Source organism: Drosophila miranda, chromosome 3 (genome assembly GCF_003369915.1).
Source record: "Drosophila miranda strain MSH22 chromosome 3, D.miranda_PacBio2.1, whole genome shotgun sequence".
Classification (NCBI taxonomy): domain Eukaryota; kingdom Metazoa; phylum Arthropoda; class Insecta; order Diptera; family Drosophilidae; genus Drosophila; species Drosophila miranda.
In genome coordinates this window covers 16,119,890-16,185,121 of record NC_046676.1, presented here as the reverse complement: position 1 = coordinate 16,185,121, position 65,232 = coordinate 16,119,890, and the positions used below count along the sequence as shown (strand labels likewise).

The window sequence follows — 65,232 nt, the reverse complement described above, 5'->3', positions numbered from 1 at the left end:
ATAAAGGACACCGAAAGCGGACCGCGCACCAACAACATGCAACAGCACACGCGACCCCAAAAAAAAAAAGAAGAAAATCTGTGAAATGTAATTGTTACCATGAAGCACGGCCCAGGCGCAGGATCTGGTTTTGACTGTGGCTCATGCAGAGCAGCTCCCCTGCACAGAAGGTTATACCCCCATTCGGTTAAGAGCATTTTAAGTAAGTTTGTGTTGGGGGTAAGGGAACGGCGAGGGGAGCGGGAGCGGCAATGGGAATGGGAACCCCTCTCTGTGCCACATTCGCAGTTTGATAATCGCCGTGCCAGGGCCAGGGCCGGGCCTGGGCCTGGGCCTGGGCCTGGGCATGGTCTGCCATCACTGATATACAAATTGGCTTTTGCAATGACTTTATATATTTTACGAGTTGCGGTCCTTTTTGGGGTAACGTCCTTTCGCTTTCCCCTCTCCTTACGAATGCTCATGTGAGTGGATACTCCGGCTGGGGCTGTTGCCGCCGCACTCTGATGCGATTATAAAGGAAAATTGATGCAGATAAAATTAATTGAATTCAAAAAGCCCAATCCACTGCCCATTCCGCGCTCAAGTTTTTCCATTTTCTTGCACAGTGTCTGGGCCTTGGTTGCTGCTTTTTACGAATAGTTTTCCCCTGACTTCAAAACTGGGTCAGGCGGAAGGTAAATGGCAGCCGTACACCAAGCGGAACATTGTATTGCGAATTGCAGACCCTGACATATGGTGCTTAATCGGGAACGAGAATCAAGTGGATTATAATTTTGTCACTTGTGTAGTCTGCCCAAGGAGGAAAGTAATTATTGCGACTCAATTAAAAATACAAGTTAAGTTCTTCTGGGAACTAGTTTCACTTTTATTTCAATCGAAATTTAGGAAATTTAGTACATTTAGTACATGAAGTTCCACATAATTCTGACCAACTCTGGAGTTATCTTATCACTGGGTTGCACAGTAAAACGAAGTAACTCTAGAATAGACGTATCAATTCCTAGATTACCGCTAAAAATAAAAGTTCCCAGATGTTATTCTCTGGTATTCAAAAGGGAACCTTATAGGGGTTTTTCTTGGATGACTAACGACGAACAGACGAGGTTATCTTCATTTACAAGGTCTTACTCATCGCCATAGCCATAATATTATGCCAATGTTTGCACTAGTTTATCGATTAGCAACTTATACAAAGTAGATTAGATAGGACCTTATCTATATGAGTGGGGGAACAGCTTTGATAAGCGCTGAAGCGGCTGTCGATTGGGATTTAGTTGGCCACAAGAGCTGGTTAGTATCGCATCTAAATTTTCGAAAGCAGAACACCAGAGCATACAAATATGCCACCACCGCACGGAGGACACGGAGGACCCGGAGGCCACGGTGGACCTGGACATGGCGGACCCCATCACGGCGGCCATCACGGACCGCCACATCACCATGGTCCTCCCCATCACCACGGACCGCGTCGGCCCTGCTGCCTCTGCTGTACGATATCCTAGATGTGGGCAAGGAGTAGTTTTAATGATTCTCGTGAAATAAATCTCCCAGAGCGGCCTTTGCATCTACATAACGACCATTTAAATGCGCCTACTTTAATAATCAGACTAATTAGTGTAATCGAGTGCCTTGAGTGCCTTGAGTGCTGGGCAATTAATGGCTGTCTAATCCTAATGTGTCACCTCAAAAGGCTTTAAAACCTCAAAAGCCGCATGCCACACGGCCACGGCGGTTACTCTTCCATACATACGCGAGTGTTGGCATCTGTGAGTAGTACGTGTGTGTGAGTGTGCGTGTTTTGTTGCGTGTCGGATATGAGAGTGTGGGTGTGGGTGTGGGGCACGCATCGCATTTGGGGTCCGACGACTGACTGGCCACCCCGTCTAATTTATAGCAGTCGAACAGTGCTGCTGCCGAAGACCAGAAGACATACAAGTGCCATAAATTCTGGCAAAGGAACACATTATTTATACTGTCAACCGGTCTATATTTTGGTATAGTATTTCGGAACATTCCGGCAAGGGAAATGCGCACTCTCAGAGCCCTAACCGTAAATAAGTGCATTGCCAAGCAGCCGTTTGCCTCGATATAAGTCTTCATTAGCGGTTAAAAAGCTGACTGACTGGCTGGCTGGCTGACCCACAAAGGCCTTAAGTCTCTGGATCCCACTCTGATTGGGGGTAAGGGACTCCTCGATGCTAGGGCAATGCGCCTGGTAATCGGCTACTTTTCTCCTTATAAGTATACGTATACATATACGTATGTATATACTTTTATATTGAGCTGTCGCAGCCACAGAAAAAGCCACAGCGTTAAAGCCGGAAATGCCCAAACAGTAACAGCAACAACTATGGAAAGAAAAGCAACAACGCGGACGAGGAAAATGCTTAAAGTTCAAATTAAGCACAACAGCTGGCGAAAAATTGAATTGAAAGCAGAAGCAACAACAGCACCCCAGCCCCACCATTCAGCCCAACAACCCCACACGCCCCCCAAGGCATATTCACGACAACGGGGAAAAAACTGCGAAGAGAAAACAGTCAAGGGAAAATCTGTAAGAAGGGAAAAACCCGAAGCACACTTTCAGGCGATGAGGCAAGGAAATAAACCAAGTGGCCGCTTGCCTCGTGCTCAACAGCTGGCAGAGCAGCGACTCTCTGGAGAGAGAACGAGTGTGGCAGGCGCTCTCTGCGAAGAGAGAGTCCTGGACTCCGAGAGCGGGCACACTGGCGCCAATGTGTTGCACGGCGTTCAGCTTGGGTACTAAAGCCACGCATGTGCCACAATATTGAGTGGAATGCAAAATCACAAAGCACTTGCGACCATCAGAGGTTTTGGTTTAGTCCTACGAGGCATGTCCAGTGGATGCCAATAAATGGGAGCAGCCGTTGCTCCAAGCCCCCCGAAGTACGACACCAATGAAAGACGTCTTATCGAACTCTTTGGAACTGTTATTGTTCTATAATTAAATTCTGCTTTGATAAGTGAATGGAATACTGAAATGGGGGCCTTGAAGTAGACAGCATTTTAGACGTCAGACCTTTTCCTAATCCTGTGATAACTCTTTTTTTCTGTGCAAAGTTTTTTCTAATTGTTTTTTGTAGCATTCTTGAAGTGTAATTGTTCTTCCTGCATCATTTCCTTTCCCGTGCTTCACATTCACTTTTACAATGAACTAAAAGTGGCTGCCACTAATGGTCTGGCATTATCCGAGAGTACGTAATTACATATGCAACTACTTGCGTTGTCTGGGATACCGTGAGAGGAGGTTTCCGCTTTCCTTGTTGCGATGGCAGTTCCAGTGCATAAATTATATTAGGCCAAAGTGCAAGCAGAGTTATGTGTATGTGCAACATAAACCTTGCCACTAAGCGACTCACCAGACGGACTTTAGTTTGTTGAAGAGATTAACGCCTTCATTTTGTTTTTTATGCCACACTCATACACCCATAGACATCCGCATACACATACACATACACATACACACTCACATACACATGCTTATGACACTAAGCCGTCTGGGAGGAGCATGAAAAACAAACTGCAACGGAAGCTGGAGCGCCTCATTCCCATCCTCGGAGCCAGCTCCATCTTTCTCCGCCTCTGCCACTTTTTGGTTGCGAGCGCACTGGCGTCCATGGCGGCCACTCCACTGTCGAGTACAGTGACAATAATACTCATAAGCGCCACAACAGCTAGAGGAGGAGGAGGAGCGCAGCAGATGCTGGATGGAGCAGGAGAACGGTACGGATCAAATGGGACCGCTCGGAGAAGGTGCGAAAGATAGTGGAATGTGTGTGTGAATGCGGGGGGATGTGGCACGGAACGGCAGTGTCTGTTAATGATAATGATGACAGTCTGTCGCTGGCTTTGCTGCACTTGCACTCTTTATGCCGACGCTGGAGGACTCTCGGCGCGCTAGTTAAAGTTTTAATTTGGCATATTATAGTGGCTGAAGTGGCACAGCAGGTGCTCGTTAAATATGCCCACAGAAACACATGGCATTAGAGCCCGTCCGGAGCATCCGCACGGCATCCGCAAACACAGCGAGCAAAGAAAATAAAAAAGAAAAAATACGGGAACCTCAGAAGAGTCTGGAGACTTATGGCATTGAACTTATGGGGCGGGCGGGCTGGCCTTACACTCCAAGTGGGTGTGTATCGACACGCTCGAGTGGCTCTAAATGAATAGTTGAAGTGGCGCTGCAACCAGATGGATGTTGCAACATTATAAATCACATTTTCATGGGAGCATTATGGGGATAATTATCGGAATAACGGTACTTTAAGGCTTATAAATCGGTTTAAAGATTTCACCAAAAATCTCAAACGAAAATGAATCATATTAGCACAATGATTGGGGTTTTTTATAATAGTTCTATAATAATTGCAGTGCAAATTAAATGATGAAGGTACACACAGAAATCTAGATGATTGCCCAGCAAACTCTCGTATCTGTAGTTCAATTAAAAATTTCTTGAACCTGAATAAATTTCTGTTTGTATAGATGCAGGCATATGTTAGAATCTGGGACACTTAATTATAAAACAGTAAATATTTAACTCATCGTAATCTGCACCTAAATCTGGCTGTTCACGACTCGGAGGCTAAATATACCGTATGTATATACCCTGAAACTCCCTATACTCGTACTCTATGGGAATTAGCGAAGTTAAGTACACTTTAACTGTGGCATTAAACCGGCTGACAGAAAGAAAAAGTTACAGTTTAGCAGTGTGTTGTTAATTGGGTATATTTGATGGTTATTTTCCATGATTTGCTTCTCTCATCCATGCCGATCGGGAAGTGAATCCCCTGCCTAGAATGTTCACTTCCCTGCCACACAGTCACGTAGTTGTGGGGGGAAGATTTATGGCCAACGATAAGCGGGGGCAAGAAGACAGCGGCAGTAATTGACTCGTATAACGATAGGCACGATAAAAACTTCTACTTCGTATAACTCGTTATGTGTGAAGGCCCCGCGGCGACGCGTCGCTCCGCACTTTGGCAGATGAGGTGATCATAGATACGAGTTCCTACGGCCGCAGCCCCAAACCCCAGCACAGAGTCCACTTTGGCTATCAATGTTCTTGCGGCTCCTAGCTGGATACATTAGGCAAATTATTTGCAACTTTCCGCCACCATTGAATGTAAAACAGCGAAAGGGAGGGCGAGACAAGGAGGATGGAAGTTTTTTGGCAAAGCATTTCAATTCAATCAAACACGCCCCCACACACTTCTTCTGGGGCAATACACATACTCCCCATTGGGTCCACACATGCTGGCATGTAAATAAAAATAAACAGGGAAATGGAAATTCTTTGAAACACTTTTAAGCATCATTACATTAGCAAATTTCACCGATTTCGGGGGGGTTGGGTGAATTCGATTGAGCCGAAGGATTCTGGGAAATCTCTCTTTCTTTGTGGACGTCTGGCACTGGAAAAGATTGGCATGTGTGCGTTGTGTGGTTGTGGGTGTGGGTGTGGCAGAAGCTATAACAATACTCACATTATATCAATGAAAAGCTCTTCTCTTGTGCTCTGTCTCCGTCCTCTTTCGATTTTCTAATTTCCATTTGAGGAAATTGCAGAAAATGTAATTATTGGCGAGACCGCTGACAGGACCAACACGTGAACTGTTGGCCAACATTTGGTGTAATTGTCGTTATAATAAATAACTTCAACTGTCCGACCCCTGACACTTGACATCAACTGCAACGGAAGCGGCAACAGCAACAGCAACAGCAACAGGAGAAGCAAAAAAATAAGCTTACTGCCAAAGACCGAGCCCGGATCCGACTCTGGGTGCATGCAAAGTGCCAGAAAAACCGTTGCCACTGCCGCATATTTCAAATGCGGACACATGTAAAAATGCTGAAGCGCTGATAAGGACATTAACATTTGCCCCAAACAGAGGGCTGCGGACTAAGGGGTGGGAAGAGCTTCCTTCCGTATGCGAAACATCAAAAAAAGCGGAAAAACCTTCACCCCGTCGCTTTTGACACGCAAATTTATAACGGCAGCAGCAGGCAACAAAAACTTGTGGCCAAAACACACAAAAACTCCCACCCCTCCGCATTGGTGGATCCGCAGAAAGGGAGGGAAGGAGTAGCACAAATTTTGAACGCATACAAATGCAATTTAAATTTACTTATTTAGAACCCCCGGGAATTCCAAATTATTTGCCTTTTCACGCGAATTTAGCGACCATTTTTCTAGCAGAAATACGCCAAACAAAACAACAAAAAAGAGCCCAGACAGGTGGGCCTCAGCCATTGGGGGGGTTCGCATAGTTGGGCAGCGGGCCCTCCCCATAGACATCCCCACTGACATGTGCTTCCCCACACCGATTTTTGGGCGCAACTTTTTCCAACTCTGTTTTTTTTTTTTGTGGGTGGGGGGTAGCGATTAGAAAATGCTTTTCCCCGAGCAAAAGTAACCCAAAGACTCTGACAAATGCTCTTTGGCTGGGATATTTCTGCTCTTGTTGCTGCCTCTGTGGTGATTAATGACGTCGAAAGCTGAGCCGGCGTTTTCCGTGGGATGGCGCTGGCTCGAGGTTCGTGGCTGGTGGCTGGTGGCTGAGTGGGAGCCTGCTGTGTGGGGCGCTGGGGATGCTCTGGCAGCTTAATTTAAAATGAAAATTGTACTTAATTTCCAGCTAGAGAGGGTGGAGCGAGTAGGGGGGAGTTGTACACACAACTTTGTAGACTGATTATGTTTTTCAAGTTTGGTTTTCAACTCTCCAGCAAATATCCTGTGGAAGGCATTAAAGGTCATCCGTAAGTCAACTTCATTACAGCTCCTTGACAGAGAAAGAGCTCAAAAAATATAACATCTTGTTATAGAAAATATCCGTAATTTTCTTTTCCTCTTTTATGATAAAGTTTTTAGGTTTCAGAAAATTGTGGTTTCGTAAACTGGATCTCTTAGACAAATACGAACCGTCAATCTTGCCTGGCGTACTAGAGTGAATGTCGTGTCAGAGTTTGTCATTCTTGGCGAGTGTCCCCGCCGCAGGCAAATTGAATTAAGATTACCACACGAGGATTTCAAAGAATTTCCTGAAAAGTCAAACAAGCTTTAGTTTATTATTATTATTGCGTGAGGGAAAAGTTTCGACCGCAGCTGGAAAGGGCAAGACGAAGGGGAAGATGTGTGAGACGGAGGAGATGAAACATTTTCAATCGCAATCTTAAGGTTTATTTCTTTTGCGCCAAAGCTACTTTATTTTGACAGCAGACAAACAAATGTCAGAATTGAAATTAAAAGGAAAGCAGCGACAGGCGGCAGCCGTCAGTGGAAAACTTGTGAAAAACACGCCCAACCCGAAGAATAAAGCCAAGTCGGAGAGGCAGAGGTAGAGGTAGAGGTAGAGGTGGAGGGGAGGTGACCGCAGTACGCAGTCCCAATCAGGAACTCCAGCTCCGTCCTGGGGGCCGACACCGACCCCTCCTCCAGTCCATCACCGCCCGCCCATACGCATTGCCTGGCTGACTTTCTTGCATTCCCGTGTTGGATCTGCTCCTTTCTGTGGTGTGGCTTGCTTTTCCGTTCTGTTTTCCGTTCTGTTTTTTTTTCTTTTAACATTTCACACAGCGTGAAATTTTCTAAATGTCATTTTGCTGTCATCTCGTGGATAATAAGATTACAACTACGATGAAATAATAGGATTCAAATGAAAAAACTTTGCCGTCGTCTGTCTCCTTTTGCGCGTCTCAACTTTCAATACGAGAGCTACACCTCCACTGCGATATATATCTGGATCTGACTTGCTGACTCGCTGACTCTCCGACTCAGTGTTCGAGAATGGAACGGGGCGCTGTCGGTGGGTCTGGGATTGGAATTGGGATTTAGCAGCAGCTGGAATGGGGCACAGCGGAAAGTTTCTGTTGCGACTGTTGATAGAGTGCTGCGATAATGAGTGAACAGCGACAGAGAGCAACTCCCTCCCCCTCTCCCTCTCCATCGCCAACTCCTACTCCGACTCCTAGCCGACCTATGATCTTGAGACCACTTCCATGTCTGTGCCATGTCTATGTTCTATTAATATAATTGATTCGATTCCCCATCGCGGACCGACTTGCGCACTGTGGTTTAATGAACCATGCTTTCATAGAGAACAGGCCTGGACCTGGACCTGGGCCTGGTCGGAGTCGGCGTAGCCCCGGGCCAAAGACCGATGAAAGTACTTACCAAGATGTGGCAAACAAAGCCAAGCCTCGCGAATCGCAAAAAAAGAACGAGTCGAGGCAAAACCAAACAAGACCAAAACAAAACCTAAACCAAAACAGAAACCATCATCAGCTGGCTTAGATGGATCACTGCCGGGGGCCATAAGCTCAGAGAAACCGGCTCCAATTACCGGTGGATTCGGGTATAAAAGACGCCAGCGCGGCCCAGACTGGCATCAGAACCCATCCAACGTTCTAGCAAGTCATTCGAAATATGAACTCCTACTTTGTGATCGCTTTGAGTGCTGTGTTCGTGGCTTTGGCCCTGGCCTCGGTAAGTCTGAAGCCCAGAGACTCCTCGCATTCTCAGTTGAGAAATTAAATTTTAATATCCAATTGCAGCCCCTCGACCTGAATGATGAACAGAAGGCTCTGGCCAAGCAGCATGGCGAGCAGTGCTCCCAGGAACTGAATCTGACCGAGGAGGAGAAAGCCAAGGTGAAGGCCAAGGACTTCAAGAATCCCACAGAGAACATCAAGTGTTTCGCCAACTGCTTCTTCGAAAAGGTCGGCACCCTGAAGGACGGCAAAATCCAGGAAGACGTTGTCCTCGAGAAGCTGGGCTCCTTCATCGGTGAGGAGAAGACCAAGGCGGCCCTGGACAAGTGCCGCACCATCGAAGGTGACGACAAATGTGATAAGGCTGTCAAGCTCCACGCGTGCTTCGAGGAGTTCAAGCCCCAAGCTAAGGCTTAAACTAGATCAAAAAAATATGAATTCTGGCAAAAAGTGAATGGTTTGTGTAAGGCAGTGAATAAGATAACTATTTGAATACACGATTTGTCAGAGAAACCTTCCTGTTTGATATCTTAAGTGGGGGGAAATGCCCTGACCAGAGCAAAAATCCGCTCTCAAACAGCTCATCCAGTTTCCAGATTTTGATTTGCATGATTTTACATACATTTAAAGCGGCCAACCATAAAATGTGTTAATAACGAAACATACTTTATTATGTGATGTTTAATCATGAGACGGCACACTCTTTAGGCCTTGGCTCCCGTCATCACACACCTCTCAAAGTTGTATACGAAATCGCAGGTGGTGGCCGCCTTGGAGGCGCCACAGCTGGTCAGCAGAGCCTTGAGCTTGTCGCTAGCCAGGCTGCTGAAGCGGAGCTGCGCGAACTTCATGATCATGTCGTTGATGGGCTTGGAGTCGGCGGTGAGCATGCCCAACTTTTTGTAGAGGCAGCTGTGGTAGCACTTGATGGCCTCCGAGGGATTGGCCACCTCTTTGTCCGTGGTAAGCAGCGCAGCCTCGGCAGCTCCTATTTTCAGCTCCTTGATGCAGGACTCCTGATTCTGCTTGAAGGCGGCCAGATCGGCGGCGCTCTGGGACTGTAAAGATACGCCTTTAGATAGAAGAAATGATTCCAGGACAATCAGGCTTGAGTACTCACTGCCACCGGCTCGTAAAGAGCAAGTCCAAGGATCAGTGCTATCACCAAACAATTCGCGTTCATCTCGATGGAATTTCGTCTTCTGTCTAACCAAATTTTGTCCGACCAAAGCGGCTTAAATAGGCAGATGACAGTGCCATTTTCTACCTCTAAATTAAACCAATTAAGTTATTAACACACTATTATTCAATTTTAAAAAGAATCCAATGTTTTCATTTCTTGGTAATCATCGCCGCTTGAATTAATCTTTCGGGTCAGTGGCTATAATTTTCGCTTTATTTAATTTCAATGTTTGCCATTTTAAAATCTCGATTATTTTTTGTTAATTGTTTGTGTGTCTGTTGGGGGTTTTTTTTAAATATATTTAAATGCTGCTTGGCTATAAAAATAACAAATAAATAAATATAGCTCAATATGGATATAGCTATGAATCAATATATGATTGGGATTTTAATTTTTCTTCTGGCGACAGAATCATTAAACAGCAATCATAGTCCTACGGCCATTGCTCCCTCTTCCCCCCATCCATGGGAGCATTGTTGTATACATGTATGTATTATGGGGCAACTTTGCCGAGCCAGAAAATATTTACTACTAAAAGAACTGTACTTTTTTATTGCAGATCAGAAATATACCAGAACACATGAACGGAACACGCCCACAATTTGAAATTCTACACGAATTTTACATGGACTCTACACAAAAATGATTTCTAGTCCAATCCCCAAAAATATACTTCAAAGCTCCATAAGGCATTCCCTACATATTCAACCCTAAAAGTATTATATCTACGATGGAGACGACCTCTCCTCATGTGCAAATGTAGATAGTATGTATATAATTGAGTATTATAGACTTTTAAGTAGATAGATTTATATGATATATACCGAACGGTTAAAGGGATTGAAAACTATATTTCTTACAACACATACTTTTAATGTTAAATACTTTAATGTTTAACTAGAAGCAAACTTGTATTGTCTGGTTCTGATAGAGAACGAAAAACGTATTGAATCACCAGAAAAGTATACACTAAATGGCGGCTATCGTTTGGATATATGTATAACATATAACATATGCAGTATATATTTTATTAAACAATCTCCAAATGAGCTCGGATCTTAAAGTGTCAGTTTCGAAGCAAGTCTGTTTCATTTTATTTAATTTCTCAAGCATTTTTATAATATTTATACACCTGCTTTTCAGGCTGAAATGTTAAGGGATTATTTCTTTGGACAAGTAAGAACAAACTGATTAAATATTAGAGCGTATAGTATACCCTGTAGATACGTTTGAAGATTTATTCCTCCTTAGATTCGGCTTCATTGGAGTGCTGAATGCCATCGATGACTTCGCCGGCGGGGTCCTTCTCGCCGTCTAGGCCGAGATCACCCTCCCCCATTTCGCTCCGCTCGATAATATCCCTGATTCGCTGCTCCGCCTCCAGGGTCTTGAGGTGATTGTAGCAGAGGTGAAGCTTGTAGGCCGCCTCGCAGCGGGTGCGGCCCTGGAGGTCGCTGCATTCCTTGACCGCTGGCTTCTCCTTCTGCAGCATGGTCTGTACCTGTTGACGGAAGGCATGCTCCAGCAGGATATTGTATCGGTAGACGTCCAGACTCTCGTACAGGCAGCTCACGAAGCAATGTAGCGGCTCGTTGCCCTTGAGGTCAAGGTATGGCATCTGCGAACTGATGCCGTACTCCGAGTCTGGCAGACTGTTCTCGCCTGGGGGTATGGGGGGCACCACCTCATTCTCGTTGTTGTAATCGTTGTTCAGGAGGCTCATGTGGAAGAGCTTCAGCTGCGACATGGAGATCTCTGTCCTGCGGATGCACGACTGCAGCATGTCCTCGGTAAGCGTTCCTTTCGTTGGATTCTTCTCGTCCTCGTCCACGGAACGGGTCAGGGACATGTTTAGCGAGACAGTCAGCGATCGGCTCTATGAAATGGATGGAATAGAACCCTGGTACTCTTGAAATTTCTCTCTGAGCCGCGATTTGTTTTACCCATGCCAGTGGCAGCAGATCGTTGAGCCCCAGGCACAGCAAAAACAGAAATTGGTTCCGAAAAAACATTGAATTGGTCTCCCGTTGTCACTCCCACTGGAAACTTCACTCTGGCCATCTAGTAGGCTGCTTTTATAGAGCTCTCTTCCAGGGATCATCTGCCGGTAATTGCACATTTTAATTGCAGTTCAATCGACGGCGATCGGAGCGATCTGCAAACCATTTTAACGCCTCACTGGCTGATCTGACAGATCTTTAATGGATCGCGCCCTCAACTGATGGCCGTTTCCAGTAATTATACGTTTGCAGATCCAGAACCGAATCGGGCCACGCCTCAGTGCGCAGTCAAAGCACCCATTTGTATATGAGAACTCCCATTAGCGTTGGCCCAAAACATATGTACATATTTGTCATATTTTTTTAGCCCCGTTTAATGGCCTCTATAATCGATTTGTAAAATGACAGCAGAGCAAACCGATCTGTGCAAAAAAGTTCATGCTCAATTTGGCAGATGAATCAACAAGAAGCCAATCGCGTGCCCTGCCCCCATAAAACTGTTTGGAAAAGGTCGACAAAAGCTATTCAAATCTATATGTAGACATATATGCCGATGGATCGAAAGTTTATTCTACACTGTTTGCCATATATGTACATATGTACAATAATGATGGGTCTAGAGAGTTTTTCCGATGACTAGAAGTCTTTGTTGATTGCCAATCCTTCTTCCTCCCTTACCTGCTTTTAAATGTCTTCAAAGACCACATCTAATTGATGAACTTAATAACAGACTTGTGCTGATAATCAGGAAAAACATTACCCGCACTAACCCTGAAACATATTGGACTCTAAGATCAAAGAGAGAAAGACTCAAGAAAGACAGAGCCAATACTCAGTCGTACACCCCACAGCGTAGTTTTTATTATAAAATTAAATTACATTAATGCGAGAACCGCAGGCTAACAGCCCCACATCCACTCCTACTCCCACTCCCGCCCAATCCAGCCACCCACACCAACCCCATTGAAGCGAATCATTTCTTTGCTCTTCCATTGAAAGCACTGTGGCAGGAACAGGACAAGACAGAGGAAGAGACGGAGACAGGCCAAGCAAGAGAAAAGTCTGTCGCTCAAGACAAAGGCCAAGTCAAGCCATCAATGTGTTTGTCCCTTTGGCAGCGTCCACGGATCACGAAGCACAGGACCCACACCGCATCTGTGTGTGTATACCGGACCAGCAACCACGAAGGATATCACGCGTGTTGGTTTCTTTGACAAGCCGCCGGGACAGAGACAGGGACTGGAACAGAAACAGCGACGGGACCAGGATCTGTCTACTTAAATGCATTAGCCGGAGAGTTGAAGGAGAGTGAGCGAGATGGTGGGGACTGCTGCCTTTTTAATAGACATTAGTAAACGCATCACTGATTATGCCGAAGCTCTTGTGCGGACAACTGCAACTGAAACGGATGCTAAATGGAAGTGACATGACAGGCCCATCCCCCTGACATCCCTGCCATCCCTGCTATTCCTGCCATTCCTGCTGTCGAGATCCAGCCAGACGGAGCAGGGAGTGACAAAATGAATTATAGACGCCAAGTCCAGCCAGTCCGGCGTCTGTTCAGTACATCCCACGAGCTAATGGCTCTGCTCCAAATTCCCCAAAGCAATTGTCCCTAACGTGCGAACCGGCAACCCCAACAACAACAAACGGCGGCAACAGCCCACCTGACCTAAGCCCAACTCAACCCAACGGATCCGAGCTTAACTGGTGACTGCAATTGCGACACGTGCTCAATGAATGTTTAATGATTTGTTAATTGGATTTGGGCCTTTAAAAAGCCGTCCCGGCACAGCCCAGCCCAGCCCTTGCTGCTCTGTCCGAATCATTTGTTCGGATATTACGCCTCCTCGTATGCCTCCTTTAAGGTCTTTTGTGGTATAAAGTTTGCCGGGCGCCGCTCATCAATATTTATGCAATACGCTCGTACATGAGCGTGCAAATGCCTTGGGGATCGGCCACCCCGCCCAAGGACTTAAGCCCCCTGACGACGGTCTGACAGTGGGCTCTAATGATGGCCCACTGTTATGCAAATGGCTCATACTCGTACAGTGGAGCATCCAATGACAAGTCAAATATGCATAAGTAATTATGTATATGTATATATGTAGGAATTTAGGATTTTTATTTTCCTTTGAGATGCGCAAAAGCAAAGGCAGGGGCTGGGCTGATGTCTGAGGTGATTCCAAAGTTTAAATAAATTTCGATAGCTCTGAAATTGGGTTCGGATGATGTCTAAGAATCTGTAAAGCATTCCATGAATTATACTTTTGCTGTTTTACATTTACTTTGGTTGGAAGAACAAGTGCTTAACAATTCACAGATACATTCTTGCCCATAATACATTTGAAGGTCCTACTGAGAGTGGGCTTAGATCTGGCTGTGGTGCTTGTGGTAGCACTGGTACAGCTGGAAGGCTGTGTCACAGTTGTCGGACCCCTTCAGGGAGTCGCACTTGGCCTGGACAGCCTTGACAGTGTCCTCGCCGGCCAGGGGACCCAGCTTGGCCAGAACCACATCGGGCTTGATCTGGCCATCGGCCAGAAAACCAGCCTTCTCCAGGAAGCAGTTTGCGAAACACTTGACCTTGGGATCGATGTCCTCGAAGTTGCCGGCCCGCAGGGCCAGGGCCTGTTCCTTGGTGATGCCCTCCTGCTGGACGCACAGCGCCCCGTTGGCGTGGGCCGTGGCCTTTTGCTCATCCGAGAGCTGCAGGTCCTGCAAGGAGAAGGATATACGTAGTTACATCTGCAGTCCAAAGGAAAGGATCGCCGGTACTCACAGCGACGGCGAGAGCCACCAGGGCGGAGAGGACAATCAGGAGCTTCATTGTGCTGATCGAGATGATGGTGTCGGAAAACCTTTGGTATCGGAACTGTTGGCTCCACTCGGCCGGCTACTAGCTTTTATATGATTTTGCATACAGCTTGTCTGACTTGTGCTTTTATTATCGCTTTTTGTGTTCGCTCTACTCCGCTGACCACATTGTACCCTATATACGCGCACTGGCTAATGTATCTCTTATAGTTTATTTTTAATCGAGGCTTAATGATTCTCTCTCTCGATTTTTTCGCATTGTTTCAGATCCGCGCCTGGTTCCTCCGATCGCTGATTACCGGGACTGAGTCACCTGTTTTCCAGTCTGGCTTAAAGTCCACTCGATACACTAGGTCCCCTGCAATTATTCAGCGCGTCGCGTCCAGTTACGATTGCCATTGTACTGCTAATTGGCTTTAATGATCGACACTCGTGCTCATTATTGGGTCGGGGTAATTTGATTTGCATAATGTAAGTGCTAATAGTGATTTCAGACTTGGCTACCGATTAAATAAATCTACTTTTTTCGGAGAGGACCAGCGCTCATCCAAGCGTCAACCAATTTGCAGTACTAATGAATACAAAACCTTCAACTTGATCCAAATGTCGGCCCGCGTTTATGTCTTAGAATCTTAGAATACTGGCGAAAAGAAGAAGAAAATAAACTAATTTAGAACTTAGAAAACTGTCTTATTTTGTGGACAGGGCTTTCTATACCGACATTATTTTTTCCGACTCCCTTAAGAGTGTCAAAGTCTAGTCATTTCCTTGAATCCAAAATATCAATAGCACATTACAATATTTATCTTGTCATTAATAATTTTCGAGACCAGCATCTACATACAAAATATTAATGTACAAATAAGAAGAAATATTTACTCAATTGTGAATAAATCAGCCAAGCCCCTGTGGCCTGCACTTGAATTGGGTTTCTCAGAATATCTGCAGCTCAAGTGTTTGTTCTATCTGGCTCTATCATACCGGTTTCCGGCTGCGGCTTTGATGAGGCCAAATCTTGTAGCCCAGTGCCAGTGCCAAAGTCTAACAGAGTTTCGAATCTCAAGTCCAAATATTGAACTGGTTTGCTGATTGGCCCGAAGTATATACAAACGAAGCTGCCTGATTAGTAATTAAAGTGACATTCGGATGAGTGGCTGATATCATATGTACATACATAATATGTAGTATAATAATAAATTATCACTAATAGTTTGAGTAGAGCACTGCCCTAAACGGATTCGGTAAAGTTTGCCCGGACTTTTCTGGATGCTCACGTGCAACGAAGAACTTTTGATCGCTTATATTACAAATATTTACTGCTGACAGCATTGATAATTCATGACCTACTCAAACTCTATGAGTGTACCTGTGTCATGGATGGGCTCCTCCGCTCCTCAACTTTGGGGACAAAACTTGCCCGCACAAACTCGTAAATAGATACGCACGCCAGGCAAAACAAAATGTCAGAGCGATTATTGGGGCCCATCGTCGCCTGCCGTGGCCCTAGCAGAAATAAAATATTTAAATAGTAATAAATTCATAATGTCAACGTGTTTGTTGTTGCGGCTGAGGGAGCCTTACGTAGATTTATAGACAATACTAGCAGCAAACACGAATAGAGTCTACGACGATCCGGGGACTCCTCAAGTAGTTTGATTTCTGCTCGAACTGAGAGCTCCCCCATTGGGGGACTGGAAGGGAATAAAACTGTTTTATCGGAGACATGATAGGGCTGGCGGGATGGGGCGAGGAGGCGTCGCATGCCGCTCATATATAATATAAATATTAAATACTATATGGCATGCCATAAAAATATAAACAGCACATAAAACGACAATGAAAAACAATGGCACACGTTATTATGTGCCCGAACAAAGAACTGGGAGGCTAATGAAATGTCATCGGACCCCAGGGCCCCCGCGTCTACCCAACCTAACCCAACCGAGCTGAACTTAACTGAAATGCAAATGTCACGCGAAAAACTATTTGACGACAACATTACGTTGACATTATAATAATGCCGCCGACCGTTGAAGGAGCTGCCATCACCAGAGTCCCCGACCGACCCCAATCCCAATCCCAACCTAAAGCGAAAAGCTCTGCCCTCCTCGGTGCTATCCCCGCAGCCATATGCAAATTTTACGTGCTCTCAGGGCCAGTCATAAAAGTCAACTTATTAACTATGAGCAATTAAAAAGAAAAACAATTAAATAAAACAAAAAGCGTGAATTTGATTACGGTCAACCTCGTGGGAGTTGCTAAGCCCAGAAGGTACCTAAAGAAAGGACACATTTAGAGATAGCTGATCGGCCTGATCAAAGCATATATGCTACTGAAGCTTCTTTCAAAAGGAACCGCCAGCTATTACATTTCAGATATGCTTTTCAATCTACGAACACTATTGGCTGTTAAAAATCAATTGTTTAAAGATAATACATGCATTCTGCACCCTTTAGCGGCAGTTTTGTAATTAATTATATACAAAATCAACGGTATTCGAGCTCTCCCCTCTCCTCTGCGGACCATCAGCCGAATCCGCAAGCGTAGCAAAAAGCTACAGAAATTCAATTAGGCTTATCCCATGGAATAACAACAGCAGCACCGGACGACACCCACTGACACCCACTGACACCCACCGACCGACACCCACAAAAAACAACAGTATAACAGCTGCAACACCTGCGCAATTAATTAGTGTTTGCGGCATTAATTTCACAAAAAAAAATTATAAAATAAGAGATGAGAAAGGAAACCAAAGCCAACCTTAAATAGGACAGAAGGGGCTGGGAATGGGGTATAGCGATGAATAAGGGTCGGCCTTGTCAGGGGCTGTGATCCACAATTAGACCGAAAATTCTGTAACAACATTTCGCAATGGTCCGGAGTGGCCAAGAACCGCTACCAGCAACAGCAAAGAACACTAAAGGAATGGAGGAGAGAAAAACCTGTGTAAATGGGGGAAAACTGGTTTGTTTTTGGGCAAACGATCAACTCTGTATGGCATTCTGAAATCTGTTTGCTCCGATCTCGTCTGTAAACGAGGAGTACCAACTCCCTCAGAGCATTCGCAAGAGACGCAGTGGCAGATATCACAATTTCCACTTCTATAATTTGTTTATGATTATGGCCGACGCATGCAAAATAAAACGCATTTAAGTAATTAAGCCATAAAAAGAATGGCGTGCTCTGCTCGGTCCTGTTCTCCATAAAAACCAGTCCATACTGCAATAAAATGCCAAAAACAAAACAATTAGGCAATTAAATGTCTTTGGTATTACCAAAAATTTTCGTTTTGGTAACAAAACGCGTCATAAAATAAGCCAAAATGTACTCACCCTCTGGAAGTTAATGGTTTTCTAGGATGGGGCTGGGTATGGGGATGGTGATGGTGGGGCAGGGGTGACACTAAAAATGGATCCCAAAGGGGAGAAATTATGTGAAAATGTCCGCCTTTGGCTCGGCATCTGCTACTTCTTCCGTATAAACGCACAAAGGAAAATGTGGCAGCGAAAAAGAAAAGGCCGAACGAAAGGTCGAAGGCGTATGCGAGTGTTTTAGTAATATTTATTGAATTCCAGTTATCGAAGCCAGAACCGATGAAGTGGAGGGTAAGGAGGGATAGCACAGGCCCGGACAAACCAGAGCAGAATAAGAATCCGAACCCCCGAGTCAGAGGCCAAGCAAGCAAAGCTCACAAAGCTTTTGCACGCACATTTTCCCCCCTCTACAACAGCAAGGGAAAATTCCAAACGCTGCAAAATGAATTCTTTTGTGACAAGTTCAATTCGGTTGAGGGGGCGGCATCACATTCTCCCATCCAAGTTCCAGCGGAGTCCAAATGGGAGTTCATATGGGAGCCCGGCAGCAGATTGCTGGCGCTGTTGCTCTTGCTGTCATCTAACGCATCAAAGACAGTCAGGTGAAGGAATGCAGTCCCCGTTCTGTAAGAAATTGAAAAATACAACAGTGTGGAGGAGCGAGACGAGACGCTGAGGAAGCTGGTGGCAGCCCAGGGAAGCGTCGCCGGCTGATGGGTAAATGGAAAATCTCAAGCTGCGAAAATCAGCAGAAAATGCGCTGCTTTAGTTCACATTATTGTCATGGCACTGTGGATATTTTCCTGGGCGCTCGGAATTTTTAATAAGCGTTAAAGTTTATAACATTCTCAGCTCCTACCGAAGCAGCTTCTGAATCGACTACCCCCACCGCTAAGTCATCCGCTTGGCACATATCGACAGGGCGGGATCTTCTGGACTGAAATACGGCTGAGGACCCAGCAAATCCCGGCTACGACCGAGAGGTAAGCCAAGGGCATAAAGAGTCTCACATAAAACCGACTAATTAGGTAAAGCATCTAATTAGACGCACACCAACGAGGCCAACGAGGCCAACGAGGCCAACGAGGATATGCGTCCTTTGTGTCGACTCGTAAAAGCCAAAGCCCCCAAATGACAACGTCGCTAAAAATTCTTATCGCCGGCACCAAAATTAAGCCGCACACGCGGGTCCGTCCCCCGGACAGCACAATAGCGGGAAGACAAGAAGACATCCCCGAAAATACAATATATTGTGGCAAAGGTTAAAGATGCGCCATGTTAAATGTGGAAATTGTTTAATCCACTCGAATCCGGCGACTCAGCCATTACAATTACAGTGCCTGCCAGGTCGGGGGCAGGGACAGGGACAGGGACAGGGTCCGTGGTCAGCTGCATGAAATTGGAACCGGCTCTGTCCGTGGGATGCTAGAAAAATACGTACTTACACTCGGAAAAACACAACCCCGCACCCGTGCCCCACACCAAAGAAGGAAAAAGAAAAAACCTATTTGCATTTTATTTGCTTTGTAATTTGATGGTCGATTGCGTTTTTTAGTGTGTAATGAGGTGGGCTCTGCCAATGGGTTCCTTATACATCTACATATTTTCCAGCGCCTGCCTCTCTAGAAGGTCAAAGACAAAGTTGAGACGACTTATCCCACGCATGGTTGAGCTGTTTTCCATTAGGCACCCACGGATAATGGTTGAATGAAAAACTAATATCAGATTTCAGATTATAAACGTATTATTTATTTTTTAATATAATGTAACGATACAGATATAATATTAATAGATAGGCTCCTGAGGGTAACACTTACAGATGTCTATGCCCTTTCCATTTCCTGAGTCTCCACTTCCCAGAACTTTTTCAGCAAAAACTGTCTGGATTAGGGAATATTCATCGCAATTATTGTTTCAAAATTAGTCTCTTATTTCGTTGCCCTGGAACGAGCAGGATCCTGTGAGTCCCATTTCGAAATTACCATTCTGGGGCACGCACGAGTGCATCAACAACACCCCGAGAATATTTAGGCGCTGTGCGACTGCGACGTGCAAATTGATCAAAATAAATTGCATAAGATATTCCATTTACGTTCTGGCGCCGAGGATAGAAAGTTGCCCCAAAATAATATTGTAAGCAGCAGCTAATGCAATCAGAAAGTGTTGCAACGCCAGAGGGGCGTTGGCTTCCTAGAACAATGCGCATCTTGCCATTTATTTACCATCTCCTCGCCGGGCAGAATTTTTGTTATGAGTTATGGCCGGAATTTCTGATAAGATATCCGGATTGGGGCATGCTACTGGCAAAAGGCTGTTTCACCACAAATTACAGGGGATTTTTGGAGGGAACAGGGTAATATTTTGGGATTCCTTGTCAAATTGTAATCACCTTGGGGCAGGCAGTGCAGTACGGCTGCTGCCTACTGCTTTCTATTAAAATAATTAGTGGTAATGACGCACTGTACCTGGAGTACACAGATCCCACACCCCACACCCACACACAACAGGCTTTCGCCCAAGCCTGCCCCGAGAGAAACTCTGTTTAATTTGGAATTGCAACAAAAGGATTGATTATCTGTCCACGTGCGTCAAGTTCTCTCCACGTGCACTTCAATATGCAAATACATCAGCCAGTCATTAAATTAATTAAAAAGAGCTTTTCCCGGAAAATGACTGTGCCAAAACTTTCCACAGCTCCGCTCCGCTCCAGCTCCCACTCCAGCTTCCACTCCAGCTCCCACTCCACATCGGAATCCGAAGCAGTAGATCTGTTGCACTGCAACTATCAAAAGCTATATCCCGAGCTACATCTCGGCCTAAATGCTGCAATTAGAGATAAGTGAGCTCTGTTAATTTTAGATCTACAGCAGCAGTCAGAAGAGCAGTGATTTTGGAATGATTTCAATGGCTTTCAGAAGGTACTACTCGTACAACTTATACAACATTCGATATGGCAAAATACTGTATTTAATTCCAGCCCCAAGAACACAAACGTTCTTAATAATTGCAGGACCGATAAGCTCCGTAAAATGTAATTATAATTCTCCATCAATATATTCATTTGATGCATGATTGTGAGTATAAGGAACTTTGCAATGCCCCATACATATATTACAACTATCAAGGCTTTTGTAAGCAGGGCAGGGGGAACAACCCTTAGTTCGTCTCTAGTTTTCCACATATTACGCGGCTATCACTTGCCCCCCAGAAAGCTGTGTCGAGAGTTCATCAACCCTGCCCCAAAATCCAAAGCCGCATGGGGAGAGGCTAGACCGACCCCAAGGAATTGTACACCAGCTACTTCTGATGATGCTGTTCGAAGCCCCCAGGCCCCCTTAGGCCAGACATAGCCTGGGGGCGACAATAAACTAGGCCATAAGATTTACTAATAACAATGATATAAGACATTTTACCAAATGAGTATATAATAAAGCTAATGGAAAATTATGGAAGCCTGGGGGTGGCTCCATTCGGATAAGGAATGGGATGGAAACAGTGACATCATATAGATACATAGATACAGGCATATCAACTTGAGATACATTACATTAACCAAACAATTAATGGGCCTCCGTTTTGATCAGTTTTAAGTGTGGATGGAATGTATTTTCCATTCCTTAATTTGAAATTGATTAAATTCCACTCTGGAGTACTGCCGCATTGAATTTATGGCCAAGCAATTTGCCCCCTATCACTCGGAATGGCTAAAATGGCATTCCTGTCCAGTAGCCAAATATTTATCACCTGCACATATTGCAGAACTAAACCTTTTTCGGACCATAATAGCCTATTAAGGTGTTGGCCGAAATCGTGTTTGGCCTGCGATTTAAATGCAATTAAATGGAAGTGTCTGATGGGCATACTTTATGGCCCAACCACCCCGCCCCACCCCAGAAAGGGGTGGATGTGATCTACTGGACGGAAAAGAGTTCAATTAAAATAAACGAAATTGCCCAAAAAATGGGCTCGTAAAAATGATAAACACATTAAACGGCCACCAATAAATGTCTTTCCACTGACAATTTATTTATGAACTCTAATAACTTTTAAAGCATTTAATTTCAGTCAAATTCAACCTGTTCCCGATCCACCGCAACCACCTCCAGTAGCTTCACCGCCAGGTCCACATGTTTTTAGCCGCTATGTTTTTGGCCCACACACAGGAGAACAGAAAGTGTCAACTTTTTGCCAGCCAAAAATTGTCAAATGCACAGAATTTTATGCGCCATACATTTATGTTGATGCGGTTTAAAAGTTTTTTAATTACATTTGCAGGAGACCCGCACCCGCTCCCGCACTCACACCCACACCCACACCCATACCAGGAACAGGAGCAGTCCTTTGGTGCACACATGCCCGTATGCGTCATTCGGAATATATTTTACTCTTTCTGATTGTGTTTGGCTGTGAAAATGTTCAAAACTCATTTAATTTGAAACAAATTAGAAACGATAACATACAAAAGTGAGTTGTTGTTCTGGCTGGAGGTGGAATGCTGTGTTCCAGGCAATAGATATGGCTATGGAGCCCTACAACAGAGCTATTTTGACACTAATGTAGTCTGACTCGAGTGAGTGGCGTCTCAGTGTATTTTTTGGCCAGAAAAGGTGAGCTTCAAGCATGATTTCTGTCATTATTTACAGTGCATTATAGTGGGATATTATGTTGGGTATTTTAATTACTAAAGACCCAAACAAATAGGTTAGCCTTCTCGATAACAGCTTGCCATTTCCTAGAGCTCATAATGCTCTTTTCGAATAATCATTAACCGATGACAAGCTGAAATGTTACCCATTAAATTTCAGTTTAATTTGCTTATGCATTAGCATCCAATCCAACCTCACATACTCCTCGTCCGATTCGCCCCTTGTCAGTCGGCTGTCAATCATCCATCACTGCCCCGAAACGAAGAAGAAGAAAATGAACCCACCCCATCAGAGCTGCTGGACTATGGCAAGTCTTTGCTACTTATCTCTAAGCCGCAACAGAAACTAATTACTAAAGCGCCTCTCTGCCTGTGCAAGCAGTGGGGATTATCTATAGCAGAACCGATGCAGAGTCCCCATATCTCTAACCCTGAATCGCAAAAATGTTTAGACTACACATAACCAAAGAGCTCATCATTCATCTGGTGTGCCTGTGGGGCCCAAGCAAACATGGCCTGGCCAGCAAGTGAAAGGCACCCAAATGATATCAGTTCTCTGGGATCTGATGTGACCCAAATATGATGGGGCTGAGGCTGTGGCTGATACTGAGGAAGCCACGTCAGGACGAGGCATTTTAAAGCAGCATACCCAAGGATGTGCAAAATATTAATAGGCTGCGAATGCCTGCACAAATATTGCCTTGCCTTGGCAATACAAATATTAAGTGAATGATAGTTTTTTCCGATCTCACACAAACAACAAAAGCCAACAAAAACAAAAAAGTCATTATGATAAAGTGGTTTCGAATTTAGAGAAAAGGGAACGGCCAAGTGGGAACTCTCAACGATTGACCAAAATAAATGCAAATCAGTTCCAGGGTTCAAAAGTCCAGTTTTTGGGATCGTATAAAAGCACGCTGCACACTGAATAGAGTTAGCAGTTTCGCTTCCACAAAGTTCTAGACAAAATTTCGATCAGCATCATGAAAGTATTCATCATCTTGGCTGCCTTCGCCACACTGGCCGCTGCGGTTGTAAGTCGAGAGCTCCCGTGTTTCCCCTTCAATGACTCTAACTCTCGCGTTTGACTTCCCGCAGGAATTCGGGTAGGGTTTCTGGAGCTGGATCTGGAATACAATGTGGGCTCTGTGCCCGCCCTGGTCGTCGGTCGTCGGATCAACGGCAACCGTTCGGGGGTGGCTCAAGAGGGTGGTGTGCCATGAAGACTGATCAATGGACCACGTTGCACTGGGGCTTTTCCCTAGGCCGACTGAAAGTTTGATTAATAAATCTCTTTATCCCTCTTCGGCAACACGTTTTTAATTAATTTTCCATTCAACAATTTGCAGTGCGTTTCCTCGCCATTACCCACACTCGCTCCTTCTCTACCTTTGAGCAAATAGCTACGAATCTGGCTATGGCTCTGGCTCCACATCCGTCTCTAGCTCCCTGTTGCCGCAATTCAAAATGCAAACAAAGTCTCGTCTCGTCCTCTAACAATTTGACACCAGGAGCAGGAGCAGGAGCAGGATGGAATGCAGGAGCGACAAATAGTATATGTATGTATCTCAATTGTTTGCGTATTTGTTTGCCAAGAACAATAAGCTGGCTGTGTATGCTGGCTGGTTGTGTGGGGCTGTCTGGTCGAGGGCAATTCTTGGGGGAAAATTCCCTAATTGATTTTGGTAATGTTGCTTTTTAATGAAGTGTCAAATGTGTTTCATGTGTCAAATGTGGCATCGGGCCACGAGGCGGCAGCAGGTCTCAACTCTCTGAGGAGCACAGGAGAGAGCTCTTAGTGTGCAGCCACAATTCAGCTTTTGGCTAATGTAAAATTAATTACATATATTTGGGAGAGAATCGAATGAAACAAGCTATTTTCTACACAAAAAATAATCATCTATATAAATACATATCCCTGAATATCTAAGAATAGCTTAAAGATAACACATATAAGAAAGCGAAAAATACCTCTAGGCGGAACATGCTCTCCGAACACAAATGAGACACCGAGGCCCATTAGCTCAGTTGGTTAGAGCGTCGTGCTAATAACGCGAAGGTCGCGGGTTCGATCCCCTCATGGGCCAGTAATTATTTTCCTCTATTTTTTCGTCTTTTATTTTTGTGTTTGGCTGGTATTCCTTTTGCTATTATTCAAGCCGCTCACTTACCACTTTCTAGCCGTAAACGAAATGGAAATTGTGCAGCAAAAGTGTCGAAAACGACCGACCAGTCTCACTCGATCACTTCCAAACTGGCGTTTGTTTGTGCTGGACCCACAAAATAGATTTGCCGCAATGTAATTGAGTATTTGTATTCAATTAAGACTTATTTCAATATTTGCATAAATGATGCTGGACCAAAGCGCCAGACAACCCACAGACAGAAGAGCCAAACCGAATAGAGTCGAGTGGAGTGGAGTGGATTGGAGTTGAGTGGAATGGAATGGAGTGCCGTGGAGTCTAGTCCTCAAGCGCGTATAAATCCCTCATATGTTCGGGCATAATTTGGTGAAACGAAACTTAAACAAACAACTGGAGAGAGCAGGAAGACAGCGAGAGTCCAGTGGTCAGATCCGTAGCTCCGGTGTGGGTGCCATGTGTGCCAACTGTCTGATTTTGACAGCCCGCATAAAGCGACCAAAGGACGCAGATGAAAACGGTCCCCATGATGACACGATGCCTGGGTAAACACTCGTGGAAAGGTCCAGCTAAATGCATTACCGTCTGACTACCCACCGGCCCCGGCCACCGGCCATTCGAAGTCCTTTGCCCCCTTCCCCATTTGGCGACAAAAACTGCCACAAATATTAATTTTTATTATTCAAACATTGCTTTAATTACATTATTTTTGCGTATGGCCCGCGAACAAACCCGCTCCGCACCGCAATGCACTGCACGGCACCCACTTGGACATGTGTGGCAAGCTCTTCAGCTGCATTCTGTCGTTTCCACAGCCTCCGCTTGCCCCATCACTCTGATCAATCACTGGAAAATTGGATTTTCATATGAGCGTCCGGGCTGCCGTTCTGGTGAAGGGGGCCGGGCATCGGCGGCGCCTGTGCCTTGTGGTGATGAAAATCAGTCGGGTCGGGTCGGGTCGGTGCTATTCCCTTCATGTTTGACAAGCCCAAACAGAAACTTAATCAGACTCCATGGATTGGTCAATAAATTTTAAACACAAATCAAGTGTTAACTGGGGGTTTAATTGTGGCTTGTGCGACGAGTACAAAGAAGAGAGGAATACAAATTTGAGATCAGAAAAAATACAGTTTTACGCATGAATTCCAGGCCATATTTGACTAAGGTGAAAAAACAATGTTTTTTTATCAAAAGCTGAATGATTTAAAAAAAATATATTTTTGATTTTACTTTCAGTACATTGCATATGCAAGATTTTTTCTATCTGCATAGCTGTATTGGTAAAATAAGAAATAAAATATGGAAAAGGAAATGTGTATGTACATTCCGGGAAAATTCCAATGTATTTGTTAATGATTAAAGATAACTTTACTTAATGGTTGCATATCTACGCCAATAGTACATACTATTTTAATGCAATTAAATCATTCACCTCGAGTTTTTTGAAGGGAAGAAAGTTTCAATCGGCTAATAGCATTTCTAACAAAATCCAAAAAAGTAACCACAAATGTCCCCCAATGCCGACAACGTGGGATTTTAACACTTGGCAGCTGCGAATGACTGCGTCAAAACCCAATCCAGTCGGAACCCTTTGCTGTCCCAACCATTTGGCAATCAATAGAAACACGTCCGGCCATATGGAGGGACCCAGAGAATGGAGGAAAGGTGTCCAGTTTATTTTTTGCCCGGCCATTCATCGAATTCGTTGGATCCGGATGCTGGGCTGACGGAAATTCGATTTATTTTCATCAATATTCAATGTCATTGCAACATCTTCGTGGGCAAACCCAAAAGCGTACATCAGGCATGTCACTCGAAAACCACCAGCAGCAACCAAAAGGAACCACCAGAGTGAGGGATGGGATCCCTGCCGGGCTCCATGGAAATGGACTTTGTGGCTTGAAACTTTTTTGTGGGGATTCGCTATTAAAATTTGATGTGCATGTTGTTGTCTCGTTGTCGCAGGTGGACGTGTCACAGGAGTGATCCTATGGACCCATGGACCTGTCCCACCTGCAGCCCCTGCCATGCGGGGCAGTCTGGCGCAGTTGTGGCCATTCGTCTATTCGGGTTTTGTACACTTGATGCGCTCTCTGCGCTGCCATTGCATATTTAAACAAATTTATTTGCAATTTAGTGTTTGCGGTTGGTGCACCCAACACCGGAGTGTGGGACCGGATGGTTCGCAGCACATTCGAAGCGCTCTTTTAAGTGGCGCGAAAATTAATTAAAATTTTTGAAATTGATTGACAAATATGTCAGTTTGATTGGCAACTCTCTGGCGTGGCTGCACATTATTTGTTTGATTTTCCATTTCAGTATTTTCAAAATGTACGCTGCAGCTGAGTCCCTAATTATTAATATCATGTACCCGGCTGGTGGATAGAAATCTGCCGACTTTAAAGCTTTCTCTTTAGCAGCCCTAAAATGTAGCACCTTCGGGGGCTGCCTGTCAGAAATCTCGCCTCTCGTGGAAATGCAAACAGAATCGAGAAAAATCAACAAGAGAAGGTGCTGGGCGCGTGGTCTCCCAGTCATATCTGTGGAAGTGGGAAAAACGCAAAGCCGGCATCGGCGGATGTGTGGGCGGGAGCGAGCTTCGAGTCCGCGAAGTTTGTGGCTGCATGCAACGCAGCGATAAGGGCATGGCAGAGAGTAAATACATAATCCACGTGAGTCGGTGGCCGGCGAATGCGACGTGACACGCATTGTGTACAAGAGAGAGACTTAATGGTTACTACCTAACCCTGCTTGGCATCTGTCTGCAGATTTAAGATTTCTTACTAAAACGTTTTAATAGCAAAGCTCTGGGAGTTCTCCATAGTTTTATATAAAGGATATTGGGGGAGACCATTTTCAAAGTTTGTGTTACTCTATATCCCTCCTGATACAAAAAAAAAGAGCCGAAAACGAGCAGTTTCATTTAGCAGAGCAAGGTTTCGATCCTCGGACCTCTGGGTTATGGGCCCAGCACGCTTCCACTGCGCCACTCTGCTAGCTGATGTCGCATCGCGAAAAAGGCTCTGTTGTCTGAAACATTTATAACGAAAATTATTCTTAAATCTAGAAAATAAAACAGATTTGATTCAATTTAATCAAATTAAAAAACGAAATAACCTAAAAATTAAAGCCAATCAACTTTAAGCAATAATTGTGTTTAATTTGTACTTTTTGCACCCATCCTTTAATTTAACGATTTTGTCGAAACATGAACCAACTAGCAGAGTGGCGCAGCGGAAGCGCGCTGGGCCCATAACCCAGAGGTCCGGGGATCGAAACCTTGTTCTGCTAATTGACTGGTGTGGGGTGCAATTCCCAATTTTTGTATGCATAATAACATAAAACAAAGAATAAAACAGTTTCAGTTTAAAAACCTCGCATTCTGATTCTAAATAGTTATTCTTTTTAATAAAACTCAGTTTATTTTTAATGAGAAATTAAAGCTCGGCTATATGGCAGACCCAGAAAGAAAGAGCAAACACTGTTTTATAACTCGTTTATAAATACCGGTTTTGTTTATATGTGAATAAATGTACATTACGTATGCAAAGATCAGGAAATCAGGATCGGGATATCAATACATATAAGATAAAATAATATAATTTAATATAATATAACGTATTATTTCAGTCTAGTATTGCACAAAAAATGTACTTCCCATACCGGGAATCGAACCCGGGCCTTCTGGGTGAAAGCCAGATATCCTAGCCACTAGACCATATGGGATATATTCGTGTTATGTCCAAAACTGCATTTTGTTAGAAATGCCTACGAATTTGTTATTTTTAACCATGTCCCGCCAAATGTGATTGCGAAAAAGGCAGATTAAACCAGTTTTAAAATACAATTTAATGGGAAATTTAGTTGGAAATAAATGATGTATACATTTTAATATTAAACTACTCGGAACGTTGTGAGTCGAGTCGCAGCTACGGCCACGACTCTACATTTAGAAAGAGACAGAAAATTAGTAAACATTGTTAATTAATTTGTTCTTTCTGGCTATAATAATACTCCGATCTGATCCAGATTCGGCAATCTACCAGATATGCTCATTCTCTATGATTCTGCCTTTTTGGTTTTCTCGAATCTTCAAAATTGTGGATGCCACAGATTTTGTCCTTTGTAGGTGCGGAAGGAGGCGTGGCAAATTCAGTGTGATATCACAGGAGTCTGGATACAAAATTTCGTTATAGTCTCTGCGAACTAGGTTTCAAACAAGATGGACAGACAAATCTAGTAGACCCATGGCATACTACCTGGCAAAGAGGTAGGCCATTTCAATATACTTTCCCTTCCGCAAATCCAAATTATTCGGTGCAGAAATATGGAGACGAAAGAAAACTTCAAGATTTATAAAATGATCATCAATTTTGATACATAACATATATAAATACGAGTCCTAAGCTCATTCACTATGGAGCGGCCGCGGTCTTGTCTTATAGTATTTCGCGGTCTTGTTTTTTAGTATTTAAATGGAAGAACGTTTTAGTCGCAGCTATAATCGAAGTCTCCATAAATTGAATCTGTATAAGAAAGTATTAGTCTAAAAATAAAGATGTTAAAAAAATGTCAGCACATAGCGCTTCCCATACCGGGAATTGAACCCGGGCCTTCCGGGTGAGAGCCGGATATCCTAACCACTAGACAATATGGGAGATGTGAGCTGAGGCGTCAAACTTGTAATTGAACCAAGTTTGCAAAAGCAAAGGCAATCTTCAATGAACATGTTCGTGTTTCATATGTATTTTAATATACTATATCTCCCTGATTTTCCCATAAGGTCTCAATCTGGTAATTAGTTACATTCCAGTCTAGTGGAATATGGCCGTAGAGTTGCCTACGCCAATTTCAATAGAAAACATCCAACAAGACGAATAAAGCAAGGTTTGTCGGTTATACATAAAATACAGTACATATTGCAATGACCAAGGGGGTTTAACGGGTTATTTTAGAATCGTATTAGTAAATAGTTATGTATGTGTATTTACATATGTCTATGTACATACATACATATGTATGTATGTATGTACATATATGCATATCTATTGTACGATTGAAATGTAGAATTGAGAAAGAGTTCCATAAAGACTTAAATACTTACTTAAAGACATCGCAAATGATGCCATCAACAATTGCAAGGTAGTCACTTTCCGCTACAGAACAGATGTTGCTAGATTGTTGGCAAGGCTAAAAATAGGCACCTTAAGATTTGTACGCGGTTCTAGCAATTGCACTCTTACGGATACATATTTGTAGTCCACATATTCCGTACCGCAGTATTTCTTGTTCCAGACACAAGTTCTGCTTAACGAAAACTAATGTCATTGCCACCAACTTCAGCTGCACCTACAAATATGAAATAAATAGTTCCTGCTCATTAAATAACCATTAAAAAAAAAAAAATAAATAAATATGCTAAACTATTACGATCGCATAATTATAAATGTTTACCGTCGTCATCAGGTTAGTTTATAATAGAACAATAATTTTACTTTTCTAATAAATAATTCGGCAAATTCATAACTTAAATCATAAAGTACTAAGCGTCTAACGTTCACTGCTTGCGAAATTTTAAGAAACACCACATTTTTTATTAAAATAGTGTTTCAATGTCTAACGACAAAAAGTTTTGGATGTTGGCGGCTAAGAAAACTTAAAATTTTATAATTTGCTTTGGCGGAGAGTTAAAAATAAAAAATTCCTAGTCATTTTTAATAAAATGCAGTTTTGGACCATCGTTGACTATATCCCATATGGTCTAGTGGCTAGGATATCTGGCTTTCACCCAGAAGGCCCGGGTTCGATTCCCGGTATGGGAAGTACTCTTTTGATTCTTTTAGTGTTCTTCCGAACTCGTTTCACAGCGCCATCTGTTCGGACATTCTAGGAAGCAGTCTTGCCATTATCAGTATTTAGGCGTTCACATTTTTCCTCAGCTTTGTGCTTGGAATTCCCAATCAGTTCTACCGGGCACTTCCGTAACTGAGAGCTGTTTGCCACGAAACGATTGTCATTAGTAGTGGTAGACTGACGTTCTACCCAATACTAAAAGGCCAGTTGATGATAGAAAATTATGACTCTTGAGTGATTATTTTTTATTACCACGATTCTGACGGGGTTGCTCCTGCCTAGAGTTGTCGGTTGAACTGATGGTCTTTACCTAATGACACCTTCTAATAATGAATTTGAAACAAAACTTAAATGCCCTAGTGTCTGCGCTTGGTTCGTATGAACATGGAATGTGATGAAAGCTTATTGTGAACACAATTGCTCATGGCAAAATCGTACCTTTTCCGACGTATGAATATTGCCACTTGTCTGTGTCGAGCGGCGACGGCCATCGTAGTCAGCAGGATGGGGGGTGTGGTGTGTGTTCTTGTGACGACCACTCCCGCCTATCCATCCATTCAGTCAGTTGGCTGTTGCGCTGCGCTGTCTGGCTGGAAGCTGGCCGTGACCGTGGCAACGAAATCATCAAACCGTTGGCTCTCTCATTCAGTCTGTGTATTTCGGGCCATTTGGTTTTTTTTTTGGCAAAAATTTACATAAAAATCGCATTACACTTAACATCCACTTTGCTAAACGAAGCGAATGAAAGCGGGCGCCTCACCATGGTTTGGGTGGGCTCGCTTTTCCGGCTTGTCCTCGACTGCTCTCGACTGTGCTTTTGTAAGCCGAAGCCGTGTGTGCTGTGGTGGATACATGGGTGTGTGTTTGTGTGTGGGTGGGTGGGTGGTTCGCGAGAACCCGATATTTTCGTACGTGTCTGTCCTTGTCTGTGCTTGTATAAGCGGTTTGAAGTGCACTGCGGCCTTCGAAAATTAAATTAAAAAGCGCATCCAACAGGGACCAAGTTTGTGTTTGTGAAAAAAAGAAATTACAAAAAGGCGGCACGATCTTTTTTCCACCAGGACCCTATCTATTCAGGACCCTTATCCACCGAATAGCTTTTTATTTATCATAGGCGATAATAATAAAGGAAAAAGAGGAACAAATATTCAAAAAATATCCCGAAAAATGGATCGAAGCTAATGAAATTGTTGTCAGTTGCTTAAATTAGATAACCTTCAATAAATTTAGAAAATAATATCGTGGCAGATATATTTGGAAATATGTTTTTATTTTGGCGGATATGACCATAAGTAGTTACATATTTAAATGTATAAAATACTAGGACGGGCCGCTAGATGAGTGACTTTAAGATGTACATTCATCAATTATTAGGAAAAGGCTTACAATTAATGTTTGAATACCAATAAGGTATAAAGGGAATACGAAATAGGAAGGTATAAAAATTTCATCGATAACATGCGAAGGGGGAATATTTTCTGTTTTGTGAAACCATTTCAATTAAGCTGAAATAAACATTGCACTGGTACGAATTCCAATGTCAATGCAAACTTCATAAATCAGTCGAGTCATTGCTTTTCTATTCCGAAATTCTTGGAAAAAAGGCTGCCAACTATGCGAGAACTCCTTGTGGCCCCCTTCGACTAAATATTTTACTGGATACGTGTCTATTTTCAAAGAGCGCCGATCCTACCCTAAAGATGGCATGTGGGGCAGGGAGTGGGAACAGGACCAGACAGGACAGGATGGGCGTGCTCTTGGTGGGTCAGTTGACGCTTTGTTGCATTTGTTTTGGCATGTTTATTGCACTGTCAACGACAATGCATGAAAAGTTTTAGTTAGCCAAGTTAAGTCGTCGTTTTTGTTGTTTCTGTTGCTGCGACTGGTGCCAGTAGCAGGGCTGCCTTTGGTGACAAACCCTCTGCGTGCAGGGCCCGTATTTGGCCTGCTCCGCTCTGCCCGGTGTCCTGCCCAGACCGTAACTGTTAATGTGTTTGGAGTCAAATTGTTTTCAGTCACGTGACCGGCAACAACAACAGCAATAGTGAACACACAGCAACTTTATTCATGATTAATCAGTTGCATTTAAATATGTATTACAGCCAGGGCGGGGCCGTGACTGCGACTCCCTCCCCTCCCACTCTAGTGACAACTGCAGTCCATTTGTCCACAAACAAAATTGGGTCTGCTGATGTTTGCCCTTTTGGCCAGGCCCGAATGCACATAGCCGAGTAGCAGATGTGTGAGAGTCCGTTGCTTATGATTAATTCAATCCATTCTAAATTTAACTACAACTTCATTTCGCTTAATGGCGCCGGGCAACAAATCGCCGTGCGTTAATTAATTTTAATAACCATCCTCCCTATTAGATCCCCTTCCTCCCCAACAGCTGGACATTTGTCGCGCGTGTGTCGCGTTTACTGTGGCATGAATGTTTAAAGACAAAACACTTAAGCGGCAAAAAAAGGAGAGCAGAGCTCCTGTAGTGCACTTCCTTTCCTTTGTTGGTCAAAGAGCCAATTTGACAATATTTGAGTCAGAATTTCCGAATTTACTAGACTAACTCTGGAAAAAACTCTCATATTAGGGTACTTATGTAATTAATATTCTAATGAACCGTACCTACATTTGCCAGGGAAAATTACTATTATTGCAGCCAGCATCAATATTTTCTAAATATCATTAATATTGTAAATTGAAAAATATTTTAATCAGATTTGATTGGATTATATTATGGGCTTGTCTGTCAGCCAGCTCCCGCCTTTGTCCCTTCACCGCCCACAAGCCTAAGGAACAGAAGTCAATTTATATTTTACAGATATGAGTATCCCTTCTGACTACCCATAATCGTAATATACGAGAATTGTGTGGCTTCACGTCCAGGACTACCCTTGAGGAGTGCGCAAGTTCATTTCCTTAAAGGGATATTTCTTTTGTAGCCCCCCGTTCCGGGAATCACTTTCCCTTTGAATTCATTTCCTTTTGTGGCGGTAGAGCAGAAATGTATTGTAAATATTCATTACATGTGTGCGGCAAATTTTAATTTTTTCGCAAAACTGCAAGACCCAAAGAGGGTGGCTCCTTGCGCACTTAACATGCCTTACCGTACCATACTCGGATCATACCATATCCAACCGTACAAAGCATTCCCTCAAGGGCTCTGGCTCTGGAACGAGCCAGGGTTGGCACAGAGTGCACGACATTCATTGTGTTTAATGAACATTCGCATCCATTACGCTTGCATTATGTATGTAATGTCGTAAATAATCAACAACAAACGTGCGCACCGAAAACCATAAAAAATTTGCCAATATTGCTAAAAATACCGGCAACAGATGCCAGCAATTCGCCAGGCCATGGCCCATGTGGTTTTCTATTTTCACCAAGTTCTATTTTGATTTGTGGTCTAAATATGTGATCCGAAAATATCTCTCATGGTCCCCGAATAGTTTTGTGAAGAGCTTCAAGCAAGAACGATATGCGTATTACTCAAATGATTGAAAATTAAGTTTACCTCGATTTTGTATGTATTCCTTAGTGATAGCGACGAAAGACCCTGACCGAAGACTACGATCGAGTGAAGACTCAGGCACCCCTTGGAACAACCCAACTCTTTTTGCCACTCCACCCAACCTAGACAGATATACATATATAGATATGTATCTTCGATGATCTACAATGGGTGCCGTCCGTTATTATGTATATCTGTGGAGATTCCTATCGACGGGGTGAGTAAACAACCCTTTTCACGCTATTACTCAACTATCTGCTATCTGTCACCCTTGTTTTTTTCCGGCATACCTGGCGCGCTCTCGGCAGAAACCCCGCCATTAATACTCATTAGGTTCGAGGTTCGTAGTGCGCCTTTATCAGCCATTTAGCCAGTTTGTGTAATCCCAGGAAACGCGACCCACGGCACACAATACACAAGACAGCAACCGCAGCTATAAGCGTGCCTTTTTTTTGGGTTCTGAGTGTTTCTACTGTTTTATTTTGTGTCTATACTCTTAATAATATTAAAAAATACACCCATGGGGACAACAATTCGGTTTGTGTGGCTAGTTTGGGGGGTGGTTACACGTATCTGACCGTTTGCCATAGCAGACGCATAAATTTCTTGTGTCTAAAACCCCAAGACAATTAGAAACAGTGGCAGGGGTAGCGGTGGCACAGTGTGAGTAGATAGGTGGGTGGGTGTTTGGCTAGCTGGAAGTGCAAAAATCGTTTATATCCATTGAATAAGACAATATAACAAAACACATTCAGTGCGACTGACATGCGACGTTTTCTAAAAGTGATAAATGATGTCGCCAGCTCCTTGCATTGGCTCTGGGTTTTTGGTTCTAGGTTGAGGCACATTTATATGTATGTGCTGTAAAATGGTTTAGCATAGCCTCCTCTCTTCCTTTCCTCGCTCAATCCAACGCCATCGTCCCTGTCTGTCTTCCGTTTCCTTAGTTGCTTTTTTGTGTGTAGGCAAACTGAATTGCATGGCTTGTTTGCTGTCATGTTAGCCAAACGGGTTGACAACCGCAATGGCATTTGATTAGACGCAAGAAGAAGGATTGGTGTCTGCAAACTTAAGGGACACGAGTAGCTAATACAACCCACGCAGTATGTTGAAGTAATTGTAGGCCCCAAGTACAATCTACAAAAAGAGATACAGAGAAATGTAGGCCCTCATGGGCAATTGATGCAACGGCTCCCTACGTCTAAAAAGGTTTTCAGATCCACTGGGAACATCAGGGCACGAATCTGCAACGGACTCTGGGCATGCATCATCATAAAGAGAATCGTTCGTTTCATTGTAGGGTCGTATTCATACCAGGGTGTTGAATATAAGGCGAAGCACAAATCAGCATGCTGGAATTAAGTCGAATTATTGAGAAAAGTTCAGAAAGAATCCAAAAAAGGATTTCAAACTTATTAGTTAGCTTAATTAGGGCCAACAATGAAAATAAATCAATATATTTAACTTACGCATTCACCAATTAGTGTTACATGCCAATAAGTGAAAAATAGAATCAAGGTCGTGAGGGCTATGTAACATAAAATTAAGAAGCACTCCATTTCGGTGGGCGTCTGCAAGGCCACAAAAGATAACCGTAAAACAACATAAACAGCCGCTTCCACTATACTTACGCCTACAATAAGGGCATATAGCTCAAAACAGATCGAAACGGCGAAGAAAATGAAGTCTATCAAGACAGGCAAACAGATTAGTTGCTCCAACTCCTTGACAAATCTCCGGATCTTCAGGTGCTCTTTCACGAACTCTTTTATGAGCCGCATTCGCCAGCGGTTCCGCTGAGCGGGTGTCAGGCGATCCAGGTCTAAGAGCGGATTGAAGCGCGTGATCTGCAATGGAGAGTCGGGAAAGAACCACAGGGACTTGGGCAGAATGTAAAGAAGTACTCACTTCCATCTCCGTCACCCGCTTTTTGAGTATAAGCAGCTTCAGGTGCACGTACTTAATGAGGCACACGATGAAAGAATTCCACAGGGGAATAGCGTTTATTCCCAGCCCAAGAGCGTACCAGGTGCCAAGTAAGCCGAACACAAAGTTGTTATACACTTCTCCGAAAGGATAGACCTTTAATAGGAAGATGTACTGTTGTTCATCCCGGCGTTCGGTTATGTTGAATACGGATAGAGTGATTAAAACCGTTCGGTATAAGGAGTCCATGAACGCGATGATCCCAGTCAATAGCGCAGGATACCATAACATCCAAGTGGTCATCCGAATATATTTCTGAGTTGACAACATAAGCACCAATTCCTGATCATCTGCCTCCTTCATTAGCTTTTGTATATCCTCATGGATCGCACGAATCATGCCTATGACTCCTGCAGAAATTTATGAATATCTTTTAGCTTTGGAACTCGAATAGTAATACTCACGCTTCCTCTGCACAAAAGCATTCAGTACAGAAACTGACAGAGAAATGTACATGATGGTCGTGGCCCAGCACAACACTCCATCGTTGGGGTTCTCGAAGCCTTGAAAGACGCGTGCCAGCATAGCAACAGTGCTCACCCAGGTGGAGACCATGAAGATGATGCAGCGTACCAACGGTAGCCAAGGCCAGCGCTGGTATTTTTCAGCTACGTAACCATACATTCTAATGCCCCGTAGATGGAGGCCAAGGATGTGGCTTTTGAAGATCGCGCGCGGCAGAAGCAGCTCCTTAACTCTGAACATTTTGAAATGACTGAAAAACGGCACACTTTTGCCTTTTATTCGGGCTGGATGGAAGAGCTAAATGGGCCAATTTAAATCGGCCAATATAATATATAACAGACAGGTGTTGGGGTTCTGCATAGTGGATGTGGCATCGACCGTGTTGTGGACATTCGACGTGTCCTTTTCGCTCCCTGGCACCTTGCCGGAGTGGGCAAAATATGATTGGCAAATTTTTAATTTGCAGGGCTAAATGCACCTGAAGAAGAGTGAGGTAGAGGGTGCTTATTACGTTTCAGATGGGTTCCACGTAGAGGAACAGCATTTTTGACCCTATAAAATTTATTTATTTGCGTACATACTCATATGTACTATATGTATGTTGTATTCCTGATCAGACTATAAGCCGTAGAGCAATAAAATAAGACGGACACTCACTCCAGAAACGAAACTTAAAGAACATTTATGTTACAAAACACCACAATTTAAAGAGCTTCTTCATGTCAAATTCGGCTTGGCTCGAAATTACCTTCCCAAGCATTGAAATTGATCGGAATCGGATTATCATAACGAAATACAGTTCCCATTAGAGCGGAAGAGGCAGTTTTTTTTCGGTTTCTTTCTATTTAAGAATTCAAGCTTCTTATATTTAGTTATATTCGTTCAACATACTAGGTAGGTAAGAAATACTGTAAATATATATGTGTACGAGTAAAATATATCGTTATTGTAGGGTGTGTCCAGCCTGTCGATGACCCGTGGAAACAGCTCTTCGTCTAATATATCTGCCTTAAGAGATTGGAGTAACTGTAGGCGGCTTGTACAATCTGCAAAGAAGGCTATATATTGAAATACCTACGTATTGAATACCAATACGAGTCCTCACTTCTAAAAAGGTCCCCAGATTCACTGGTATCATCAGGGCACGAATTTTCAAAGGCCTCTGGGAATGAATCATCATAAATAGAATCATTCGCTGGGCAGAACGCTCAAACTCATACCAGGGTGTTGAATAATAGGCAAAAGACAATTCATCATGCTGGAATATAACATCAGAAAACGCAAAGGACGATACAGGTTCTATAGTATGACTTACACATTCAGAAATCAGGGTAGCATGCCAATGATAGATCAACAGAATGGAAGCCATGACAAATATATAGATGCACATAAAAAAGTAATCCATTTTGGTGGGGGACTGAAAGGCCACAAAAGGTATTCTTCTGAGTAACCCCAATCCTTCCATACTTACGCCAACACCCAAGGCGTAAAAGAGAAAGCATATAAGAATGGAGAAGATGATGAAGTCTATCATAACAGGCACGCAGATAAGCAGCTCTAGCTCCTTAACAAACTTTCGGATCTTCAGATGATCCGTAACGAACTTTGTAAAAAGCCGCATTCGCCAGCGGTTCAGATGAGCGGGTGTCAGGCGATCCAGGTCTAGGAACGGATTGTGGCGCATGATCTGCAATTAACAATAAGGAATGCAAAAGGCCTGAAGCTGAATCTAAGGAGCTCTCACATCCATCTCAGGCACCCGCTTGTTCAGTATCATCAGCTTCAGGTGCACGTACTTCATGAGGCACATGATGAAGGTGTGCCACAGTGGAATAGTTGTGACCCCCAACCCGAGAGCGTACCAGGGGCCCAGAAAGCCGACCACAAAGTTGTCGTAAAGCTCGCCAAAGGGAAAAAGCCTAAAAAGCAACAGGGGTCGTTCCTCTCCGCGACGCACGGCGGGCATGTTAAACACGGTTTGCGGCATGAAGATTGTCCGATAGATGCAGTCCGACAGGGCCATTAGCCCAGCTCCTATCGAAGAAACCCACAGAATTAAAGTGATCGTCCTAGTGTATTTCTGAGTAGACAACACAAGATCCAGCTCCTGATCATCCGCCTCATTCATAAGCTTCTGCATATCCTCATGGACCTCGTGCAACATAGAAACCACTCCTAAAGAAAAATGCTCAGAAAACAATACAATTATTTGAAAGCGTTGAAACTCTATAAAAGCCACTTACGCTCCCTCTGCACGATGGCGTTTATGGTGGCAATAGACACGGTAAGGTACTGTAAGGCTGTGGCGCAGGTGGTGGCTCCATCGTTTAGCCTTTCGTAGCCTTGAAAGACGCGTGCCAGCATCAGGACGCAGCTCACCCAGATAGAGGCCGTGAAAAGGATGCAGCGCGACTGTGACAGCCAGGGCCTCCGCTGGTACTTGGAGGCCACGTAGCCGTACAACCGAAAGCACCGCAGATGAAGGCGAAGCATGGGGTTTTCGAAGATCCCGCGCGGCAGAAGCAGCTCCTTAACTCTGAACATTATGACTGGACTGACAAACGGCACACTTTCGCCTTTTACTCGGGCTCGCTAGACGTTCGAATCGGACCCTTTTTGCCATATACAATCGTATGTGTAAATAATTGTCAGACAGGTGACGCGGTTCTGCATAGAGTATGTGGTCTGGGTCCTTCGATTGGGACTGTTCCTTTTCTTCCCCAGCCCTGGGCCCTATAGTTTTGTTCGCCACTTTGAATTTGATTCGAATGTTACGCTCCCAGGCACCTACCTTTGGCAGCAAACTTTGCCCAGAACATCGATGTCAACAGTGTTTAGACAAACCGAGTTACGTGTGAGGGACATTTGCTAGTGAATTGAAACTTTTCAGCACTTGTTCCGTGCAGTTTCTATTTCTAGTGGGGTAGTGGAATAGGAACAAGGAGGGGGCTGTGATAAAGAGAATTTTTAATTTTTTCTCACCTTATTACCAGCAAAGTTCGGAGGAACAATATTGCCAAGGTTCGCAGGACTCTGGTTTGTTTTTTTTGCACTTACATACGTGTTCTAACCAGGGACCGTAATCATTTTAAGTTATATAATAAAAATTACTTGGTAAAGATTATATTTCAATTTATTACGTTTTTCTTCACTGATAATCACTATTTTTGAGTAGTTTGATAAAACTTAGACTTCATCATTATTTACGGCCCCTGGTTCTAACATTACGAAAAAGTGTTAGTGGCAAATGTCATTGAATGAATGGAAATAGCTGGAATCTAGTTACCGTTAGCCGGGTCCTTCATATGCAGGAGCTGAGTTGAGTAATTCACCAATAGATAGATGTATGGCTGTAGCAAACTGGCTGGATATTGTATCTGTGGGGTTAAATTTGCATTTAATATCCTAGTGTGAATAATTTACAAATGCAATAAACGTAAATGCGTTGGAGGAAACGCACTCAGACATGGCTGGCTGTGTGGTACACTACACTGACACCCATCCCAGTCCAGCCACCGCATGGATCCCACATGAAAATGCTGCAGACGCTCTCTGCGCCTCCGGCAGTGGGAGCAGGGTACGCATATTTGTATGGTTCATGTTTGAAATTGTCTGTTCTGTTCTGTCCTGTTCAGATATGTTTGTACTCGTATTTGTGTTTGCAAATGTGTAAATGCATTCGCATTCCCATTTGCCCTCTATACGGCGTCGCATCTCTTCTGTCTATCTGTAGCGTGAAATTCGCTGTGGGCAATAAGCCTGTAAGGATATTGAAAGTCACTCGTTTCTAATATTTACTTATGCATTTGTTTCATGCTTGCCACATTTAAGTAGAACACTGTACAAGTGCATAGGGAAGGGTCGCCTTTCACGCTACATTTACTGCTGGCAGTTGGTAGTGCATCTCCTAGGACACCACAGTAATCGGATATTAGCTCGCTTTACTTATTGTTATGGCATCTTTATTGGTAGTCAAAATTGCATGCGCTGCAGCCCCTGAGTTTGTGGTATTTGTATGTACATTCAACTTTAACGGTGCTGTAACCTCGGTAAGGATGTTCATTTCGTGCATAAGTATGTGACACATACGAGTGGACACAGGGATATTTGTCTAAAGTCATGAAAAACCAGAAGATGGAATGCAAATGTAATGGGATCTGTTTAGGTTTCTAATGCTTACATGCCAGGCTTTCTCACAAGAAAACACTTGTTCAATTTGGAATACTAGAAATGTCTCAAAAAGAGTTTTGAAAGTGGTGAGAAGCGTCACTCCCATTTCATTGTACATATATGTACATAGGGCAGACGGCTATCGCTTTCATTTCCTTTTCGCTGTGCATAAGTCCAGGCCGATTGATATAAATTAATGGATTTTCTTGAGTGATGTCCTTAGCAAAATAGCCACCATACCATAGCAGAAAGATGAAAACTCAAATAAGAGATCTCTGCAGATTTAGCAGCGAGCTAACAGAGAGTGTCGTTACAGAGGCATGTTAATTAAGCAGCAATATAACAGAGAACGATAATAACAGAGAAAAAACCAGTTTGCCAGAGCACTGCAGTGTCGTTACAGAGGCATGTTAATAAGGCAGCGAGATAACAGCGAAAGAAGAATAAAGTGAGCTAACAGTGCGTGAGATACGCTGTTGTTCTGCTCTCACTATCCTCTTTGAGCGAGAACGATGCTGCCCTCTTGTCACAGCTTCCGTGACGTGATGTCTCCTACACATCCATACATGCTTTTGATCTCGTTCTTATCTTGGGAGAGATAAGACGAGCGCAGAAACGAAGGCCAAGGAAATGCGGGTCTCTTTCAAAGTGGTTTTTAAGCGATTTTATTGCCATTTTAACTAAATTGAACTAGAATTTAGCTTTGAAGTTAATTTTGATCAGCAAGCAACCACAAATGGATTCAAATCTTATCATTATTCTCCTGTAAACTTCCAGATATGCATATTTTTTGTCTATCGGTGTCGTTAAAGCAATGAAATATCGTTACACTTAACCTTAAATCAAGTGTTTCAAAAGTTCATAAACTTAAAGGCGGCTGTGGAAGAAAGAGATTGGGTGGAGGGTCTTGGGTGTTGGGCGCCAACCAGCCACTAAATTGTTTACACGCAATTTCATGAAAACAATAAATCATGCTGTAGAATCGGCACAACAAAGGCGGCGACAATGTCTGCGTCCGCCACCGCCACCGTCTCCGACTTGACGTCAAGTTGACATTTTGGTGAAAATCAAATCAAAAGCATTTTTCCGCACAGCGGAAGTGGCGCAAGTGGCAGTCGTGCTCGGGCTCAAGTCAAACTTGGCAAACATACATTTATAACAAGGGGAACATTTAGAGCATATACTATACTATAAGGCCTCTGCATACTCCTTATAGTACATAGTATACATACATATGTACATACATATGTACATATGGGGTGGCAATAAGCTTGACGGCCAGAGTCATCAATCGTGCCACTAAGGCAGGAAAGCCAGCACCAGTTCGCGCTCCACCTCCAGCGTCAGTATTTTATTTAATTTATAAGTATAACATTTAATATTAATTATACGCCATGTAAGCTCATTGCGCATAGCGCTGAAAAGCCAAGCCCTTAAATATGTACGAGTATGAATGGATGGACGAAAGAATGAATGGGATTGGGGCGTGTGTGTGGTGATACGGCTTTTCATTTCACTCATTAACTATGGATGTTTGTTGGCCCAGCAATGGCCACAATGGTCAACAGCAACGAATCCAGCAACGAACAGGAACAAGAGTGGGAGCTGGAGCGGGAAAGATTGCCATTTTAACCATTTCCGCGTATTCTTTACCAATGCGCAAGAACAAAAAATTTGTATGTACAGCAGGGATGCCTTAACTGTTTCTGCGATAGGCAGACCACTGCTTACTCTGCACGAATGCCTGCAAAATTATACAACAAGTCCAGAATACTATTGAATTCAATTTCTAAAAATTATACAGACGTGTATCTGCTTTGGCTGAACATATACGTTGCATAGAGTCTTAAGAAGTCCTTAGGCACGACTTTCGGTGTAGAGAAAAAGCGCGAGCCGACCAAGGAAAACTCCACACTGCTTAAATTGTGGTTTCCTCTATAGAGGGAAAATCAGCACAGCGAGTTCTTATTTGCATTAAGAAATTATAATTATGGCAGCTGCCCTCCCGTTACCTTCTTGTCCACTCCACCGCATATTTTTTCCGCTTTTGGGGTTACTTTTGCCCTTTGCTGTGGCGGCTGCCCTGCGTGGGGTGCACACTTTTTTAATTGAAAAGTGCAAAATAATGTTAAAGAAAAGTAAAAAGTAGTCGTGGCGAAAAGTGTTCACCAAGTATCCCTGTCCCTGTCCTGTGCCAGTGCCCGTTCCCGCTCTGAATCCCATTCTATTTACCATTCCGAGCCCCGAGAGGCACGCCAACGTCTGTTTGTTTGTAGCGAGTATTCTGTGTGCTGTGTGGACCAGAAATGAATGCAGTTTTCCGTTCCACTCCAGGTTCTTTTCTTCCTGATTATTCCAGTGCGCCAAAGGGTTCAGAGCAGAGCTGGTCTGGTTGGAAGGCAGGGATGGGTTGCGTGTCCTGCTGGAGAGCTGTGTGGCATAAATTGTGGCTAGGACTGAGTATGAGGGCAGCAACTGGCTGTTGCCTAGCAGCTGGATTACAAAGAGGTTAGGGAGCCGCTGGCCGGATGGCAGGGGAACTTGACTTGAAGTATCCTGCTTAAGGGTGGACTATTTGTAAGGCTTATTTCGTAATCTTACAGTTTTCAATTAAGGCAGAGCTAGTTTAAGTTTTAAAAAATTGAAATTCATTTTGTAACATTCTATCTATGTAAGCCTTGAATGTGGAATAACTAGATCACGCTTTCAGCAATCTTCAAATAACTTTCCAAAGGCAATCGACGGCAATATCTAATTGGCAGGCCAAGAATCAACACTTTGGGGAGCTTCCACAACAAGCGCTAAGTGGCTGAAGGCCAGCTTTCATTTCCGATAATTGCGTCAGCTACTACGATTGCTCCTCACCTCAAATGCATAGCATTTGCGCTACTTATGCTATCTCTGTAGCTCTGAGTCGGTCGGTTCTGACCGAAACTTGGCCAAGACTCTCCCATCTACCATCTCCATCAGCAGCAGCAGCACACTGCCGGCGAAGTCGAAATGAAGCATATAATTCGTCAAGTAATTCCTCATTGATGGCGCAAAGATTACGACAAACGCTGTGAGCCAGAGTCAGGAACTCTGCGCAGCGCGAACAACAAGGAAGCGCAACTCCAGCTCTAGATTGAGACCCCACTCTATCTTCATCTCCAAATGCAACTCTAACTCTAGCCAATGTTAAATGGGCTACAAAGGAGCACCCTGTGAGGGTCGGAACGAAATTGCATCTTGGCTCATCTCAGTTGGCGCCCCGAGGAGCTAATTGTGTGCGCAATTGATGCCATGCCGATCGTGGCGCAACACTGGAGCTGCGAAGCTGCAGCAATTGGAGCTCGGTTAGCTCGTGTGTGGCGCCGGCTCCTTAGTCGCTTTGGTTCGCAAATTGGCCTACAAACTTGTCACCATTTATCTCACTCAGTGTCAAAAGCATCACCGAGATCCAGTGGATGGGCGCCACATACGCAAACTTACTTGGGCGCGTGTCTGGGGCATCAAAAAGTTTTTCGAGTCTGCCATAAAATGCGTGTCGAGAACACAAAATGACACTTAAGAGGCATGGCCAGGGTCTGGTTTTGGGTATGAGGTAGGAGCAGGGCCGTGTCAACATTGAATATGCCAAGGCAAACACTCTGCACTCACACACTCAATCAGGTATCATTTAGGAGGCAACCATCAATCTTGCCTTCATCTCATCCTCATACTCATTGACTATATCTGCAGTGACATCCCCGTCTGTGCCAGCGTAGGCAAATGTATTTGGCCATGTTTGCCATTGTTTGGCCCCCCACAATAACAATCGATGTCATCGACAGGCAGGGAGCTGGAACAGTCCAAGGGAATCCCACTCTCGTGTTGCATACTTTCGGGCTGACATAGAAACAACCTTATGCCAGTGAAACCGATGATAGCGATGATGATGATGATGATGATGATGATGATGATGATGGGTCGGAATGGAACAGGGGGGGATGGAGGCTTCAAGAAAAATGAAAGTATTCTTCTAGACTATATAAACAGGACATGATGTTTGGCATGCCCATCAATCTGTCACTTGCATCTACGAATCCTTGGCAAAAATACAAACAACAATCTCGATCAAATATGCTGCATTTAATGAACTTACTAAGGGAAAACTGCATAATTGAAAATATATCCGATCCCATAAAGAGTACTTTAAACATATGTGTAGACAATGCATAGACTTCATCCCTGTTCTTACGATATACTTATTTCCACGTTTGAATCCTATCCAAGGATGCAGCAAAACGAGCATTTTTGATTGGGTGCAATGCCTTTTGGCTGTGGACACTTCAGGATGGGTCGCGTGTAAGACTTCCAGCTATTTGTGGGTGTTTTGAGGACCCAGCCATAGCACAGTTAGAATTGCTGGCATTGCCATTACCATTGCCATTGTCGGGACTCTCTTCTACCGCATCCTTTCGCTTTGGCACGCGCTTTTGTGCGAAAATATGCAATTGAAATGTTAAATAAATAAAGGCGTAAATACTTGAAGGCCCTTCTACTACCCTTCTACTATCAGAAGTGAGCACATTCAAATGCTGCTGGAGTTCACAGATACAGATGCAGATAGAGAAGTAAGAGTACATACGGGGAGCAGAACAACCCGTTATGCATTCCATAACTCCAGTCGCATAGTCCCGGCTCGTCCCCGTCCCCGGCAGACGTTGACGTTGAAATGAATGAATGAAAATATGCAAGCAACGTGATTCCGTGGCAGCTCCAGGTCCCGTTTCAGCTCCTGCCAACCCGCAATAGCTCCCACTTCCGACCCTGACTCTGGCGCCATATTGTTTGTGCGCCATTGGGAAACGTAACCGTTAGCATTGCCACCATCGTCATCGTCATTGCCATCAGCGTCCCTTACCTTCTTCACTGTGTTACCTGTTTTGGGACCATACTACCACCAGCATCAACAGCAACAGCAACATTCGCTGCTGGTATTTTCTGTCGAGTTCAGCGTAAATTCATTCATTTCCACTTGAATTTACAATTATGCGAAACTGTTGTTGAATGGGTTTTGACTTCGTTTGCGTGGAGTTGGGTTCTGCTGTTGGGCTGACGCTGATGCTGCTGCTGATGTTGCTGATCGGGGAATGGATGGGATTCGGTGGGGTTGCATTTCCTTATAGTCGCTGCCATGGTTGGTGGCTGGGGTTCGGTTTGGTTTTGGCTCATACATATTTCCTGTTTTTGCCATTGGCAGCAGCAGGGGCATCAGTAACTTGGCTTTTGCTTTTCATAAACTGCGGTTTGTTTGGAGCAGGTGCACTCAACAGCAGGGAAAATCTTGTTGCCAGGCTACGTGTTTGACAGCGATTGTGTTTGCCAAAAGCTAAAGCAATGTAATTAAGTTTATGACTTTGGGTGTGACTATGGAAAACTATAATGTGCTAGATGTACAGAGGGAAAGTTATATGGTGTGTTTGGTTGAGCAGTTCCATGGATTTTAGTTAAAGAAGTGGCAGACATCTAAGGATTAAAGCTGAGTTTCAGTTCAATCTCATAATAGTATGCACCACAACTGCCTCATTCAGATGGTTTTCATCGGTTCGCGAGAGCTCTTATCCCTGTCAAGAGTAACTTTCAAGCAGAACTGCCACCAACTTCAGTGCACTTGGGCTGGCAACCAGTGCAATTCAATGTCATATCCTTGAAAAGGAAAGCCTCGGGCCCATAACAAAGCGGCAGAGTAAAGTTCTGTTATTGAAAGTTCATCGATGAATGCGAATGGAAACTTATTCTCCCCCGGAAAACGTCGTCTCTGCAGCTGTCGCTGCACCCCCTCCCGACGACCTGTCTGCACTGCCTTGCTGGCTTTTAGACTCCCCTTTGCTTTTTCTACTTTTCAGCTCCTTTGAGCTGCCCGACTTGACCTCCGGCCGGATGGCGGAATAGGGAAAGGGCTGTCTACTAATTTCCTCAACCAGGCCTGTTTGACTGTCCAGACGCCGACAGGGGCGTACACTGGAGCCGGCAGTACCCCCTCCCTTGTGCTTAGCCAACATTTGTATGACGCCAATGCGTTGGGGTCGTTGTTTGCATTTTTATTTGTATTTCATTTTCAATTGACTGACAGAACGGCGCCGAGAACGAAGAACCTCACCTGGATTCTGTGGGGCACCTGGGCAGCCATATCCCTATCCCCATCCCGGACTGGCCTATCCTACCCGGGGCCACCTGGAAGTTGAGTTTGCTTTTTGTGTACGAGCATTTCATCCATTCATCAGAGTTATTTACTTTTTAACGAGTTGATTTCATTCAATTTGTTTGCCCAGGTTTCAGTGGCTATTACCGGAGATGCCAAAAGGACGGAATGGCCAGGAAATAAAGTGGAAGTTTGAGTCGGATTCGGAGTCGGAGTCGGAGTCGCAGTCGTGGTTCTCCCCACAGAAAATTTTTCTTTAAGCTCCATCACAGTTTGCTTAAAGTCAGTTGTCCGACTCTGCCTTCTTTTCAATTATCGGACGGTTTCATATGGGCCAAGAGTTTTCCAATCTTAGGGGGTTCTGTTTTAGCTTGCCTTTTTTTTGGTTCGTAGTCCGCCAACTTCTTACGCGGGGCTGCGCCTTTGGCGTTTCTCGGTTTCAATAAATATTTTCACAATGAAGAAATTAAAAATTCCTCGAAATAACAATATGCACACATAACAAGACCCAAAAACGCCGTCTCTTTATATGAAAACTTGGTTTGTCTTCGCTAAGAAAAACAACAATGGAGCGGGAACATCACCAGCATCTTGAGGAGTTGAGGAAGAACACGCAGTTGGAGCTGGAGCTGAAGCTGAAGGAGGAGCTGGGGAAAAGCAAAGAGTGTCCCGACCCTGAGAATTCGATTGAAATTGTTGCCTACGGCTATGATTTTATGAGTGCGCTTTCACTGCCTTTTTTTCGCAAGGCGCTGCAAAGTAATTAAATAGCTAGCATTTTGCAGAGTTTTGATGGAATATTTTTCAAATAGGCGACCACAGATTCTTGGAAATTGTTAGGAGAGAATATATGGCACACTCATCTGGGATGCTTATATTTTATCGAACAGTTTGAAGATAGGAAGAGAAACAATTTTCAAATCTTTATATAGTTGATACACATAAAACTGCGCTTTCTTTATTTGAACTATTGTTGAATTACTTTATGTCCATTACGCCCATGAAGGCAGAAGTAGAGCTGGTAGGCGTTGTCGCAGGCATTTAAGATTTCTTCTGACGTTTTCCACACTCAAAAAAACTTTTAATATCCTCATCGATTTCGGGAAGGTCCGCCAGTGTGCCATTCGACAAAGTCCATCCCCGTGAAAAGGACAAGCCCGTTGCAGAACACTTGACCGCGTCCGTGGTGTCGGCGGATTCTCCTTGCCAGTCTCTAGCTCAGGAGGTCATCAAAATCTTTATTAGCTACCCCGTTCTCAGCCATGCAGTTGACCCCTACATTCTTAAAGTGTTAGGCAACCGACAGTTGGACAGGACATCCGGACCGACAGGACAGTCAATGCCAGCGTAGTCTTCATTCTTCTTAGTTCTTCAGATCTCTGATCTTTTCGCTCGACCTGCTTCCGATCTTAGAGCTAGCGCTGTACTTCACGTGACTATCGGAATTCGCCAAGCCTTTTTTTCATATTATCCGAGCCGAATCGATACATCGATCACGCGCCAAGGTCTGATTTCTGCGATTCGACCCAATTATTATTGTTTCAACCACCGTGTATATTCCTAAAGGAATGTGTTTTTAACAATCGTGTCTTATTGGATTGAGTCGACTATCTGGAATGCGGTGTCGCAGGCATTGGCATTTACGCCTCCGCAAACCTCCAGAGCCTTACCATGTCAATCAAACATAAAGCTTATATATTTAATACATATGTACCATATATGAATATGCTTTAATTGAACTACAAAAGTTCTTATTTAATTGGGCCCACCCAGCAGTGGTAGAGCTGGTACGCACTGTCGCAGTCATTTGAAGTTTTCTTCTGACGTCTTGCACACTCCTCCAAAGCGTTAGTATGCTCATCTCTCTTATAAACGGGCGCCACATTTCCATTCGAATAGATTATTCCATGTACCAGGAACAAGCACTTTGCGGCACACTTGATCTTGTTCGTGGTCTCGGGTGGATTCTCCTTGCCGTGTACTAAGTCATATAGGTATGCATGACCATCTAAATCTAACCCGTTCTCAGCAATGCAGTTAAGATGTAACCTCATAAGATGATATTCATATTCAGTATTCACCACACTCCATGCATTCACCACAAAGTGCGCTGTTAGGCAACCGAGCAGCACCGTCAATGCCAGCGTAGTCTTCATTCTTCTTGTTTCTTCAGTTCTCTGATCTTTTCGCTCGACCTGGCCTTATATAGCTGGCGCTGAACTTCACGTGACTATCGGAATTCGCCAAGCCTTTTGTTTCACATTATCCGAGCCGAATCGATGCATCGATCACGCGCCGGGGTCTGATTTCTGGGATTCGTACAAAATATTATCTATTTTAACCAGCGTGTATATTGTTCATTAATTATTCAAGAATATGGAGACGCATCTTTAAACAAGTAGTAGTAGTTTTGAAATTCTTTATTATGCCTCCTCTTAAGAGATATTTTGCTAACTAATGATTGTATATTAACATGAATAGCTGCTATTATTCTTTATGCTCTTTTCCAACAAAATTCTACTGGAATATTATGCCAGTTTTTGAATTTTTATGTTTTTGGTTCTATAATTGTATTTTGTTTTTGGCGACAGTGTCTTATTGGAATGAGTGGCCATGGGTCTGGACGCAGTAGACGATTTGGAAAGCGGTGTCGCAGGCATTGGCTCCCTTTATGCCTCCACAGACCTCCAGGGCCTTATTAATTACATCCTTTTGGGGATGGTCGGCGTATTGCTTCTTGATCTTGTCCTTCAGCAGGTTTCCTTTCGCATCCATATATCCACTTGCCACCATCACGCACTGGGCGGTACACTTCACGTTGTCCTTGACGTCTGCCGGCTTCACCTTGCCCAGCTTCAGATCCAAAACGTCCTGCTCAGTCACTCCCAAATCGGTCACGCATTTTTTCATAATTTCTTCAGGATTCTTCACATCCGTCGCTTTCTGGAGAAGAATAATCTCAGTCGCCTCCCACTTCCAACCACAGTTCCACTCACCACAAAGCTCGCTGTTAGGCAGCCGAACAGCAGCGTCAATGCCAGTGTAGTCCTCATTCTCCTAGGTTGTTTACTTTGCTTATGTCTCCGGCTCCGGCCGTGCATCCCATATTTATAGGTAGATTTTTATTGTCACTTCGCGTGACTCTACGAATTTGTCATTGGTCGGAGCTAATACAAAGGTCTGATTCTCGGGATCAGTCTAATTATCTATTTTACACACCGTGTGTAAATTGTATAGCTCTAAAAGCTGGCTGCTTGACTGCTCCTCGCTTTAGTGGCTGAATAAATTATTCAAAAATATTGGGATCTGGCTCAAATATTGTTTTGCAAAAAAATACTAAGTTGAGAAAAAACTACGTATTGCAAATGTACAGGTATACTAATTCTAATTATTGTTAATGCGAATTTGCTATATAGCGTTATATACACGTGTATATTTTTACATATGTATGTACAACCAAATGAAATTTCTAATCAATCAAAAATATTTATTAGGGCATTTGATTTTTGGTCTCTGGTAATTATTGCAGCTATCTGCTTGACAATGATTCATTTGTTGAGCTAAATTTCAAATGCATGCAATGGAACGGGCGTTAAAAGCCACACAAAATTAATTTACCTATTGCATTTGTAATGAAATATATCTTGATTAATTGGTTCGCTCACACTGATGCATATTTTAATTGGAAAAAAGTCGACTGCGCCATCAGTCTGGGCGGACAGATTATTCGAATATTTAGTAATTTCATTTTGATGACACTGTGTGGAATGGGATGTTTTTTTCCATATACGATTCCCATTAACAGCATCATTATTTATGAATATCATTATTACTTATATATATTATATTATTATTATTATATGTTATGATGTGGCGCACACATTTTAATTTAGTCCTAATGCGATTTCAAACCTTAATTGAAATCCTTTTAGAGTAATTACGAAATTTGTAATGGCCCGCAAAGGGCAGTAGCGGCAGTGAAAGCAGCAGTGGGATGAGGTCGAAAGAGTGGAAAGAGCTCTGGTTCGCTGCCTTGGGTTTGCTCGGCTTGCCGGTAATTAGAAGAACAAACTAATTTAGTAAATTACTATTTAGTGGCTTCTTTTATGGCTGGCCACAGCTCCTGCCGCACACAAAGGTCATTTTCGGGGCTTTTGAAGCTGTGGCCTTTGAAATGCGCCAAAGACATCTATACAAATAGCATCCTTTCTGTGCGTTGAGTTGCTCTTTGTATATTAGGGGGTATTTTGATGTATCAGGGTTTGTGCTGTATGAGTGTGTATGTGTGTGTGTGTGTGTCTGCAATTGCTGTCGAAACATCAAAGAAATGCGAGTCTTCCAGTTGACTTCATCAGTAGATTGTGTGAAGTATGCCAGAAATGTGCTGCCAAAGCCCAAACCGAACTTTTGCCTCCTTTCGAGCGAGTAGTTAGGAATCGCAGTTTCGTCTTTAACTGGCGCTTTAAACTCGTGCGGAATGTATGTCTTAAAAGCCCTGGGCACGTGCTGCCACCCTGGGCGCGGACTTCGCTCGGGCGATTGTTGGCTGATACCATCCAGAGAGCAAAGTAAGATAATATTGGCCCGGCTTTTAAAACACATTTTACATGCACTTCAGTCTAATTGACGCGTGGCCCTTTGTAATACTCGAAGGCAGCGAAATTTGAGATCGAAAGATGGCGGACAAGCTGGCAGGCAGTACAACCAATGGAGCAAGCCATTCAATTAGTCTAACACCCCACGGCATTATCATCGAATCGAACAGGGCTGGCTGCAGGAACAAACGCGTTTCATCTTACTTCCAAATACGAGTATATACATGCCCAGGGTAAAAGCAGAATGTAAGGCACTTGATGAATAGAATAAAAGTAACCAGAAAAGAGGAGCCGGGCGTGAAATGGTCTGAGCATTGAAGAGGTTCTGAGGCCGTCACGGCAAAGGCGTACAAAACATGTAATGTGAAGCTGAAAATCAACAGCTAAATAATTCTTGATACCATATTGATACGCGTTTTTCTAGCTCTTGGTATTTTTCTCGTCTAACTCCAGTGCAATTTTAAAGAGTTTCGGTTGTAATTGATAAAAGTTTAGGAATTTCCGTAATTCTTTGCTTTACAAAAATGACATTGAATGAAAGATGTCTAATTTTTGAAGATTGCAGACCCATTACTCTTCTTGCAGCGCTTTTATTGCCCAAGCATATTTTCGCAATTGAGGATCCACAACTCACCTGAGAAAATGACTTTCCACACACTTTACTCCTCTGAATTGTGGCACAAACTCAGGCACATATTACGAGGGGCACACCAGGGGATAAATATAAAATGCAGCCAGGCATAGGGAGCCACCACAGACCATTGACATCCAGAATGGCGCTGGTGTTCCCCCCGATTTATCTTTCTGTTCAAAACGGCAAACTAGACCAGGCTCGTAATATGGCCTCCGGCTTTGCTCTCATGTGTTGCAGGACCTGGCTATTGTCTGACTACGGCTTTACAACTCATAAACAGCAGAAGGACTCGCCCTGCTTCCCGCTTGCCAATGGGTGAGGGTGTCCTTGTCCCGCCTCCTCCTGGTAATAACAGTTTAAGCTCCGGGCTATGCCCGAAAATTGTCCACATCTCGATGTTTAATTTTTTTTTGTGTCTGCTCCCCCCTCTACAATTGCCCTGGTCTTCTTTATGTTTTCGTTTCCTTCTTGATAACAAGCATTTTTACATGTGCTAAAAAAACCAGAGCTGGGGGCACAGCTCGTAGTCGCAGGAGATGAAGATGGAGGTTGCTGGGGCCCGGGCCCGACCCGGGGCTCATCCCCCTTCGGGCTCTTCCAATTTTGGGCCAGGCTGCATGTGCGTTTATGACTTCATAATGGGAGCCAGGGCATTGAGGGGAAGCTGACTTTGGGGAGGCATCAGCCGCATTACCAGACCTCCCCGGGCCATCCAGCAGATGCAGTGCATTGCGGGGGTGGCTGTTACTCCTGGTCCTGGTCCTGGTCTTGCTCCTGGTTCAGGTCTAGCTCCTGTTGCTGTTGCCCTTGCTGTTATGGATTTGCGTAGGCGTTGCGTTAACATGCGACTAAGTCCTTTTATATCCCGGAGCATTCGCTTTGGCTTTGGCTTTAGCTTCAGTTTCAGCCTCAGCATCCGCTCCTGGCTCGGCTTTGGCTCCGGATACATATCTCTGGCCTCAGACTATCATCAATTGCTGTCCCCATGGTGTAGTTAGGGCCCAGCCCAACCCTGGCCGGGCTTATATAGGCCAGCAGCAGAATTTAATGCCGACCTCTGGGAGCTATTGTGGCCACCACTCCCGATCCGGCACCGGCACCGGCACCGGCTCCAGCTCCAGCTCCATCCTCAGCATCGCATCTTTTCATGCAAGTTTTATGCTCATGTGTACTATGTGGCCCTGTTTTATAAACAATTTTAAATTGCTGGATCCGAAATGAGGCAGCGGTGGAGGCTCTTTTGTAGGCAAATTGTTTTATATGTGCCGGGCTCCTCTCTTCAGTTTATTGGCATGACCGTGGGGGGAGATTGGCTGGGTCCGGGGTCCGCATAACTTTACATAATCCCAGGCGAAAACGAAACGAAACTGTAACTTTGTGGCGCCATAACGCGCCACATTAACTTGCAGCTCTGATATTGGGCATAAATCTCAGCAGAAATAAATAAGACCTGTGATGATGGGCAAAAAATTAGAAATAAGCGCAAAATAATAAACCATCTTGCCAGAAAAAATCTCAAAAATAATATAAATAGCCGAAAAGGAAAACACCAGCTGTAAACAAAGAAGCAAACAAACAGTCGTCGTTGTCGTCGCGGTAGTCGTGTATACGGCAATGCGCCATGTGGCAATGTGGCACACATGCTGCAAACGCTCACACTCTCAGAACACACCTATCCACCTATCTACACCCAGGGCCAAATCCCTGTTCCACCTTTGAAAGCACTCTGTAGACCGCATGATTTCATCTTTCGCTTTCGTGCAGACAACTTACGCGAGGAATCCACAGACCGCCGGCCATGGCCCAATACACTGCACGAAGTTTGCGGCATACTAAATGGGGAAACACTGGATAAAAGACCCCGAACTGAGTTAGTTACGATAGTTAACATTTTATGGGATCTTCCAAACATTTCAAAATCCATTCATTCCTTTCGATATCCTTTTTAAGGATAGTATATAGATTGTAGAGCATCCAGTCTTCGAGAATGTTTCATTTGGCCATGCCATATCCATTTTTTCATTAAATTCGCCTAAGCAAAATGCTAGCCCTGGCCCCCCGAGCATGGGAGAGATGATTTATGGAGCAGACTTCATAAAGTTCATAAATGTCGCGGCAAGCAGGCGGCTGCCACAGAGAGGTGTGTGTGTGTGCGTATCCGTGTGTGCCACAGATACAGCAATGGCAATGGCAACAACAAGAACAGAAGGAGTAACCACACACTCATGCAGTTGACACTTTCACCTAGCCACCAAAGGAAGGGGAAAAAATACTAAGGATGAGCACATTTTTGCGCATTTAATTAACTAAAATGCTATAAATATGATTTTAATTTAATTTACTTACGTGAGTTATTAATTTACAAAATGCATGGTTTGCTCGCTATGGCAGGGGATAATGAACAGGAGCGGCTGGGCACGAGGAGGCTATGGGTGGCCGACCTGGATGATGGCCAGAGTCTGGCAGAGTGCCATTTTCTGCTCCAGATTTCTATATTACGAGCATCGGGGTGGGAAAAATCCACATGGCATAAATTTATTGATGTGCGACATCTCTCAATCCATTCAGATCCAGATTACGTTGTTGACTTTCGCCATTCGCTGCGGTCTTCACTTGGTATTGGCTTTTCCTCTTATCCGCTCAACTCAAATTCAGTATCAGTCCCCGCTTTATGGCAGTGTCCCAATCAGAAACGAATTTCTTGTTGCCCGGAAACTTTTTGGCACCTCACACATGAGGGCTGTCCCCTGGCCAGACCTGATCCGAACGGTTTAGACCAAACCCTGCTCAGCCGAAAGCGACTGCGGATGGCTGCCAACCGCAAGATTCGCTCATTTTGGGGGGTATTGAATTGTCTGGTCCCATCTCGTTGCGTAGTCAAATTTCCGCCGTCGAGCTGCAAATACCCGTGCATATCTAGCCGCACAGCCGGAGGTGCAGCTGAAGGTGCAGTCAGAGGAGCACATCGAGAGGCAGATAGAGAGGAGACACAGTCGGAGCAATTGCAATCTCCAATTTCAATCAAAAAACCGCCGGATGGCGGATCTGACGTCCCTCTGGAGCAAATTCCAGTGCGGGTGTCAGTACCTGGTTTGGATGCGACGACCTCAAAGCTGCTCCCGAAATGAAAGTCAATATTAAGGTTGATACATTGCAGAACGGAACCGAGTGGAGGGAACAGAACAGAACGGAGGGGAGTGGAACCTTTGGCGGCTGCTGACACACGACGTGGATGATAAGCCAGTCGAACAGTCGATGAAATGGCAGTGGATTCCATCTTCCAGATTGCTGCGGGATCCCGTCGGGGGCCTCAACTGCTGCAGAACATTTTATTACCCAATCAGAAGTGGCAGCTTCAACTTTCTTGTCAGGCTTAGGGTTTCGTCCGTGTACCCTCATTTGTCACAATTGATCGTCCCTGTCTTAGCCCAACTTTATTTGCCTGATTGACGGGCCGGCCCCATAAAGAGGCGCTCATTAGAGGAGGAGACATGCGATGTGAAGCGAAGGGATCCACTGATGATGGTTAAAACCTAATTATACCGAACAGAAAGAAGGAATTTTCAATGTGTTTTGAATATTTATGAATTCGTTAGAGAACAAAATCATTGCCCAGCCACACCCACGAAAATAAGAAGTTTGCGAAAAACAAAATATATATAAAAGAAAAAACTGGAGAATATCATATAAAATGGAGAAAAAAAAACGTCAGGCAAATCTTGTTGTTTGGCGAAAGTAAAAAAGAAGCGAAAAAGGCACCAGAAAAATATCACGTAATATAAAAACCACTTTGATGAATACGCCATGTGCATATAAAGCAGCTTTCAGCGCCAAGAGCCGCCTGTCTGTCAGCCGCCTGACAAAGGCGTCCGCGAAAGTGTCGCGGGCGTGGCACGAAGTGCGGTCGGGCGGGAACCGTAGACCCGGAGACGCCTTTGTGCAGGCGACTGGAGAAGACGACGGCGGCGGCGGGAGTGTAATGAATAGCAAGGTAGCTTGGAATACTTTGGCACTTGTTGTACTTGTTGTCTTCGCACTTACCACTTGGTCGAGCATTGTCGTACATTTCGTGGCTTATATGGCGTATATGGCGTATGCGTAACGCCATAGATTGGCTTGAATGCTTGCAGACTTGGATACCACGATCAACACCATTTGCAATAGATACTTTGCCAATGCTTGCAGATCAGACGGTACTTGAATTCCTGTATATACTCGTATGATAACGAATAGCTAAAATAATTGTGCACAAATCAACTACCATCTTCTGTTATATTTCAAGGGCAGCAATATCACAAATTTCTATAATCAAATTGCTTCAAAATTGCTTTTTCACAGACTCTTCTATCCAATGAGAGCGAATGTTCTCTGGGGTCTGGATATGCCGTTCCCCTTGGTATAGTTTTGTGTGATATCCATATCTCTTGTGGGAACAAAGCCTCATCAAAAATGCGAAAGCAATCAGCTCAGAAATCACCTCCACACTCACGTGCCAGCTCAGCCCAGCACAGCCCCCAAAGGCAACACATACTACTTAAAAATTCCACCTGCTCATAAATTGGCGTTGCCGCACCCCCAAAAGTATGCAATAGGGAAAGGGTCTGTGCCTGGGTTCGGTGTGGGGGTCGGCGCTTCCCCTTCGCCATTTTGGGTTTCAGAAATATGGCAAACAATTATGCGCTCGAGTTTTATTACAAATGCCCGGCAGTTATGCAAGCGCCTGGGCACTGCAATGGGGGGCGACATTGCAGGCGATAATAACCACGTACCGCATGCAATCTTCTCGCTCCGCCCTCCAAGTGACACTCCCCTCCTTAAAGAGGAACAGAGTGACGGGGAACGGAAGTACAGGAAATTTGTACCCTTTTTCTTGATGCCTGCCGGCATTATCTTGGGGAATACGGGTAAGTAAGCTATATAAGTGTGCATATCGGGTGGAGGAAGCGCCGCTGGAACGGGAGCCAGCTCCTGTTACGTCTTGGCCTGGGTGGACATATGACTACATCCGACTGACTCCGCCTTTGAGGGGCTGTCGCTGTCTGCTCCCTTGCATATGGAATGGTGTGGTGGTGGGGCATATTTCAGTATGATACGACAGCTTGACAACATTAAATTTGCATTGCTCTTGCCAGAGTTTGTTTATGGAAAAAGAAAAGTACAGGCGGTGTCAGGAGGGGAATGGGGCATGGCATATGGCCACGCAATACCCCACAACCATACATACTTATACGAGTATGTATGTGTGTATATGTGTGTGTATACCAGTATACACCAATGCAATTTGATGTCTGGCCCTCGGAGCCCGAACCCCATTGGATCTGTCTACAATTAAAGTGATTGAAAAATATTTTCCAAGCCATTTTGTGCGCCAAAGAAATGGCAAGCGTGTACATGTTTTCATTTCAAAATACCCTGGATGCCGTGCGAGTAGTTTGGAATACTCTACAAGCAGGCAAAATACGAGAATCTATTTGATTTCGATTTATATGATTACCATATCTTTTTCTTAGACATCTGCAGCCCTATGTGAATGCAAATCAATATAACAGGGTAACCGACAGTCGTGACTAGCAGTAGTCCCTTATATTATGAATTTTCCAGAGACGAAATTGACTTGAAAAGTGCAGCCACGCAAAGGGAACTCCAGCCCGACTGGGGACTGGGCAATTGGTCGAAGTGGATTGGAATGGGACTTCCATTGGGGCATTTGGGATTCAGTACTGAGAAGTTGTTGCATGCATTCAAGCGCAAAGTTGCAGATACAAAATTGGTTAGCGAGTAGTAAAAAGTGATTGGCGGGCCCCTTGTCACACTGGCACTGCGGACGGACTTTATGCCATAAATGCCAATTATGTTAAAATGTTGCAGCCAGAGGCGCGGAAAGAAAAACGAGAGTTGAGTCGCGACATTGCCGCTTACTGACAGCTAATAATGCGGCAGCGGCCCCGGCAGTGCCTGCCGGAGTCCACGGGCGATGTGCTGCGTATGTCCAGGCCGGATTCCCCGGGCTTGAGCTCCCTGTCCGCAATTGCATTGTCAACGCGTTCGCCTGATGTACGGCGCTTCCTGTGTCAGTTCCGGCCGTGCACGCGACAACTTTCCTTTCCCCCAATCTCATTCCCATTGCCATTCCCATTTCCATTCCCATTTTCAATCCCAGTCCACTCCCACTATCCATTTCCCGCTGCCGTCACTAAAAGGCAGGGCGCAAAAAGTTCACGTCACACTCGAATGCATCCAAAGCCAAGTTGCCCAGGCCCATGACAATAACTCAAATGCCACAGCCGGACGGGGTTGTCTTCTCGGAGCTCGCAGGACCTGGCAGGCAAGCTGGCCTCTATCGCTTAGCAAATGACTGTGATTTCCAATTTCCAATTTTTTCTGCAGCATTTGAGTCGAGCAGAGTGAGTTCCGTGATTAATGTTGTGGATGCTCTGTGGTAGGAGCAATTAGAGCACTGACAAGCCCTCAAAATGCATGGCTCTAAAACCTCATCTTTCCGCCCGGCCAGTATGGAAATGGTAACAGCTGTGCCGACAGGCCATGCTGTGTCAATGAAAGTAAATGGTATGTAAAATATGATCACATGCTCCAGAACATCAAGTTTATGAGGGCCTGGCGGCTGGGGAAATTGAAAAGATTATGATCTGTGGGGGATTCGCCAAGGGACAGGGAAAACAGAGCTCGGAAGATGACAGAGCACAAGTTTGCCTCCTCCGTAGATCCACAGGTTATTTTGGTTCTCTTATGTGTAAGAAGTTTTAGAATAGACCAAAATAAAGGGCGAGACTATACTTTATTTGCGCTACATGCTCTTCTCCATCACTCTTTCACATTTGGTGAAAATTCTAAATGCCAAGAGACGCCTGCCAACCCGAACTGGAATTTTCACCAGCCGTCTGGCCGACACTTCGAGAAAATTCAACTACACCAATATTCAGCCCGCATAGAGGTTACGACAAAAATGACAACCATAACGAGAGATACCACAAAAAACCATCGAAAAGCCAGAACCCAAAAATGCAAAAGCCATTTGAGAGAACAACACAGCAACAAGAGTCGCATTATTCCCCTGGTGGATTTTTGGTGTGTGTATTTTTTAATCAAAAGCCGCAAATTGCCGCAACGCAAAAAATGACAATAAACCACCCCAGGATGGCCGCCCCAAAGCCAAAACCTGAGTCGGGAACGGGAACGGGAACAGGATCAGGACAGGGAGCAGGAACTAGAGCCCAGCAGCGGAACCCAGACAAAGTGGCAGCGACGGGACTCCGAGTCCCAGACGGAACAGACGCCGCTGTCCAATACATTTAACGCCTGGCCCAACTATAGAAATGGAAATGGGAAAAAGGAAAGGAGAGCTCAAAAAATAAAGAGAGAAAAGCGTTTGAAATGGCTCTGACATGTTGCCTTTGACATGCATTTGACATTTGACAGATCGTGCATAGTGTGGACCAGAGAGGGAGACGAGGCAGAGCGGGGTGGAGCGGGGCACGGACCGGGCAGGGCAGGGTATTTCAAATGAAATGACTAAATTATGTGCAAAGTGGTGGAAAGTGGAAAACGGGCAAAAAGTGAAATTAAAAATGCGTTTGCCAGGTAAAAGGAAAATTCGTGCAGCCACTCGAGCGTCTATATTTAACTGTCATATCTGACAACTGAAGGCAAAGGAGCAGGATAGAAAGGAGAAGAGGCTAAGGCTAAGGGGAGTGGAAAGTGAAGCTTGGAGATTGCCATGGCGGTGGGCGTTGTGTCTGCTTCTTATCAGCCCAATGACGAGTGGCACTTGAGGCGTCTTGGCTTCGGGTAACCCTTGCCGAAATGATTTGATTGACATACCGCAGCAACCACCAAAGCCATCATCGTCATTCTCAGAATCTTTGGCTTCCACAGCGTTCTCTCTCATCATTCGATATCCAACATCCCTTCCAGGGACGTATCCTTGAGACCGAATGTGTGTACTTGAGTTGCATATTTGTTCATTAATAGCGATAAGCGCGTTAAAGTTACAGTTAATGCGTGCAATCCACATCCGACAGTGAGACAAATATAATATTTAAGCGAAGGAATGAAATAAATAGTAATGCCCATGAAAGAATCCATACAAGCGAATGATCGTAGTCGTAATTTTTGCATAGTTTTTTATCATAGTCACAGAGAAATTCCCAATTACTACCAAGAAAATGAATATATGCACATCTTTTCATGATGGATTTATTAAGGAACATTTATAAAGCCAAAATCTTTGAATCAAAATCCCTGAAAACTATGTAGTAATGTCATATAGTTTTCTATCATATCTAACCACTGTTCCGTCTCAACCCTTTGTCGGCAGGCAATTCATTAAATTGAAATATTTCACAGATCGATCATTGTGCCTGTCTACCATCTCCACCTACTGGCAGGGCCGGCCAGACAAATATGCTGGCCTTTTAGGCACCAATTATTGAATGTGGCTTGGCAGCTTACCCCCACCCCTATCCCTTCCGCAGTGCTCTGCTCCCCGCATGTCTATTAATCTCTTTTATTGTTGTTCAAAGAGCCCCGGATCGGATCGAATGGGAACGAACGGAATACAACACTTGTGCAAATAGGAAAGACGACTCCAGTTTCGGGCATGTGCAAAGTCAGTGCACAAATATAATGAGAGGAACAGTGGGTGGTGTGGGGGAGCTAGAAAGGGAACAGGCCCAGTTTCCACACAGCTCTCAAAGATGCCGCGCGTGTGGCGTGGACACGCGTACAACGGCTTACGGATGGGGGTGGCACTGTGGCGATGGGGTTGCGCCGAGTGGAGTTGGGGATGGGATTGTCGGCCATGCACATCTTTGCTGATTGCACTCCCCGCTGCCGTAGCGGTCCACTCACCTTGTTTGTCGCAGGCATCAGGCAGGGGGTCCTGTCCCGGCCATGTCCTTTACCACGTGCGTGGCATCTACGTGCCGCCGTATTGATGTGGGTTATTGTTGTAGCCCTCTCGCACAAATTGGTATGAATTCTGCGAAAATGCAGCCGGGCACGAGAACAGGGAACGGGTAAGGAGAACAGGTTGCATCGGCTAGTCCTGCTGGGCCCATCAGGGGTTGATGAATATGCATAAGGAATGCATCAAAGGGGCGTGATGGGAAGGGAAGGGAGACGATGCAAAGATGCGTCGAGTAGTGTGCACCAAAAGGGATGTGGTGCGCTCGGAAGGAATCTCTCCAATACTCTTGGGGATCCATTGTTACCATTCAGATGCCTCCCTCTGAGGACTTATGTCTTGGACAAACAAACAGGGGTTTATAAACGTGGTCCTCCATATTGTATAATGAGTTTTCCACGACTTCTCGCATTGCTCAATAACTCAATATCAATCTGGGCGTTCCAGAAACAACCTGGAGTTGGCATCGGCCTCAATCATTAATAATGCTCACCAGCCCGACCTGATTCTGTTTTCCATATTATTAACCCACCCAACCATATGCGGAGATTCTGTAATTTATTCCGATGTACCACATGCGAGGAGCCACATGCGAGAGCCCAGAGCCAGAGCCTGGCTACAATTTCACCAGAGCAGCTCATTTCCAGCATTTTCTCACAGCCTGTGCTGACATTTGTTGGCCTCATAAGGAACCTGGGCGAAATGTGCTACGCCCTAATCTCGGTATCCATTTTTTACGGCACTCTCTTCGAAATTTTCAAGTGATTTAGTGCAATTAGTATAATTAACACAGCGCGTAAGACGAGACTAAGGCGACATTTGACAGTGAAAATGGGAACGAGGATGAAATGTATGCCATATGTCCCTGGCTGGGCGTTTTCCAAAGGATGCTTAAGCCGACATGTGTTGCCGCCTTAAGTAGCAAATGATTCCCCGGAAAGTAACTGAGAAATTGTCGAGTAAATGGCATCTTCTTTGCTATCCCTTCCCACAGAGCGGCAGCCCGAAGGCTGCTCCTCAAAAAGATCTTTGAGAGTGGGAAGTGGGCTTAAGCAAGGGATTAGGGCACTTGAGCTGGCACTCGAAAAATGAATTTAATTTTTTCAAATCTCTCTATAGCAACACAAAACTCTGTTCTGCCGCAACTGCATTGCATTCCTTTGCCATCAATTCGAAAGGAGAGTACCACAGAACACATGGGTCATGAACTTTGGATTTAGCAATCAGTATTCAGAATTCAGCACTTGCATGCCATACCATGGCAGTTTCCTGTGCGGCACAAAAGTCAACACTTTAGTGCAATTCTGAGCAATTAACATTGACAGTAAATATGGAATCTGGGCAAAAATGCCTACGAGGCAGGGAATAGCGAGTCAAAGTTACCTGACACATCCTGCAGACGAGTCGAGTCGAGTCAAGTCGTATTCATTTGCATGGAGGTCGAGGCATCCACAGTGCAGAGGAAGCCGGATGCAGAACCCCACTGCAGGCAAGGGGTATCAGAGGGGGCTACATATCCGACTCCAGGTTTAGTTTGTGGCTGCAGGGCAGATGGAAGTTTACTGGGAGTCAGAGCAAGGGCTTTCTGTGCGTGCACTGTGTGACTGGCTACAGAGTGGAACTGAGAATTGTAAGTGGACTGCTCTGGACAGGGAAAGGGAGATAGTCAAGAGCAGGAACTGCCGTGTGCGTGCTCGTCAATGACAACTGGAAATTAGTTTAATAGTCCAACTGGAAGCCAGAGCCGAAGGTAAACACACAGAGGGATAGGACATTTGTTGATTTATGTATCTATAACTATAGTTATGTCATTATTTTTAGGAACACTCGAAGCGAGGGGCAGAGAACCAATAAACGTGATACGTGCAACTATTAAATTGAGCTAATCACACGCTCCCCGTGTGCCCCATAATCATGGAAAAAGTCACTCTTTCATGTGACTTCTGTCGATTGTCTGTCTGTCAACTATCCCACGCCACAGAGCTATCAAGAGTGAGTCGAATCCTTCGGTCAATTGGGCAAGACCAATTGGGACCAAAGTAAATACGAGGGAGAGCACGAGTATGATAACGAGTACGATTCACATGGATGGAATCAGCGTATCATAAATCGAATGAAGCTCAACTAACTATCCGCAGCTGTCAAATAATTTCAATTTCTGCTTCTGTTTGCCCAACTTTCAATCTTTTAAACCACAAGCGCATACAGCACACCACACGCTCTGGAATATGCAAGCTCAATCCTTGCCAAAATCCCATTTGAAAATCCAATTTGATAAATAGCAACCAATAAATTCAATAATGGCAGAGTGAGAATCCCACCCAAAGCCCTAACCAAATATTTCCGCATTTGCACAAATTTAGAGCACAAATTAGCAATCTGCCCGAATTTATGAAATATGCGAAAATCGTGACAACAATAACAGTTCCAGATACACACACCCGACCCGAATCGGGAGAAGGCGAAGGCGAAGGGGAACATTAACCCCTGCAACATTTGCTGTTGCAACTGCCCATCAAAGCACCCTTCTTCTCATCAAAAAAAAAAAGAAAAAATCCTGACAAAAGAAAACCTGAAACAGCTGAGTAACTAAAAATGAAGCTAATAAAAACTGGGCTCGGTCCGAGCTGGCGGAAGTCAATGCCAAACAAAAATGGGGTAGTGGTGGTTTTAGGGGGTGGCTGAGCGGGCGGCGTCATAAGTGCAGCAAATGTTTTTCCACTCCGTACAAAAGCGAAGCGAAAAGTTTAATTTTCTCCGAGGCCAAAGGCGAGTGTTGGGTTTAGGGTGTGAGGGGTGTGGGTGCCGGGTAACCAAATCCGTTTAGATCGAAAACAGCGTCGAATAAAAAAAAAGTAAAATATGTAATAAATGTAACAAATGACGCACACGGTGGGTCGCCCAAAATGACTGGCTCGGTGGGTTCGTGCGTTGGCGGGTGGGTCGGTTGGGTCGGCTGGATGGTGTGGAAGCTCTGGTTGCCCTGGCGAGGGCGTTTGCCATTTCAGATTAATGCCCGGCGGCGTCATGTGAGAACCAGATCACCGTCCCCGTATACGCACTTATTTGACTAATGTCTTTAATAAAAAATTACACAAATTGCATAGGAAAGTGAAAAATTGGCAGTCAGTGCGATCGGAGAAGGGTAATGCCCTGCCCGGCCTGTAATACTTGCGGCTTACAGAAATTTACAATTTCCTGTGGCAGGGGGGCAACAACCCCCAGAGTAATGTACCTTCCCAGTGCACTTTTTAATATTTACTAATATTGACAATACTTAAAAATTTGGAAGAACAGAGCTCGCTTAGGGCTGGCCCTCGCTGCTTCTCTGGGGTGGATGTTGAACCAATGGGCCATGGTAACCAGAAACTTTGACATATTTATAGTTGACAATGGAGGGGCGGAGGAAGCAGGAGCAGAGAAGCAGAGGAATAAAATGAAAACCCAACCTTGACAATTGTAAAGTGGTGGAACGGCTGTCTCCTGGCGGCACTATGGTGCGGTGCGGTGCGGTGCGGTGCGGTGGTGGGTTGCGATGGGATTTACACAATATTCTCAAGTGCTCGCAAAGCGACCGCCGCCCATGAGTCCCTTGGTGACTTATTAAGGGTTGCATTTAGCGGGCTTTGTGTCGTTTTATATGCAAATTGGATTAAAAATGAAACGCATTTCACAATCCCATATCTCTGTCTCTATAAAGAGTGTGTTTCGTGGGTTTTTTTTTGGTGGGGGGAGGGGCACGCGGCTACTAAATTAGCCTCCGTCTTATTGGCATAATGCCATAAATAACAATTCCGTTTGCTTGCTAGCCATTTATTAACTGGGAAACAGAAATGCCTTTGATGTCAATGATTTTCGTGGAGGCGCGTTGCGCATTTCCACGATGCCTGCTGTAAGCCTATCAAGCGATTAAGTCCTGCCGATGCTGGTCCTGCGCTCTGATTTGATTAGACACTTTGTCTATGGTTGCTAAGCTCTTGTCATGCAATTAAATATGGAAAACTTACAAAACAGAGAGGGGAAACAATTATTTCAGACATTTCCAGGGGTGCAACGGACTTCCTTTAGAAGTTCTGAGGGTCTTACTTACCACTTGACTGTCCCTCCACTTTTCCACTTCACTCTCTCTTTTCCACACTCTCCAGCATTCGACAGTTATCGTATTGGAAAGTAGAAATACCAAACGCCTTTCGCAGGTCACGGCCGGCGGTCTTTACCTTCAAAAGCATGATTTATGCGGGCAGGACAGCGTCAGCGTCAGCGAATTCCCGGAATTCAGAATCGACCTATGACGTTCATTCCATATAAA

General features: G+C 44.4%; 8 protein-coding genes and 6 non-coding genes across 14 annotated transcripts; 4 read left to right on the top strand and 10 right to left on the bottom strand.

The window, feature by feature from the left end:
- Window positions 1–8,401: 8,401 nt before the first annotated feature.
- Window positions 8,402–9,030, top strand: LOC108160984 (general odorant-binding protein 56a). The gene is made up of 2 exons (XM_017295287.1): window positions 8,402–8,512; window positions 8,581–9,030. The coding sequence occupies exons 1-2, from the start codon at window positions 8,453–8,455 to the stop codon at window positions 8,932–8,934; spliced, it is 414 nt and encodes a 137-aa protein (XP_017150776.1). The 5' UTR covers window positions 8,402–8,452; the 3' UTR covers window positions 8,935–9,030.
- Window positions 8,721–9,731, bottom strand: LOC108160983 (general odorant-binding protein 56a). Its single transcript, XM_017295286.2, has 2 exons — window positions 9,638–9,731; window positions 8,721–9,575 (listed from the first exon to the last, which is right to left on the bottom strand). The coding sequence occupies exons 1-2, from the start codon at window positions 9,698–9,700 to the stop codon at window positions 9,222–9,224; spliced, it is 417 nt and encodes a 138-aa protein (XP_017150775.1). The 5' UTR covers window positions 9,701–9,731; the 3' UTR covers window positions 8,721–9,221.
- A 1,041-nt stretch (window positions 9,732–10,772) lies between these two features.
- LOC108158372 lies at window positions 10,773–11,733 on the bottom strand. The gene is made up of 2 exons (XM_017290627.2): window positions 11,644–11,733; window positions 10,773–11,576 (listed from the first exon to the last, which is right to left on the bottom strand). The coding sequence occupies exons 1-2, from the start codon at window positions 11,710–11,712 to the stop codon at window positions 10,938–10,940; spliced, it is 708 nt and encodes a 235-aa protein (XP_017146116.1). The 5' UTR covers window positions 11,713–11,733; the 3' UTR covers window positions 10,773–10,937.
- A 2,072-nt stretch (window positions 11,734–13,805) lies between these two features.
- Window positions 13,806–14,545, bottom strand: LOC108158177 (general odorant-binding protein 56d). Its single transcript, XM_017290394.2, has 2 exons — window positions 14,483–14,545; window positions 13,806–14,418 (listed from the first exon to the last, which is right to left on the bottom strand). Exons 1-2 carry the CDS (start codon window positions 14,528–14,530, stop codon window positions 14,071–14,073), a joined length of 396 nt encoding a protein of 131 aa, XP_017145883.1. The 5' UTR covers window positions 14,531–14,545; the 3' UTR covers window positions 13,806–14,070.
- A 9,947-nt stretch (window positions 14,546–24,492) lies between these two features.
- On the top strand, window positions 24,493–24,566 carry Trnai-aau. Its single transcript has one exon. It is a non-coding gene; the product is annotated as a tRNA-Ile (tRNA).
- Window positions 24,567–27,544: 2,978 nt separating this feature from the next.
- On the bottom strand, window positions 27,545–27,616 carry Trnam-cau. The gene has a single exon. It is a non-coding gene; the product is annotated as a tRNA-Met (tRNA).
- A 223-nt stretch (window positions 27,617–27,839) lies between these two features.
- Window positions 27,840–27,911, top strand: Trnam-cau. Its single transcript has one exon. It is a non-coding gene; the product is annotated as a tRNA-Met (tRNA).
- Window positions 27,912–28,274: 363 nt separating this feature from the next.
- Window positions 28,275–28,346, bottom strand: Trnae-uuc. Its single transcript has one exon. It is a non-coding gene; the product is annotated as a tRNA-Glu (tRNA).
- Window positions 28,347–29,206: 860 nt separating this feature from the next.
- Window positions 29,207–29,278, bottom strand: Trnae-cuc. The gene has a single exon. It is a non-coding gene; the product is annotated as a tRNA-Glu (tRNA).
- A 1,092-nt stretch (window positions 29,279–30,370) lies between these two features.
- On the top strand, window positions 30,371–30,442 carry Trnae-uuc. The gene has a single exon. It is a non-coding gene; the product is annotated as a tRNA-Glu (tRNA).
- Window positions 30,443–35,070: 4,628 nt separating this feature from the next.
- LOC108158049 (odorant receptor 56a-like) lies at window positions 35,071–36,525 on the bottom strand. Its single transcript, XM_017290195.1, has 5 exons — window positions 36,375–36,525; window positions 35,893–36,320; window positions 35,616–35,831; window positions 35,184–35,336; window positions 35,071–35,121 (listed from the first exon to the last, which is right to left on the bottom strand). Exons 1-5 carry the CDS (start codon window positions 36,523–36,525, stop codon window positions 35,071–35,073), a joined length of 999 nt encoding a protein of 332 aa, XP_017145684.1.
- A 787-nt stretch (window positions 36,526–37,312) lies between these two features.
- On the bottom strand, window positions 37,313–38,979 carry LOC108158050 (odorant receptor 56a). Its single transcript, XM_017290196.2, has 6 exons — window positions 38,679–38,979; window positions 38,180–38,610; window positions 37,907–38,122; window positions 37,751–37,852; window positions 37,541–37,693; window positions 37,313–37,481 (listed from the first exon to the last, which is right to left on the bottom strand). Exons 1-6 carry the CDS (start codon window positions 38,977–38,979, stop codon window positions 37,431–37,433), a joined length of 1,254 nt encoding a protein of 417 aa, XP_017145685.1. The 3' UTR covers window positions 37,313–37,430.
- A 9,473-nt stretch (window positions 38,980–48,452) lies between these two features.
- LOC108158239 lies at window positions 48,453–48,954 on the bottom strand. Its single transcript, XM_017290472.2, has one exon. The coding sequence runs from the start codon at window positions 48,925–48,927 to the stop codon at window positions 48,523–48,525; it is 405 nt and encodes a 134-aa protein (XP_017145961.1). The 5' UTR covers window positions 48,928–48,954; the 3' UTR covers window positions 48,453–48,522.
- A 222-nt stretch (window positions 48,955–49,176) lies between these two features.
- Window positions 49,177–49,878, bottom strand: LOC108158238 (general odorant-binding protein 56h). Its single transcript, XM_017290471.2, has 2 exons — window positions 49,768–49,878; window positions 49,177–49,714 (listed from the first exon to the last, which is right to left on the bottom strand). Exons 1-2 carry the CDS (start codon window positions 49,870–49,872, stop codon window positions 49,367–49,369), a joined length of 453 nt encoding a protein of 150 aa, XP_017145960.1. The 5' UTR covers window positions 49,873–49,878; the 3' UTR covers window positions 49,177–49,366.
- Window positions 49,879–65,232: the final 15,354 nt, after the last annotated feature.

Excerpts from the sequence above, each read along its gene's own strand:
- LOC108158050 (XM_017290196.2), bottom strand. The coding sequence starts at position 38,979 with ATGTTCAGAGTTAAGGAGCTGCTTCTGCCGCGCGGGATCTTCGAAAAC. Across the intron at positions 37,853-37,906 it reads TTTACGCCTTGGGTGTTGGC|TCCCCCACCAAAATGGATTA; the intron begins GTAAGTATGGAA and ends GTGGCCTTTCAG. Across the intron at positions 37,694-37,750 it reads CTACCCTGATTTCTGAATGT|CATGATGAATTGTCTTTTGC; the intron begins GTAAGTCATACT and ends GTTATATTCCAG.
- LOC108158238 (XM_017290471.2), bottom strand. The coding sequence starts at position 49,872 with ATGCACGGCCGGAGCCGGAGACATAAGCAAAGTAAACAACCTAGGAGA. Across the intron at positions 49,715-49,767 it reads GCCTAACAGCGAGCTTTGTG|AAAGCGACGGATGTGAAGAA; the intron begins GTGAGTGGAACT and ends ATTCTTCTCCAG.
- LOC108160983 (XM_017295286.2), bottom strand. The coding sequence starts at position 9,700 with ATGAACGCGAATTGTTTGGTGATAGCACTGATCCTTGGACTTGCTCTT. Across the intron at positions 9,576-9,637 it reads CTCTTTACGAGCCGGTGGCA|TCCCAGAGCGCCGCCGATCT; the intron begins GTGAGTACTCAA and ends GTATCTTTACAG.
- LOC108158239 (XM_017290472.2), bottom strand. The coding sequence starts at position 48,927 with ATGAAGACTACGCTGGCATTGACGGTGCTGCTCGGTTGCCTAACAGCG.
- LOC108158049 (XM_017290195.1), bottom strand. The coding sequence starts at position 36,525 with ATGGTCTCCACCTGGGTGAGCACTGTTGCTATGCTGGCACGCGTCTTT. Across the intron at positions 35,832-35,892 it reads AGCGGGTGACGGAGATGGAA|ATCACGCGCTTCAATCCGCT; the intron begins GTGAGTACTTCT and ends TCTCCATTGCAG. Across the intron at positions 35,122-35,183 it reads ATCTGAAAACCTTTTTAGAC|ATTGTACTTGGGGCCTACAA; the intron begins GTAGGGAGCCGT and ends CTCTTTTTGTAG.
- LOC108160984 (XM_017295287.1), top strand. The coding sequence starts at position 8,453 with ATGAACTCCTACTTTGTGATCGCTTTGAGTGCTGTGTTCGTGGCTTTG. Across the intron at positions 8,513-8,580 it reads TGGCTTTGGCCCTGGCCTCG|CCCCTCGACCTGAATGATGA; the intron begins GTAAGTCTGAAG and ends ATCCAATTGCAG.
- LOC108158177 (XM_017290394.2), bottom strand. The coding sequence starts at position 14,530 with ATGAAGCTCCTGATTGTCCTCTCCGCCCTGGTGGCTCTCGCCGTCGCT. Across the intron at positions 14,419-14,482 it reads TGGTGGCTCTCGCCGTCGCT|GACCTGCAGCTCTCGGATGA; the intron begins GTGAGTACCGGC and ends TTCTCCTTGCAG.
- LOC108158372 (XM_017290627.2), bottom strand. The coding sequence starts at position 11,712 with ATGTTTTTTCGGAACCAATTTCTGTTTTTGCTGTGCCTGGGGCTCAAC. Across the intron at positions 11,577-11,643 it reads ATCTGCTGCCACTGGCATGG|AGCCGATCGCTGACTGTCTC; the intron begins GTAAAACAAATC and ends TCCATTTCATAG.